Source organism: Equus przewalskii, chromosome X, assembly GCF_037783145.1.
Source record: "Equus przewalskii isolate Varuska chromosome X, EquPr2, whole genome shotgun sequence".
NCBI lineage: Eukaryota > Metazoa > Chordata > Mammalia > Perissodactyla > Equidae > Equus > Equus przewalskii.
Window position 1 is genome coordinate 102,624,751 of NC_091863.1, and position 72,089 is coordinate 102,696,839.

Sequence of the window (72,089 nt, forward strand, 5' to 3'; positions counted from 1 at the left end):
CATAATAGATCCAATTGACAGTTGAGGAAAGCAATACAGTCTTGGGCACATTTTAGAAACATAATCAAATGAAATATTCAAAAAATAAATTTTTGTAAAATAAAAGATAATACAATGTATCAATGAAGTATTATTTTAGATATATTAACTTTCACGTTTATCTAATAAATTCTTAACTAGTTTTCCAAAGTTGCCAAATTAGCTGGCTGTTAGGCTGTTTCTAAAAACACAAAATTGCTTTTTCTAAGTGAACAAAACTCAGAAAATTCCATCAAAATTAAATGCATGGAACACATTACTCAAGCGGTTACAGGTTAAAAATTAATAGGTTTAAGAAGAGCTAGATACATTAGTCAATAATATTTCTGATGGTTAGGAAACAAACAAAAATATCTAGTGATTATTTTTTATCTTTAAATATAATGTGATAACTGGCAACCATTCTGTTCTAAAAGTAGTTATTTATTGTCCACATAAAGGGATAAAAATTAGGAGTAGAGAGGTTTACGTTGTTGAATAAATCTTTTGTGGTAAATTAAACTATTACTCACTAGAAGTTCTTCCATCCTTGTCTTTACCATGTTTCTCTTCCATATTAAGTTTAATCATGACCATGTGACATTTGCTGCATGTGAACAGAAACTTTAAATGCAATTGTGTGGCCTGTGCCCTATTGCTCTCAATCATTAAAAGACATGGCCCTCAATCATTAAAATACTATGTCCCAGATAATGGATACATCACTTCAGTTTAGATTTCTGAATATGGAGATACGTTTACCCAACCTAGCTGAGCCCAGCATATACTGGCCCAGTAGAGTCTAGTGAGGCCAATATGTGCCAGCAAAACTTGAGAGTTCAACAGAGTTACAGGGAACCATAAACTCTAAAGTAACATAAGCAAGAAATAAATATTTGTTTTAAACCTCTGAGAATATGCGGCTGTTTGTTAAACCACATAACCTAGTGAAATTATACCAATATGATCCTGTAACCCTACTTTGACAATTTTTTTAGTAGCAACACCTGGACTTGAGCTTGTAGGGTCAATTCAGTCAGATTGACTCACTGTTAGGTAGAATCAATTGCTACATTATTGATCATCAAAATGGAACAAAATCCATAATTGTTGTCCTCATAAACAGTTTTGCAGACAACACTTAAAATAATTACTAAAGTATTAATAAGAGCAAAATAATTATGGGCAGTAGTGACAGTAACTTGAGCCTCACTTGTAATCAATAAACTTGATTATAAATAAAATTTTATAGAAGTAAGAAGAAAAACAAAATTCAGGAGCTTTCATTTATTCTTAACTGTGTATTGTAGATTAGGACACATGTCATCAATACACAAGACATGATATACTCCTCTTAAAGAGTTAGAGACCAAGTTAACTTCATTTCTGAAGACGGATTTGATACTTATAGTCTGAGAGAGATGATGATCATAGCTAGAATTTTAGATACAATTTCTCAAGATTGAGCTCTCAAATGTTCACAATTCATGAAATTGTTAATCATTACAATGAGGAACCCAGTTTGTCTGAAAAAAGGCATTATTATTTTTAAAATGTATGACAATTATTACAGTTTCTATCTCTTTTCTTATGTCTTTAGTACATGCCATGCAGAATGTCCAGAAACCATTATAAATAGACAGCATTAAGAATCACAAACATTGGGGGAAACAAACAAACAAACAAGGAAATTACAATGATAATGAAAAAGTCAGTGTTTGAAGAGATTGCTAAAGAGTAGCTCAATGGAAACTTGGAACTGGCTGTGCCCAGAATCACAATGCCAATCTCTATCAATGTGTAGCATTCAGGACTTGTAAAGTTAAAGACGAATGTACTCTCAGCAAGAAGTAGAAGGCCTATTGGGTTACCTGAAACCCATGAGTGCCATGTAACAATAACTTTTATTTTTGTATTCACTCTTTAAATCTATGCCATACTGCTTCCTTTTGTTGGCTTTGTATTTATTTTTTTTTAGAAACTGAACCCAACAACGATTGCATCCAATACCAACTGTTATAGATAATTCTGTTTAAATGCACAGCCGTAGACTGAGAGGTTTGCAGCTCTTATTATTGATGCTAGCCTACATACTGATGAACTTCCATTTCAAAAGCATATTTAGAGTGTTATTTACATTGAAGGAAACTGTCATATCTTTAAGACAAATCTGTGGAAAAATCCAAGCCACAAAATCACACAAACACTAAATCACAAATTTACCTTATATTTCAGGTAATCATTGGTGACTCATGCATCCATTCATTTAAAAAAAAAATTAAGGAGAAGTTACTGGGTGCTAGTCATTGTTTTAGGTGAAAGGGATGCAGTGGTCAGGAAGACATACAAGTTCATGTTTTCATGGAATCTCCTTCATTTTCTAGTTGGGAAGAAAGATACAAAAAGTAAACTAATTAACTAGTTTATATTTGATGATCGTAAGATATATTAAACAAAACATAGTGACTTAGGAAGTGGGGATGCTACATGAATACCAAAAAAAAATTTTGACATCTGGTTTCCAGTCCATCATGAAGGGAGATTGGCAGTCACCACTACCTCTTAACAATAAGTAAAAAGCTGAAAAACAATTCTTTTTAGATCTTGCAGAGAGTTGAGATCTCAGGGCAAATCACTGCCCCCAATATAGGAGAAAGAGACAGTCAGATCACAACTTTTCTAAGCAGAGACCCATAAACAGAAACCTGAACAAGAACCAGTACCAGAGTAGGAAAACTTGGACTGTAGTTGGAAAGTTGCTTGAGGCTTAGTGTGAACAAGTCTGAGAGTTAAAAACTCCAGGAGGTATCAGTCTTAGGAGTGCATGCTCACGGTTTTGTGAGTTTTACCTCCAGGAACTCTACCAGGTTCTCACAGCTAAGATCAGAGAAAAACTTCTTCATGATTCTGGCAGGGAGAGGGATAAAGTAACCATTTAAAAATATACCAGAGCATTGTGTTCTTTTTAACAAGGCCTGCCCTCAAAAGAAACTATTTTAATAGAGCCTAACTTATTGGAGTTTTACCAAAGTGTAACTAACCTCGGGGAAAGGAAATATCCAATTCTAGCTCTTCTAGCTTTCCAATGAGGAAAGAAAAACATTGAACACCAGCCTTCTCTAGTCATTTGTTTGTCCAACCTAAACGCATGGGATGATGAAAGCACTTGTGAAGTTCACAGGGCCGGGGCACATGCTCACTACAAGACTGAGAATTATGGAACTATAGAATGATTTTCTCTCTGTACACCTCACCAGCATATTACTAAATTACGATTTACTTCAGCTCCTTTTATCCAGTACATTATGTCCAGCTTTCAGTAAAAATATTGCATACTAAAAGGCAAAAAACGCAGCTTCAGAAGACAGAGTAAGCATCAGAATCAGAGTAAAATATGGCAGGAATTTTGGAATCTATCAGGCAAGCAATTTAAAATAACTATGATTGATATGTTAAGGTCTCCAATGGAAAAATTAGACAATACACAAAAATAGTTGGGTAATATAAACAGAGATGGAGATTCTAAGAAAGAGTCAAAACGAAATGCTAACACTATAACACAAATAAAGAATGCCTTTCATAAATTCCTATGTAGACTGGGAACAGCTGAGGAAAGAATCTCTGAGCTGGAGGATATGTCAATGAAATCTTCTTAACTTAAAAGCAAAGAGGAAATTGAGAGAAAAAAATGGAACAAAATATCCAAGAAGTGGGGCAACTATGAAAGGTGAAACATATGGGTAATAGGAACACCAGAAGGAGAAGAGAGAAAGGAACAGAAGAAATATTTGAGTTAATAGTGCTGACAATTTCCCCAAATTAATGTCAGAAACCAAATCACAGATCTAGGAAGCTCATAGAACACCAAGTAAGATGACTACAAATAAAAACTATATCTAGTCAGATCATGTTCAAAACTTCAGAAGATCAAAAATAAAGAAAAATTTCTTGAAAGAAGCTGGGAGAAAGGAAACCCTTACTTATAGAGGAGCAAAGGTAAGAATTACATCCCATTTCTCCTCAAGAGCCATGCAAGCGAAAAACGAGTAGAATGAATATGTAAAGTGCTCAGAAGAAAAAAAACACTGTCATAATTCTTAATCCTGCAAAATTATTTTCAAAAGATGAAGGAGTAAGAAAGATTTTCTCAGACAAATAAATATTCAGGGAATTTGTTGCAGTAGAATTGTCTCACAAGAAATGTTAAAAGAATTTCCTCAGAAAGAAGGAAAATGTCATGGGTCATAAACTTGAAGAGCACCCGAGGAAGAACAAGTGGACGTAAAATAAAATCTTCCATTTTTATTATTCTTAATTAATCAGTAGATAACAATTTGTCAGAATAATGATAGCAGCAATGTACTTAATGATTAAAACTTATGTATAATTGAAATGAGTGACAGCAGTGGAACAAGGGATGGGAGGGAGTAATTTGGAATACTTTGTTATTATAAAGGTATTTGCATTACCTATGAAGCAGTATAGTATATTTGAATGTGGAAATGAATATTTGTAAATGTACACTGCACAATCGGGCAATCAGTAAAATTTTTTTAATAAATATAATTGACATACTGATAAAAGAGGAAATAGAATGATATGAACTGTGTAATTAAAACCACAAAAGGCAGAAAAAGAGTGGAAGACAAAAATAGGAACAAAGAAAAAGGACAACAAATGAAAACAGTAACATATATGGTAGACATTAATCCAACCATATGAATAATCACTTAAAGATCAATGGTATATTACATCACATAAATATAACACTAAATACACCAGTTAAAAGCCAGAGACTATTAAAGTGGATCAAAAAACACAGCCTAACACTGTGTTGTGTTTAATAAACACACTTTAAATATAGACACATACATTAAAAGTAAAAGAATGGAGAAAGATATACTAAGATATATTAATCAAAAGAAAGCTACAGTAGATACATTAATTTCAGACAGAGCAGACTTCAGAGCAATAAAACTTATCAGAAATAAAGAGGGACATTACATAATAATATAGGGGTTAATTCCTCAAGAATACATAATGGATCCTTGATGCATATACACCTAACAATAGAGTATCAAAATACGAGGCAAAAACTGCTAGAATTGCAAAGAGCAATAGATAAAATCACTATTATAATTGAAAACTTCAACATTCCTCTATCAGTAATGAACAGATCCAGAATGAAGAAAATTACCAAGGACATAGTTGAACCTAACAGCACTATCAATTGAGTAGACAAAATTGACACATATAGACTACTTCATCAATAACAGTAGAATACGCATTTTTCTCAAGCTTATAGAGAACATTCACCACAATAGACCACATAGTGGGTCATAAAACACAATTTACCAAATTTAAAAGAATAGAAATCATACAATGCATGCCCTCAGACAAAAATAGAATTAAACTAGACATGAAAAACAGAAAGATAGCTGGAAAAATCTTAAAGTACTTGGAGATTAAACAACACTTCTAAAACACATGAGTCAAAGTATTAAAATAAATTAAAAAATATTTGACCTAATAAAAATGAAAGCACCACTTATCAAAAAGAGAAAGCAGTGCTTAAAGGGAAATTTATAGAATTTATTGCACATATTACAAAACAAGAAAGAACTAAAATCAGTAATCTAACTTTCCACTTTAGGAAACTAGCACAAGAAGAACAAAGCAAATCTAAAGTAAGCAGAAAAAAAGATTTAAAGCAGAAATCAGTGAAATCGAAAGCAAGAAATCAATAGAGAAAATCAATGAAACCAAGAGTTGAATCTCTGAAAAAACCAATAAAATTCATAAAACTGTAGCCAGACTAACTAAGAAGGCATAGAGAATACTCAAATTACTAAAATCAGAAGTAAAAGGGGGAACATCACTAAAAATTGTGTGGACATTTAAAAGACAATAGAGGAATACTCTCAACAATGCTCTGACCACAAATATGATAACCTAGATGAAATGGATCAATTCCTTTAAAGATAGAATCTGCCAGACTCCACACAAAGACTGCACTATAGGAATAGACCTGCATCTATTTAAATAATGAATCAATAAGTAATAACACTCCAAAACAGAAAGTACCAGGGTTGGATGGGTTCACTGGTGAATCCTACCCAACACTTAATGTAGAAATTTTACCAATTCTCTACTATCTCTTCCAGGAGGTAGAAAAAGAAGGTCTACTTCCTAACTCATTTTGTGAGGCCAGTATTACCTTAATATTAAAACCACACAAGATATTACCAAAAAAGTAAACTATAAAGCAATAACTTTCATGAACATAGACACAAAAATCCTCAAGAAAATATTATCAAATCGAATATAACAATGTATAAAAACAATTATAGACGAGTGAGTCAGCAACATGGAGGAGTGAGCTGTGCCCTTTGTCTCTCCCCCTTTGAAATATGACTAAATGGACATTCATTTACCAATGGAAGAAACCCACACTGCACAACAGGACTCATGAGAGACACACACAGCTATACATCTGAGGGTGGATTGACTGGCCGTCTGGGAAGTGGTGGAGAGAGATGAGCAGTCCCTGCCCTTTCCCAGCAGCCTTGTGCATGCATATCAATGTTTTCCAGTGTGATGCAAGTGCCCATAATACGGCTGTGCCCTGAAAGTGGGAATGTGCCTCAGGGCAACTGTAGGAAGAGGTTGTGGCAGCTCTTAGCCTACTCATGATCACTTTCCTTGTGGTGTGGGAGCCCACAATGCCCCTGCAGCCCCAAGGAGTGGCCCTGACTCAGTACCTGCAAGGAAGCCCAGCCCACCGAGCACATTTGTCAGCAGGGCCTCAAGCAGAAGAGGCAGCAGATCTACGCCCCAGGGCAAGTGCATTTCTGTGCCAGTACCCATAGAAACACTGCACTCCAAAAGTGGGAACAAGCCTTGGGGAGACCAAAGGAAGAAGTGGTGGCAGCCCTTAGCTCACATATGATTGCTTTCCCATGGGTGGGGGAGATCACTGTGCCCCTGTGGCCCCAAGGAATGGCCCTGGCTCAAATTCCACTATGAAGCAATGCACACCAAGTCTACACTTGTGCCCCAATGCTCTCCAGGCCAGCACGAGTACCCACGGTACACCACAACTTCCAGCAGATGAGGTGGGATCAGAAACTCAGTTCCTACTTCCCCCTGGGGGTAGCAGGTGGAATCTGTGAACTAATACTACCACAGAAGCACCAACAAAAGATTAGTTCATCAAACATCATGAGAAACTACAGCAACAATTCAGACCAGAATGAAAATAATTCTCCAGAATCCAACCCTGAAGGTCACAGAAATTTACAATCTAAATGACAGAGAATTTAAAATAACTGTCATAAAGAAACACAATGAGTTACAGAAAACTCAGACAGACAGTTCAACAACTCAGGAGCAAAATTAATGAGAAAAAGGAATGCTTCACCAAAGAGATTGAACTATAAAAACAGTAAAATTTCTGGACGTGAAGAACCCAATTAATGAAATAAAAAATAATCTAGAATCATTGAGAAATAGAAATGATCTTATGAAAGAAAGAATTAGTGAGTTAGAAGACAGAAATATAGAAATGGTAGAGGTGGAAGGGGAGAGAGATTTAAGATTTAAAAAAAATGAAAGAATTCTTTGAGAAATATCTGACTCAATTAGGAGAAGCAACATAAGGATTATAGTTATTCAAGAGGGAGAATAGAGGGAGAAAGGAGCAGAGAGCTTGTTCAAAGAATTAATAGCTGAGAACTTCCCAAACCTGGGAAGAAACCAGGTTTACAAACACATGAAGTTAATGGAATGCCTAATTACATCAATACTAAAAGATCTGCTCCAAGGCGTACAGTAGTAAAACTGGCAAAAGTCAACGACAAAGAAAATATATTAAGGGCAGTAAAGAAGAAGAATGTAACCTACAAAGGAACTTCTGCCAGGCTTTCAGTTGATTTCTCAGAAGAAACCTTACAGGCTAGATATGGATGATATATTTAAAATACTGAAAGACAAAAACTGTCGGCCATGAATACTCTATCCAGCAAAACTTTCTTTAAGATATGATGGAGAAATAAAAGCTTTCCCAGAAAAACAAAAGCCGAGGGAGTTCATCACCACTAGCCCTCCTCTACAAAGCTGGAGATGGAGATGGAGACAAAGATGACTTCATACCAGAAACAAAAAGGCAGAGGTCTATATAACTTTGAGCAAGGAGATAAATAGAAAGACAAAATCAGAAAACTTCATCTCTCTATCAGAACTCAATTATAGCTTAAAAGATAAAGGAAAGGAAACCAGCAAAAGTAATTATAAATACTTCACCTTAGTCGCAAACTCACAACACATGGCAGAATAATTTCTAACAACAATAACTCAGAAGGGGAAGAGGAAAAGGATGGAACCTACTTAGGCTAATGGAAATAAGATGCTACGAGAAAATGGACTATGTCATCTAGGAGATCTTTTATACAAACCTCAGAGTATCCACTAAACAAAAATTCAGAGCAGAGCCACAATTCATAAAAAGTGAGAAAATCTCCCCAGAAAACCACCAAAATGAAATGGCATTCAGAAATACAAAGGAAGAGAAACAAGGGAAACAGAACAACTGGTGAATGAGATAAAATGGCAGCATTGAGCCCTCATATATCAATAATCACTCTAAATCTAAATGGGTTGAATTCTCCAATCAAAAGACACAGAGTAGCTAGATGGATTAAGAGACAAGACCCAACAATATGCTGGCTCCAGGAAACACATCTCAGGTCCAAAATATAGACTCAGAGTGAAAGAATGGAAGATGATACTCAAAGCTAATGACAAACTAGATAAAGCAGGTGTTACCATACTTATATCCGACAAAGCAGACTTCAAGTTAAGATAATGAGAGACAAGGATGGGCAGGATATAATGATAAAAGGGACATTTCACTAAGAGGATGTAACACTTATGGATATATATGCATCTAACACAGGAGCACCAAAGTACAGAAAGCAACCATTAAGAGACCTAAAAGGAGAAATTAACAGCAACACAATAATAGTAAAGGACCTCAATACTCCACTTACATCAATGGGCAGGTCATTCAGACAAAATGTCATGAAGGAAATAGTGGATTTAAATTAAACACTTGATCAGATTGACTGAATACATATGTAGAACGTTCCATCCTAAAACAGCAGAATATACATTCTTCTCAAGTCCTCACAAGTCATTTTGAAAGATACACCACACTTTGGGGAACAAAGGAAGACTAAATAAATTTAAGAAGATTCAAATCATATCAAGCATCTTTTCTGACCACAATGCCATGAAACTAGAAATCAACCACAAGAACAAGCTGGGAAAGTCAGAAATACGTGGAGACTAAACTTCATTGTACTGAACAACCATAAGATCAATGAAGAAATCAAAGTAGAAATTAAAAAATATCTGGAGATAAATGAAAATACAAAATACCAACTTGTATGGGATACAGTAAAAGTAATCATAAGAGGGAAATTCATAGCAATAGAGGGCCATCTCAACAAAGAAGAAAAATCTCAAATAAGTAATCTTAAACTGCACCTAATAGAAATAGAAATAGAAGAACAAACAAAGCCCAAAGTCAGCAGAAGGAGGGAGGTAATAAAAATTAGAAGAGAAATAAAAGATATAGAGACTGAAAAAACAGTAGAAAGGATCAAAGAAACTAGGAGCTGGTTCTTTGAGAAGATAAACAAAATTGACAAACCCTTAGCCAGATTCACCAAGAAAAAAAGAGAGAAGTCTCAAATAAATTATATTAGAAATGAAAGAGGATAAATTACAACTGATAAAGCAGAAATACAAAGGGTTATAAAAGAATACTATGAACAATTATATGCCAACAAATTGGATAACCTAGAAGAAATGGATAAATTTTTAGACACCTACAACCTCCAAAAACTGAATCCAGAAGAAATGGAGAATCTGAATAGACCAATCATAAGTAAAATGATTCAAACAGTAATCAAAAACCTCCCAAAAAACAAAAGTCCTGGACCAGATGGCTTCTCTTGAGAATTCTACCAAACATTCAAAGATTTAACACCTACGCTTCTCAAAATATTCCAAAAAATTGAAGAATATGGAACTCTTCCTAACTCATTCTATGAGGAGAGTATTACCGTCATACCAAAACCAAACAAGGACAACACAAAGGAGGAAAATTACAGGCCAATATTGCTGATGCACATAGATGTAACAATCCCCAACACTAAACTGACAAAGTGAATACAGTAATACATTAAAAGGATCATACACCATTGTCAAGTGGGATTTATTCCAGGGACACAAGGATGGTTCAGCACCCACAAATCAATGTGACACACCACATTAACAAAATGAGTAATGAGAATCACACGATCATCTCAATACAAGCTGAGAAAACATTTGACAAGATCCAACATCCATTTATGATAAAAACTCTCAGTAAAATGGGTAGAGAAAGAAAGAACCTCAAGATAATATAGGTCATATATCACAAACCAACAGCCAACATCACACTCAATAGGAAAAACTGAAGAACTGAAATTCTTTCTGTTTGCAGGTGACATGATTCTATACATATAAAACCCTAAAGAATCCATAAGAAAATTATTAGAAATAATCAACAACTACAGCAAAATTGCAGGGTACTAAATCAACTTACAAAAATCAGTTGCATTTCTATACACTAACAATGAACTATCAGAAAGAGAAGTCGAGAATACAATCCCTTTTACAATTGCAACAAAAAGAATAAGATTTCTAGGAATAAGCTTTCACCAAAAGGGGAAAGACTTATACATTGAAAACTATAAGACATTACTGAAGAAGACATAAAGAATTGGAAAGATATTCCATGCTCATGGATTTGAAGAATAAACATGCTTAAAATGTCCATATTTTACAGCAATCTACAGATTCAATGCAATCTTAATTAGAATCCCAATGGAAATTCGGACAGAAATAGAGCAAAGAATCCTAAAATTTATTTAGAAAAACAAAAGGCCTTAAATAGCCAAAGCAATCCTGAGAAAAAAGAACAAAGCTGGAGGCATCATAATCCCTGACTTCAAAATATACTACAAAGCTGTAGTAATCAAAACAGCATGGTACTGGCATAAAAACAGACACACAGATAAATGAAACAGAATTGAAAGCCCTTAAATAAAACCACATATCTACGGACAATTAATCTTAGACAAAGGAGCCAAGAACATACAATGGAGAAAGGAAAGTCTTTTCAATAATTGGTGTTGGAAAAACTGGACAGCCACATGCAAAATAATGAAGGTAGACTGTTATCTTTCATCATACACAAAGATTAACTCAAAATGGGTTAAAAACTTGAAGGTAAGATGTGAAACCATAAAACTCTTAGAAGAAAATATAGGCAGTACACTATTTGATATAGGTCTTAGCATCTTTTCAAAAACTATGTCTACTCAGGCAAGGGAAGCAAAATAAAAAATAAACAAATAGGACTGCATCAGACTAAAGAGCTTCTGCAAAGCAGAGGAAACCAAGAACAAAATGAAAAGCAACCCACCAACTGGGAGAAAATATTTGCAAATCATATATCTGACAAGGGGTTAATCTTCAAAACATTTAGAATTCATACAACTCAACAACAAAAATAACAAACAACTCAACCAAAAAATGGGCTGTGGATATGAACAGACGTTTTTCAAAAGAAGATGGCTGACAGGCACACGAAAAGATGTCCAACATCACTAATCATGAGGGAAGTGCAAATCAAAACTACAATGAGATGTCACTTTACAATCATCAGAATGGCTAAAATTACCAACACAAAAAAAACACCAAATGTTCGAGAGAATGCGGGGAAGAAGGAACGCTCATGTACTGCTGGTGGGAATGCAAACTGGTGCAGCCACTATGGAAAACAGTATGGAGATTTTTCAAAATATTATACCTAGAAATACCATATGATCCAGCTATCCCACCAGTGGGCATTCATCCAAATAACTTGAAATCAGTGACCCAAAGAGATTTATGCACTCCTGTGTTCATTGCAGCGTTATTCTCAATAGCCAAGACATGGAAGCTGCTCAAGTGCCCTTCTACAGATGAGTGGATAAAGAAGATGTGGTATATATATATATACACACAATGGAATACTGCTAATCCATAAAAGAGGACAAAATCTTCCCATTTGCAACAACATAGATGCTCCTTGAGGGTATTATGTTAAGTGAAATAAGCCAGACAAAGATAAATGCTGCATGATTTCACTCATATATGGAAGATAAGCAAATACACGGATACAGAGAAGGGATTAGTGGTTACCAGAGGAGAAGGGGGCTGGTGATGGGTGAAAGGGGTAAAGGAATAAATATGTATGGTGGCAGACTAAAATTAGACTACTGGTGGTGAGCATGATGGAGTTTATTCAGAAATTGATAAATATTAATGTATACCAGAAACTACACAATGTTATAAACCATTATGATCTCTATAAATTTATTGGAAAAAGAAATCCGTGGCAATGTTGAGGAATGAGATGACTAAAAATAGCAGAATTATGCATCATGACCAAGTGGGATTTATTCCAAGTATGTAAGCCTGGCTTGACATTCAAATATCAATTAATGTAATCCATCACATCAACAGACTAAAGAAGAAAAAGCACATGATCACATCAATAGAAGTAGAAAAACTATTTGACAAAATCCAATGCCCACTCATTAAAAATACTCTCAAGAGATTAGGAATAAAGGGAAATTTCCTGACATGGCAAAAAACATCTGCAAAAATCCAACAGCTAGCTAGCATCATAAATAATGTGACAAACTAGAAGCTTTTGCACTAAGGTCAGGAACAAGGCAAAGATGTCCCCCATTCACCACTCTTTTTCAACATCATATTGGAAGATCTAGCTAATGCAATAAGACAAGAGAAAGAAATGAATGGTCTGCAGATTAGAAAGGAAGAAATAAAACCTCATTCACAGATGATATGACTGTCAATGTAGAAAATCTAAAAGAACTGACAAAAAACTTCGGGAACCAAAAAATGATTATAACAAGGTTGCAGGATATAAGGTTAATATACAATAATCAATCATTTTCCTATATACCAGCAATGAACAAGTGACATTTGAAATTAAAAACACAATACCATTTACATTATCTTATCACCCCCCAAAATAAAATACTTAGATATAAATCTACCAAAATGTGTATCATATCTATTTCAGGAGAACTACAAAATTCTGATGAATGCAATCAAAGAACTAAATAAATGGAGACATATTCCACGTTCATGGTTAGGAAGACTTAACACTGTCAATATGGCAGTTCTTTCCAACTTAATGTATAGATTCAATGCAATCCCTATCAAAATCTCAACAAGTCATTTTTTCAGATATTTCAAACTGATTATAAAACTAAAATGGAAAGACAAAAGACCTAGAATAGTCAACAAAATATTGAAGAAAAACAAAGTTGGAAGAATAACACTACTCAACTTCAAAGCTTAGTTTAAAGTTACAATAATCAAGATAGTGTGGTATTGGTGAAAAAATAGACAAACAGATCAATGGAGCAGAATAGAGAGCCCAGAAATTGACCCACAAAATTATAGTCAACTGATGTTTGACAAAGGAACAAAGGCAACAGAATGAAGAAAAGGTAGTATTTCCAATAAATGGTGCTGGAACAACTGGATAGCCACATAAAAAAATGAATTTCACTCAGACCATACAACCTTCAGAAAATCAACTCAATATTGATCGTTAGGGGCCGGCCTGGTTGCTCAGCAGTTAAGTTCGCACGTTCCGCTTCAGTGGCCCGGGTTCAATGGTTCGGATCCTGGGTGCGGACATGGCACTGCTTGGCAAGCCATGCTGTGGTAGGCATCTCACATATAAAGAGGAAGAAGATGGGCAGGGATGTTAGCTCAGGGCCAGTCTTCCTCAGCAAAAAGAGGAGGATTGGCAGTAGATGTTAGCTCAGGGCTAATCTTCCTCAAAAACAAAAAATTAATCATAGATCTAAATGTGAAATGTAAAAGTGTAAGACTTATAGAAGATAACATAAGAGAAAATCTAGGTGACATTGTGTTTGACAATAACATTTTAGGTACAACACCAAAGACACATCCAAGAAGGAAATTATTTATAAACTGGACTTCTTTGAATTTAAACACTTTTCTTGGTGAAAGACACTGTCAAGAGAAATAGAATATAAGCCACAGACTGAAGGAAAATATTTGCAAAAGACATTGATAAAGGACTACTATCCAAAATACACAAAGCTCTTAAAACTCAACAATGCGAAAATGAACTACATGATTATAAATGATCTAAATATAAGAACAAACAGCTTACCATAGAACATATACAGGTGGCAAATAAGTATATGGAAAGATGTTCTCCATAACACATAATTAGAGAAATGAAACTGAAAACAACAATGTGACACCACTACAGACTTATTAGAATGGAAAAAGTCAAAGGCAATGATAATACCAAATGCTGGGGAGCATGTGGAGAGACAGGAACTCATTCACTGCTGGTGTCAATGCGAGATGGTACAGCCACTTTGGAAGAGAGTTTGGCAGTTTCTTACAAAACTAAACCTACTGTTACTGTATGATTCAACAATCACGCTCTTTGGAATTTACCCAATAAAATTGAAAATATATCCACACAAAAATTTGCACAGGGATTTTTATTACGGCTTTATTCAGGATTGCCAAAACTTCAGTATTGGAACAGATAAGTAAACTGTGATACATCCAGGCAATGGGATATTATTTAGCAATGGAAATAAATCAGCTATCAAGCTGTGAAAAGAAATGAGAGAACTTTCAATGCATATCACTGAGTGGAGGAATCCAATCTGAAAAGCCTATATACTGTATGATTCAAATATATGACATTCTAAAAAAGGCAAAACTACATAGACAGTAAAAAGAGCAGTGGTTGTCAAGGGTTAAGGAAGAGAGAGGGATGAATAGTTGGAACAAAGAGGATTCTTAAGGCAGTGAAGCTGTTCTGTATGACAATATAATGGTAGATACATGTCAGTATACATTTGTCAAAACCCATAGCATATACAACTCCAAGAATGAATGCTGGTGTGGATTTTGGTTGGTAATGATGTGTCAATGGACATTTATAGATTGTAACAAACGTACCACTTTGGTGCTGAAGGTTAAAAGTGGGGGAGGCTGTGCATGTGTAGGGCATACGATATATGAGAACACTCTGTACTTTCTGCTCAACTTTACTGTGAACATAAGACCAAAGTAAAAATAGTCTATTAAAAACTTTTTAAAACAAGAATAATTTCAGGAAAAGATAACAGCAAGAAATAATATTCCCTGAGATTCTACAAATTTAATATGTTTAAAGGATAGAAAGAAAGGCTATGAGATTGGGACAGGAGAAGGAGTAGTGACTGGTGGTTCAAAAAGATAGAACAGGGGCCGGCCTGGTAGTACAGCAGTTAAGTGTGCACATTCCACTTCATCGGCCTGGGGTTCGCCGGTTCGGATCCCGGGTGCAGCACAGCACGGCTTGGCAAGCTATGCTGAGGTAGCCATCCCACATATAAAGTGGAGGAAGATGGGCACGGATGCTGGCTCAGGGCCAGTCTTCCTCAGCAAAAAGAGGAGGATTGGCAGGAGAGGTTAGCTCAGGGCTAATCTTTCTCAAAAAAAAAAAAAAAAGATAGAGGGTTAATTTGTTTATTTTTGCTTTTGTTGCCCTTGCCTGAGTTGACAGCCAAAAACATATTGCTAAGATTGATGTCAAAGAGTTTGCTACATACGTTTTTTTCCTAGGAGTTTTATGGTTTCACGTCTTACATTTAAGTCTTTAATCCATTTTGAATTTAATTTTGTATATTGTGTAAGAAAGTGGTCCGGTTTCATTCTTTTGTATGTATCTGTCCAGTTTTCCCAACCCCATTTATTGAAGAGACCATCTTTTCCCAATTGTATATTCATGCCACTTTTGTCATAAATTAATTGACCTTATAAGTGTGTTTTATTTCTGGGCTCTCTAGTCTGTTCCATTGATTTATGTGTCATTTTTGTGCCAGTACCAGACTTTTTTGATTTTGTAACTTTGCAGTTTATTTTGAAATCAGGAATGTGATACGTCCAGCTTTGTTCTTCTTTCTCCAGATTGTTTTGGCTATTCAGGGTCTTTTGTGGTTCCATACAAATTTCAAGTTATTTGTTCTAGTTCTGTGAAAAATGCCGTTGGTATCTTAACAGGGAATGCATTGAATCTGTGGATTTCTTTGAGTAATATGGACATTTTAATAATATCAATTCTTCCAATCCATGAGCATGGTGTATCTTTCCTTTTATTAATGTCATTGTCAATTTCTTTCATCAATGTGTTCTAGTTTTCAGTGAACAGGTCTTTCACCGCTTTGGTTAAATGTATTCCTGGATATTTTTTTTTGATATAATTGTCAATGAGATTTTTTCTGAAAATAAATAAATGGGACTATGTCAAACTGAAAATCACAGTGAAGGAAACCACTAACAAAGCAAAAAGGCAGCCTACTGATGTGGAGAATATATTTGCAAATGATATACTCAATAAGGGAGTTAATATCCAAAATATATGAAGAACTCATACAACTCACTATCAAAAAAACAGTTTGATTCAAAAATAGGCAAAGGACCTAAATAGACATTTTTACAAAGAAGACATACAGATAGTCAACAGACTCATGAAAAGATGCTCAAACTGACTAATCATCAAGGAAATGCAAATCAAAACCACAATGAAATATCATCTCATGCCTGTCAGAATGGCTATTATCAAAAAAGTAACAAACAACAAGAGCTGGCAATGATGAAAAAAGGTAACCCTTGTGCTCTGTTGTTGGGAATGTAAATTAGCACAACCACTATGGAAAACATTATGGAGGTTACTTAAAAATTTAAAAATAGAACTACCATTTGTTTCAGCATTTCCACTTTTGGATATTTATCCAAAGAAAACAAAAACACTAATTTGAAAAGATATGTGAACCCCCATGTTCTTTGAAGCACTATTTACAAGAGCCAAGTTATGGAAGGAACCTAAGTGTCCATTGGCAGAATGAATGAATAAAGAAGATGTGATATATATCTATATGTATCTGTATACACACACACACACACACATATATATAATGAAATGTTACTCAGCCATAAAAAAAGAATAAAATCCTGTCATTTGTAACAACATGAATGAATCTAGAAGGCATTATGGTAAGTGAAATAAGTTAGACAGGGAAGAATACCACATGATTTCACTTATATGTGAAAACTGAACAAAACAAAACAAACGAACAAACAAAACAGAAGCCAACTGAAAGAGCCTCCAAAGGCCAAAGCTATAACAATTTGAGCAAGTAACAAAGTATTGGATAATAAACAAAGTATAAAATAAATATCTCTGGGTCTATACTGATATAAATAAATGAATGAATAAATTAATGTAAAAGAAGAGACAAAGAGGTGGAGCATAAATCGCCACTCTTTACATGCAGGTTGCACATATTGACTTCCAAAAAGTACATTGTGGATAGAGAAAAAAGGATGGCTTTACAGTAAAAAAAAAACCTGACAAACACTGTATCAGCCAGATGATCAACATCACCATCATCAGTGATGTCAGTCATATTGGCAATATGTACCCTTGATATGATGTGATGAAAATGGCACTTTATCTCTGTAGCCTTCCTCCCCAAAACACATAACCCCAGTCTATTCATGAGAAAAACATCAGAAAAATCCCAGTTGAGGGACATTCTACATTATACTTGATAAGTACTCCTAAAAACTCTCAAGGTGATCAAAAATAAGTAAATTCTAAGAAACTGTCGCAGCTAAGAAAAGTTTAAGGAGACACAATGACTAAATTTAATGTGATAGCCTAGATGTGATATTGGAATATAAAAATTATATTAAGTAAAAACTAATGAAATCTAAATAAACTATGGACTTTAGTTAATAATAATGTATCAGCATTTATTTATTAATTGTGACAAATATACAATACTAACAGAAGATGTTAATAATAGGGGAAACTGAGTGTGGGGTATATAGGAACTTTTGTACTACCTTAACTTTTTACATTAGTGAATCTAAGACTAATCTAAAATTAAAAATATGTATTTTAAATAATTGAGCATAAGCTTAACAAGAAATTATATATAGCCTGTGTGAAAAATATATGGAACACTTCAAAGATGCCCAAATGGACTAAAACAGAAAAATATATTATATGGTCTTGGAAAAGTAGACTTAAATTTATAAATATTCCACTTATCCCAAGGTACATTTAAAAATTTTAGTCATCCTAATAAATTTACCACCAGGTTCTTTTTCCCCTGGTAGATCTCAACAAGTTTATAACAAACACACTTAGAAGAACAAACTTATTAAAACAGAAATAAGTATAAAAAAATGGAGCCTATAAAGACTATATAATTAAAATATATTAGATGTTTATTAACAGACAGGGTCATGTAACAAAATGGAAAATCTAGAGGTAGAGCCAACGGATATGATAATTTAGTGTGCAACAAATGACTGAAGAAAATATAAAAATGTTTGTAGTAAATTTTAAGATAATTGGATAGCTTATGGGAAAATATTATACTAGTTTGATTTCTGACATTATAAATCAATAATAAATTCAAATCAGCATGAGATTGAATTCTACTTTCACGATAGTAGCCTGAAACGTGCCACAGACCCACTCCCAGGCAAAACAAAGCAAAGTTGTTGAAAGCTACATTTAAAAATCCAACCATTTAAAGTCTCTGGAAATTGTCAAGGGAACAACAGAGCAAATGAGGAAATATCTATTAAAAAAAAGCTACAGACATGACATTTCAGTCAATGATGGACCGCATATATGACAGTGGTCCCATAAGATTAGCATCATGTAGCCTAGGGGTGTAGTAGGCAAATCATCTAGGATTGTGAAAGTACACTTTAAGATGTTCGCATAACAACAAAATTGCCTAACAATGTATTTCTCAGAACATATTTCTGTCATTAAGTGATGCATGACTGTGCTAAAACTCAATCAGTATAGTGAGAATCTGAGAAATTTGAGCCAGGACTATTCTCACAACTTTCCACTAAATCTAAGACTACTCCAAAAAATTTTTAAAAGACTGGGCATAAATTGAAAAATAAATGTATAATATCCCTTCCCCTCCCCTTTCATCCAGCTCATCTTGAAGTAAATTCGACTTTGGGTGGATGTGGCAAAGAAGATGGAGTTCCCTGTTCCTTCAACTCCCAATCAAGGGTTACTATATCTTTCTTGGAACAGCATAAGGCCAGCCTTTCTCATTCTCTGTACTTTCAAATTGAAGAAAATAAATTTCTGGTGAATGTGGCTGACATATTTTGAATATTCAGCTTCTGCCTATAGGATGGAGGGTCTATCTGAGGTGTGGCAGACTGAGAGTACTGGGTCATAATTGCCCTCACCCTAGCTTGCTTATAGGGCAGAGGTTGTATAACGATAGAAGCAAACTGAGACAAGAAGCTACTGCCCTACCCAGTGCCCATAGTAGTGGCTCAGATATTTTGCTCAGGTGGAGAAGCAGTACATAAGAAAAGAAGTGGACCAAAGTTCTCCCCAAAGGAACTGACTTTTTCTGAAATAGAAGATTGGGAAGTTCAAGCCTAAGTCTGCTGTCAAAAAATAATAGCTCCTCAATAGCTGCGCTTTTCCCCAAAGCTCTGCAAACTGAACCTAGATGACTTGATACAAACTTCAAAGAAACCACTACAGAAAATCACAGCCTGTCACTGTGTGGACCACTGAGAAAGACCACTGGGATACCTGATGCCATCACCGGAGACATTCAAATTGCAAATCAAAAAATGCATCAGATTACCACTGTCATGCTTGAGCCCAACATCTGGAAATCTTCTCAATTGGTTGTCCTTTGGACTCATCAACTGGGTTTCCAATTATTAATCTTTGTTTTTCTTTTATTTTCAGTGAAATCTGCCTCATGAAATGCCTGACCACTTCCACTATCCAGCAAAAATTCTCCACCAATTGAAAAATGGATTTATGTTATTGAAAAGAAAAAAAATCTTTCCTTTAATAAGAAAAGAGACAAAGACTGGAGTCAGTCTCCTCTGAGTCTTTTTTCTGAGCAATCTCTGACCTTGGGTTTTGTTCTTGCCCAGTTTGGTGCACTTTTAGTAAGAATGCTGCTGGGTCAGTTCTGCAAAAATCCCCCACTCTGGATATCAGATCAAATTCCTTATCCCCCATTCTCACTATCTCATTACCCTGATTTGCCTTCAGCAAACATCCTGTCAAGTTGGTTTAAACCAAATCTCCCTTACCTCTGATGTTTCCTCTTAGTAATTTTCCATCCACTGACGCCTAGCCTGTTTCTTAGCTATAAACCTCCACTTGTCTTTGTCGTATTGAGAATTGAGTCCAATCTCTCCTAGTCATTATTGCACCCCAATGTAGTAGTCCCCTTGAATAAAGTCTGCCCTTCCATCTTTAATAATAATAATAAATCTTCCTAATTAAGAGCAACAAGATAAACAATAAGTCAGCTAATTTATCAGTGAGAACCAGAGAAAAAGAGACTTAAGAGCCCTCCTGGAGTCAGAACAAACCTCACAGACTGGCATCGAGATCAACTCTGTCAAAGTTCACTTGGAAAAAAGTATTAAACAAATTATTCCCCAGGGCATTGTTAAAAATGATAGAGCAAACAACTGCCAATTACTGGAGCCTAAAGGCTGGGGTAATATCAAATGAAACAGATCATTTAACAGAGAATATCAGGGAAAGAGGTAGAGAGCCCTACTAAAACAACCATGTGTCCTAGTGTGACTATGTGCATGCCCCACAATTTAGGGGAAATACACACTACTAAAATGGTCCGGCTAAGTCATTAGATAAATAAACAGTCAAACAACAAAAAAACAAGCCCTCAATAGAAGTGAAGGTGAATTGGTATCCACAGTTGCTATAATATATTATTTAAAGTATCCAGTTTTCAGTAAATTATGAGACATGAAAAGAAACAGGAAATTATGACCCATACAAGTAGAAAAGGATGCAACAGAAACTGCCCATGAGAGAAGACCAATATCAAATTTCACAGACCAAGACTTCAGAGTAGCCAATTTAAATATATTCTAAGTATTAAATGAAACCATGCTTAAAGAAGTAAAGGAAGGTATATTGACAATGTTTCATCAAATAAAGAATGTCAATTAAGATATAGATATCATAACAAATGAGCTAAATGGATATTATGGAGTTGGAAATTACAAGAACTAAAATAAAAAGTTCACTAGAAAGTCTCAACAGTAGAATTTAACTGCATAAGAAAAAATAAACAAAGATAGATTGATAGACATTATAGTATCTAAAGAAGAGAGAAAATGGGATGAAAAAAATGAACAGAATCTCAGAGAAATTTGGAGCACCTTTAAATGCAACAGCACACACATATTTGGTTTATCAGAAGGAAAGGAGAAAAAGAAAGTAGCAGAAAAAAATATGTGAATAAATGATGGCTCAAAACTTTCTAAATTTACTGAAAAACATTAAACTAAACATTCAAGAACTTCAGTGAACTACACGTACAATGCAAAGAGATCAACATCCAGAAACATAGCAGAAAAGCTAAAAGACAAACAAAAGAAAAACTGGAAAACAGGAAGAGAAAAACAAATCACCATGTACAAGAGAACCCCCAAAATGTCAACAGCATCACATTGGAAAAAATGGAGGCCTTGGGGCCAGCCCCATGATCTAGTGGTTAAGTTCAGTGTGCTCCTCATCAGCAGCCCAGGTTTGGTTTCTGGGCATGGACTTAAAACCACTTGTCAGTGGCCACTCTGTGGTGATGACCCACCTACAAAATAGAAGAATATTTACACAGATGTTAGCTCAGGGTGAATCTTCCTTAAGTAAAAAGAGGAAGATGGGCAACAGATGTTAGCTCAGGGCCAATCTTCCTCTGGGAAAAAAAGAAAGCCTAACTGGCACTTATTCAAAGTGCTGAAAGAAAAGTTTGTTAACGAAGAATTTTATATCCAGCAAAACTATCTTTCAAGAAAGAAGGCAAAGACTTTCCCAGAAGAACAAAATCTGAGAAAATTCGTTGCAGTAGACTCATATTACAAGAAATGTTAAAGGTTCTCCGTGCTGAAAGATAGTAAACCCATATGGAGACTGAACTCCACACAAAAAACTAAGATCACTGATAGAGGCAATTATGCAATTATAAAAGGCAAGATAAGTGTCCATTTTCTTTCAATTTTTAACTTATCTAAAAAAAGAAAGTGTACAAAACAATATGTATTGTTGGGCCTATAGCATATAGAAATGTAATATATTTGTCAATAACAGCAGAGTGAGTGAAACTGAAGATGAAACTGAGTAAAGAAATGACACCAAATGCTAACTTAAGTATACAACAACCAAAAAGGGAATCAGAAATGGTAAATAAGAAGTTAAATATAACAAATCTTATAAATGTATGCCTGCTTTCCTTTCTTTTATCAGCTTCTTTAATAGACATAATTTTTTTCAAAAGGAAGAATTATCACAATATATATTTAGGTTTGTAACATATATAATTTGTATAAAAATAATAGCACAAAAAGTGGCAAATAGAATGGAGCTAAATAGGAGTGACGTTTCTATATCTCACCAAAATTCTTAGTAAAAATCTAACGTAAATTCTGAGAATTGAAGATGTATATGGCACACTTTAAAAAACCACTAAGAAAATATCTCAAAAATACAGTAAAAAACTCATTAAAAGAATCAAGATCTTAAAGTAGAAAACATTCACTTAATGCAAAAGAAAGCGGTGAAAGAGGAATAAAGGAACAAAAAAAACTTGAGACATATAGAAAACAAAAGTAAAATGGTAGACATAAATTCAAATATACTAGGAATAAGATTAAATGTGAATGGATTAAATAATCCAAACAAAAGATGCGTGTTGTCAAACTAGGTTAAAAATAATAAAATAGATTCAACTATATGATGTCTACAGGAGACACACCTTAGACATCTCGTCAAAGACATTGTATTCAAAGATAAAAATAGGTTCAAAATAAAAAGATGGAAAAAGATGTATCATGCAAACAGGAACCATAAGAAAGCTGGAGAGGCTAAACTAATATAAGACAAAATAGATTTTAGAAGCAAAAATGTTTTTTAGAAATGAAAAACAAATTATAATGATCAAAGATTCAATGCATTAGGAAGTTATAATGTTATACAAATATATGTACTGAGGAGCAGAGCACCAAAATACATATAGCAAAAATGATAGAATTGGAGGGAGAAATAGACAATTCAACAATAATAGGTAGATACTTAATACTCCATTTTCAATAATGGATAAAACAACTAGGAAGAAGGTCAGAAAGGATGTTGAAGACTTGAACACCCAACTAACACAACTAGACTTAACACACATCTATTGAACACTCCCAGCAACAGCAGAACACACATTCTTCTTAAGTGCACACGGATCATTCTCCAGGATGGATCATATGCTACACCATGAAATAAACCTCAATAAATCTAAAAATGCAAAGTAGTTTCTCTAATCACAATAGAGTTAAATTGAAAATTAATAACCAATAGGACAAGGAAGAAATCACAAGAGAAATTATAAAATACTTTCAGATGAACAAAAACAAGTCACACGTACCAAAATTTATTGGATGCAGACTACATGATGCTCAGAGGTACATTTGGAGCTGTAAACGCTTATATTAATAAAGAATAAAGATCTCAAATTAACAACCTATTCTTCCACCCTCAGACACATGAAGACTTCAATAACAAAAAAAAAAAACTGTTCTCATTTGATTTTGATTATAAATGTGTGAACAGTAAATTATTCTATTCATTTCTTATTACTGATGAACAGTAAGTTATTCTAACAACATTTACAATTCGATTTATTTTTCATTTGAGAATGATTAGAAGCGAGTGGTTATTAAAGAGCCTTTGGCAGGTGGCAAAAATTGGACTTATATAATTTTGTTTTATTTGTTTTCATCTGTAATTGCCTTAGACACATCTTCTCACTTAAAAAAACACTCAAGGATATATGGAGATATATATATATTCCTGCCAAGGGTGCTCATTTCAATGCGTATTGACTCATTGGTCATGATATAACAATAAAAAATATATCTTCTGATATGCAATCCATTTTAGGCCATTGTTGAACTCAATATCAACTAATAACTTCCTGTGGTATGGATGACTATCTGTTTATCTCAATCTTATTTCTTATTTATCATCAATTGTATCTAATATCTAGGTAGCAATTCCTAGCCAGCAAGTTGTGGAATCACTAGTCTTGTGTGGCCACAAAACTAGTTATCTCCAATGGCATGTGATTGAAAGTGATCTGTGTCACTTCCAAGCCAAGGCTTTTAAGAAGCCAGTATGCCTTCTCCATGTTCTTTTTCCTTTCTGGCCACCTGGATGCCAATCTCCTGGGTAACATTGAAATCAAAGTTTAGAAAAGGCAGAACTAACAAACCTATAATCTCCCTGAACTCTTAGGTGAGCAAGAAATAAGCTACATATTTATTGAGCCATTTTGTATTCTAACCTGTTACCACAGTCTAGCCTACCCTAATTAATATACCCCTCAAAAGTTTTTTTTCTATAACCAAAATGGAGCCACAGAACACTATTCTCTCATTACCACCCATCTCATAGTAATAAGTATTGCTTTCAGGACTATAGCGTGCTTCAATCGCTAGCATCAATTTGTGCTCAGTATAATGTGGTAGAAAGTGTGTATTTCTGGGTATCAGAATACTTCATTGAACTCACATTGCCTTTTTCTAGTTGTGTTATTTGATGTAATTCATAACCTCTGTGCCTCAATTTACTCATATGAAAATTCTTTAGTAATACCTAATTCACAATTGTGTGTGTGTTGTGTGAAATAACTAGAAGTGATAGTATTTATGAAAGTTCCAAACATATACTTGAAATATAAATTCCAAATTAATGTTCATTAATATTAAGTTAATTTGATTAATAACAAGGTGGTGATAGAAATAACAGACATTACCCCAGGATTTAAATGGAGAAAATGAAATCCAGAGAATTTAACTCGGTAGGATTGATGAGATTAAGGGGAAACTGTCACTTTTATTTTGCTTATGTTTTGCTATCAATTTTTCAATGAAAATGAATAATTATTGAGATTAAAGACTTAATGTAAAAACTGCCTGGAGATTTATACATTGAACTATTCATTGATTAATGAAACTTAGACAGCTGAGAGAGCTATTTAATGGAAAAGAATAACAGTATTTGGTAACGACAGAGTTTGGCAGTAAAGGGTCAAGATTCTGAAACAAGCTCGATTAGATATATAACTCTGTTTCACCACTTACTATCTGTGTAACTTTTGGTAAATTCTTTAACTTTAGGTCCCAATTTCATAATCTGTAATAAGTAGGTAACAATAGTACTTACTCATTGGGCTGTTGTGAAGATTAAGGGAGATAATTGATAAAAGCACTCAGAACCACACTTGGCACACATTAAGCTCAAATGTTAGTTTATTTTTAAGAGAAATGTGTAATACACGTGAGAAAACGCGAATATTGAATGTTAAAAAAAACAGGGAACCTGTTAATTGTGTTAGTATCTGACTGTCTAACTTCTCATTCAGATGTCTGAAAAATACCCAGTCATCTCTAATAATACTATTTTAATCACAGCTTAAACCTCAAATCCAAGTTAATTCAACCAAGCATGATTACCTAACTACAGGGAAGTGCCACATGGAAAAAAGTAGACATAGGAGGATGCTGAACTGTGGCTGAGATGTCATTCCCAATGCCCAGTATAGTCAAATGATCAGGAGAAGCTACAAACACTAGCATAACTATTTGTAATTGAACAAGACTTTTACTTCCTTTAAAGATATTTTTCCCATTATGATAAAACTAGATTATTGTTTATTTGATTTTTTTCTGATTAAACAAACACCTGCATAGTGACCAAAAATGATTTTTCTGCCAGAAAAAAGGATTTAGAAAGTGGAAAATATAATGGATACTTTGAAATTGTTGGAGAGAAACCTAGATCTCTGTTTGACTCCCGTCATTCACTGAATAATTGCAGCATTTAATTTATCTATTAACATATGTAGATATGTTCTAAATTACCACCCTCTCCTCAAGAGTAGGTAATGATAAGCAATCTGTGAACAAGTTGTTGCCCAAACCCATAAGACTGATATTTTTAAAAAAATATTTTAAATATAAGTATCTGTACTGTATAAAATATCAGACTGAAGTCTCAAATTTAATTCTTTTTTGAGGAAGATTAGCCCTGAGCTAACATCCATGCCCATCTTCCTCTACTTTATATGTGGGATACCTGACACAGCATGGCTTGATAAGTGGTGCAGAGGTCCATGCCTGGGATCTGAACTTGCAGATCTTGGGCTGCCCAAGCAGAAGGTGCGAACTTAACCACTACACTACCAGGCTGGTCCCATCAAATTTAATTGTAACTTAAATTTTATTTTGTGGAAATAAACCTATAAGGAGACAAAGTCAAGAATCTTTTGTTATGAGAAAAATGTCCACTGGCACATTGCAGAACAATCTTCTTATAAAAAGTCAGTTTTCTGATACAACCACTATGAAAAACAGTATAGAAAGTCCTCAAAAAATTAAAAATATGGCTGTCATATGATACAGCAATCCCATTTCCCGGTATATATCCAAAGGAAATGAAATCAGTATCTCAAAGAGATATCTGCACCCCCATGTTCACTGCAGCATTATTCAAAATGGCCAAGACATGAAAACAGCCTAAGTTCCATCAGTGGACGAATGGATAAGGAAAATTTGAGATATATATATATATATATAAAATAATATTTAATGATGATAATAATAGTAAAGGTACATATATAATAGAATGTTATTCATCCATAAGAAAGAAAGAAATCCTGCCCTTTGAGACAAAGTGAATGGACCTTAACAGCATTACGCTATGTGAGATGTCAGACAGAGAAAGACAAATACTGTAGGATTCCCCTTATATGTGGAATCTAAAAAATAAAAAAATAAAGCCAAACTCATAGAAACAGAGTAGAATGGTGGTTGCCAGAAGCTGGGGGTGGGGGAAATGGGGAGATGTAGGCTAAGGATACAAACTTATAAGATGAGTAACTTCTGGGCATCTAATATACAGCATAGTAACTATAGTTAACAATACTATATTATATACTTGAAAGTTGCTAAGAGAGTACGTCTTAAATGTTTTCACCACAAAGAAAATTATAGTTATGTTAGATTATGGATGTGTTAACTAGCCTTATTGTGATGATCATTCTGCAATATATACACACATCAAATCATCATGTTGTACACTTTAAACTTCCACGATGTTATATGCCAATTATCTCTCAATAAAGCTGGAAAAAGTCAATTTTCTACACAGTATCTATATATATATGTTAAATTTAGTTTTAGCTGTCCTAAGATTAGTTCAACAAGCAAATCTTTTCATATAGGCCACTGAATATTTTCATTTGCTTGTGTTCCATTTATAGGATCATTCTCAAAAAGAAGGACTATGTGGACAATGTTAATTCTAAAACAACTCAAGTTTTCAAACTCACTAATGAATAAGTAATCATGTCCTCCAATTTGTATCTGCAAATAATATTTCTTCTTTAAAATAATTTGTAACTATAGGAATAGCATGTTTCTGTTACTTCAGGGCAAAATAAATGGCACATAGAAGGAAAAATATTGTTTCCAAAATGATTAATACAATTATTCAAAGTAACTTGTAACTGGATTCACATTTTCCTCCACCTCTTTGATGTGAGTGAGAATAATGAATTCTTCAAAAGTACTATTAATTAGCTAGCACTTTCTTTCCAATCTCATATTTGCTCGTTTAATTTCTAGTCTAAAGGATCATGTGTTTTATCTTAGGGGATGACATTACTATCTCCATTTTACAAATGAGGAAATTAAGGCACATCTAGGTGTTGAAATGCTTGCCCAACATCTGCAACCTGCCATGGAGTCTAACTGTGTCCCCCCAAAATTCATATGTTGAGGCCCTAAGCCCCAGTGTGATGGTATTTGGAGAGGAGGCCTAGAGGAGTTCGAGAGGCTGAGGCCCTCCTGATGATATCAGAAGAAGAGACACCAGAGAGCCTAGCTTGTTCTTTCTCTCTCTCTCTCCTATGTGAGGACACAGCGAGAGTGGCATCTACAAGCCAGGAAGAGAGCCCTCATTGGGAGACCAAATCAGCTGGGACCTTGATTTTGGACTTCTCAGCCTCCAGAATTGTGAAACATAAGTTCCTGTTGTTTAAGACATCCGATCTATGGTATTTTGTTATGACAGTCGAAACTGACTTATATACAACCCTTTTAAATTTAGTTATATATCTTGTGCAAAAAGATGAATAGAATATTATCAAACTAGTTTAGCTTGCAAAGTGTTTTGGCCTCAATCCTTTGTTTACTATGGAAATATGGGAGAACCATTGAATACAAATAAGCCTTCTACTACATTTTAAAACAAACAAAAAGTCTCCAGTTGCATTCTCAAAGTGAAGTCCACGTATAACTTGTATAAAATTCCCTGAAAAGCTTACCAAAATTTCAGATTCCTGCAACTCAATCTGAGTTTACTGAATCAAAATTTTTGTAGTAGATCACTGGGATCTACATTTGTAAACATTTTCATTTTTTAAATGTACCCTAAAATTTGGGGCCTAGCAATTTGAAGGGCTAAGTTATAAATACAGAAAATAAGAGCAATTAGAAAACAAGTGTCTCAGTAATCAGTCTTCACTGGAGGACTTCTGTAAATCAGAAAAATTAAAGGATATGCTAATCCATAAACCACTGTTGGTTGATCAAAGACCTCAATAATAATGGCCCAATGCCAGTATACCTACCTGTTTAATCTTGTCTTCTACTGTATTCTTTCTAGTTTACCTGATAGATTCATCATCCTCCAAAGAAGCCAACCCTTGCCTACATAGAAACCTTTATTCACATTGTCCCTCTTTTCATCCTTTCAGTCACTCATTAATTGTTTATTGCTTTTCTACATTGTTGTAGGCACTAAGAATAAAACGGTTAATGAGACAGCCAAGGCCTCTAACTTTCTGCAACTTACATTTTATTGTGCAGGTGAGGACAGAAAGTTAACACATAATCATATAAATAAGCAATTAAATTTATTTGGGGCCAGCCTGGTGCCACAGCGGTTAAGTTCGCACGTTCCACTTGGGCAGTTTGGGGTTTGCCGGTTCGGATCCCGGGTGTGGACATGGCACCACTTGTCAAGCCATGCTGTGCTAGGCATCCCACATATAAAGTAGAGGAAGATGGGCACAGATGTGAGCTCACGGCCAGTCTTCCTCAGCAAAAAAGGAGGACTGGCAGCAGATGTTAGCTCAGGGCTCATCTTCCTCAAAAAAGAAATTATGATGAGACCTATGATGAAAATGAACCAGAGTATATTATAGAGAGTGATTTGGTACATATGTGGTGTAGGGTACATTAGCTATAGTCATTAGGAAAGCTCTCCATGTGATAGTGAAAACTATTAACTCTGAGACATCAATAATGAAAAGGAACAAATAATGAGAAGGTCTGAGGGAAGAGCACTCTAGGCCAAAGGAATAGCTATGGCAAAGGACCTGAGTTAAGAATAAGTTTGGGGTTTTTCAGGTCAAAAGGAAGTCCTGTGGCTGTAGAATAGCAAATAAGAATGGGAGTCATAAGAGATAAGCTAGGAAAGGTAGGCAGGGCTTTCTCTGCCCAGAAACCAGGGCAATCTTTCCAAAATGCCAATCTAATCATGGCATCCATTATGCCAAATACTTCAGTTGCAAGCAAATTGCACATAGAAGGAAATAAAAACTCCCTCCCTCTCTTCTTCCCAGCCTTCTTTCTTTCCTTCCTTTTTTTCCTTCATAAAAATTTATTGGGATATTACTATGAAGCCCGTACTCTTCTGAGCACTAAGGAAATACTAAGTAAAAAAGACAAAAATTCTTGCTTATATTGGAATTTATAATCTATTTGGAGTATTAAGACAATAAATGTATAAATGAGTACTATAAAATGTATAGCATATCAGATTGAGAGATATAGCATGGAGGAAAACAGTTGGGAACAGGAGATAGAAAGTGCATCAGGGAATAAAAATTTAAATAGAGTGGTCATGAAAGCCCATACTATAAATACGACCTTTGACTAAAGACCTAAAGAAGATAAGGGCATGAGTCATATGGATATCAGCGAAGAAAATTCCAGATAAACGCAATAGTAGGCTTAAAAGCCCATATTGAGATTGTGCGTGAAATTATAGGAAAAACAAAGAGCCAGTGTGGCTGGATTGCAGAGGGGGAGGAGAGAACTGGAAGATAAGTGTAGACAGATAACTAGTGTTTCCTTAGTGCCAGTTGGAGGGATCCTCGGGTGAGATTTTCCCAGGGACTTGTGCATGGATTTCCTGTTGCAATCCTGAATGCAGCCATCCAGAAACACATCACTTTAATGCCCCGTGGTATTATCTGCCTCGTTCTCAATCTATTTCCTCTCCCCATCATGAAGGTCCCACTGCAATACTCTGGGTGCTGTGGGAGAGAAACTGGTTTCTCCAACAGCATTCAGTACAGTTGAGAAAGCCAAGCACACACTCACCACTCTCGCTTTCCTCCATGGGAGAGGTCACCAGTGGCTAGTTCAGCCCCAGGCTGTGCCACCTTGGAGGAGGTCAGACTGACAAAATTCCTCCTACCATCTTCAATGCACCTGAACTGTTTTTTTTTTTTATTTGCTCCAATAGAGTGCTGGCATCTCTCCTCAAGAAACCTATACTTCTACATAGGCACTTTTATCCATGTCCATGGGTTTCTGCCCAGGTCAGCATTCTCCAGATGCTCCTGACCACAGCTGAGAGGTGCTAAAGCCATTTTACAGTCTCCTGATGGTTCCACAACCCAGAGTGAGGTCTGTCTGCCTAAAGCTAGGTACCTGATGGTTACTGTAGATATTCAGTAAGAACATGATGGCCTTTCAACCTTGTTCAATTTACTGTTTGCTTGTTTAACTTGAGGAGTCACTCAGGGGTCATGAGGATTTGTGATTTTGTTTTGCAGAAGAAAAAGAATGCCTTTGAGGAGTCTGTGATCGCTGGATGGTTGGCACCCAGCAGCCATTGACACCCAGAAGTCAGATTGCCCAGAGACTTATGGGTAGTGATCACTTGGTTTCTCTGAGTCCCTTAGCTCTATAAATCTCCCATGCGGGACCGCCCGGTGACACAGCAGTGAAGTCCGCATGTTCTGCTTCTCGGCTGCCTGGGGTTCACTGGTTCAGATCCCGGGTGCGGACATGGTACCAGTTGGCAAACGCCATGCTGTGGTAGGTATCCCATGTATAAAGTAGAGGAAGATGGACATGGATGTTAGCTCAGGGCCAGTCTTCCTCAGAAAACAAAAGGAGGATTGGCAGATGTTAGCTCAGGGCTAATCTTCCTCAAAAAAAAAAAAAAAACACTCCCATGCTTTCTTCTCTTGTTCATGCAGATTTGAGAGAATCTATGCTCCCGCCTTCTCATTTTAGCCAATTCAAACAAACTTTTCTCCATCTCCAAAGACTGATTTCTCAGCGTTTGGCTTACTGGGCATCGGACACACAAACTTGAGATTAAGAAGGTCAATATCATGCCTATTACTTGACGCATAGATGAATAAAACTCCTCCCACATTCCTTGGCTCATGGTGCCAGATCCCACAACTCCTACAGAGGGACTTTTGTAAATGGATGCCATAATTTAGTTGCTAAAAGAGGAGGACAAAAAGGAGGGATATCTTATGCTACCATGATGCTGACGTCACCTACTATAGTTAATTATTAATGATAATTATTAGTAAAGTAAAAATAATTAAAAATAGGACTTTCTATTTATACCAATCTGAACCCTCTGCTCAAAATCTTCCACTGCCTTTCCATCTCACCACCTTCACCCATGCCTCTCAAACTTATCATCTACCACGACCTCTGCCCAATTTTTTTTGTGTTAGCATCTTTTAACATATTTTTGTTCCTCAAAATTACTAATCACATTTCCACCACAGGCTCTTTCATTTTGATTCTCCCTTTGTCTGGAATACCCTCCTTGAAAGATATACACAGCTCCCTCATTTAGTTCGGTTCTGCTCAAATGTCAGTTTTTCAGAAAGGCACATTCTAACCTTCCAAGATATGATGTCAATCTTCCCTACCCACCCCCATCTGCCCAGCAATCCTTATACTTTTATTTTAATCATCTCTTATTCACCCCATTGGTGAGGGAGGGATTCCTGCCCTAGGGTTATAGGAATAGCAGGACAAACAACACCAGAGACTGCAGAGATGAAAACAAGAGCAGTTTATTGATCACATATACTAATAGCCCCAGAGAAGGGAACATCATACACAATGCAGGGCCTCATGAAGTTTGCACTTGGGACAGAGTGAACAACCAGGGGCTGTGAGAGGCAGATTTTTAGTGTCAAGGGGACAGGGTATCATGTGATTGCCTTGCTTGAGTAATTCTGTGGACTGGCAGGGAGCTGAAGCCCTCTTACAGGAATAAGCAAGAACTGTACCTGGTCCCATTGATAAGGATGATTGGTTGGCTAGAGGACTTTATCCATGGGAACAGAATAAGGAGGGGAAATTCTGGTTAGGCAATTTGAGATCCTCACAATTTCACCAGATTTCAAGGTGGAATATAATATTGAGCCTAAATTTTGGATATTACACCACATCACTGTTTTACTTTTCACTGTAGCCCTTAGTTATCACCATCTATATTGTTTAGTGAAAAAAGTCCAGTTATTGTATATGTCTGTGTGTGTGTGTGTGTGTGTGTATTGCATTGTGATGGTTAATTTTATGTGTCAAGTTGATTGGGCCACAGGGTGTTCAGACACTTAGTTATACATTATTCTGATTATTCTGGGTGTGTCTGTAAGGTTGTTTCTGTACGAGATTAACAGTTGAATTAGTAGACTGAATAAAGCAGATTGCCTTCCTCAATGTGGTGGGCATCAACCAATTTATTACAGGACTCAATAAAACAAAGTTTGTGTAAAAGAATTTGTTCTCTGGCTGACTGTCTTTGAGCTGGGATATTGGTCTTCTCCTGCCTTTGGACTCAGAGTGGAACTTATACCATCAGCTGTCCTGGTTCTCCGGCCTTCAGACTCAGACCGTCTCTTCTAGGTCTCTATCATGCTAACCATAGATCTGGAGACCTCTCAATTTCCATAACAGCATGATCCAATTCCTTATAATAAATCTTTCTCTCTCTTTCTCTCTCTCTCTTCCTCTGAGATTGCTACAATTATTCAAAAATAGAATCTTACCCAGTGACTGGCTGAATTACAATGCAAGTTCAACTCCCAGCTCACACGGCTTCTACTGTTCAAGTGAAAGCATTTGTTGGGAAAGAAATGGATCCTTTAAATTGGAATGTATATGTGTGGGAAGACTCAGATGAAATTTGGGAAACTGAAACCCTGAATTGTGATGAGTCTTTTTTGCCAGTGGAAGAGAACTCCATCCACGGTGTGAGCTGTGTTTCTATCCCCAGTGGGACAGGTCCCTCCACCACCATCTGAGAGGATTAACCTTACATTGTCTGAGGAAATTGTTAATGGCCTCCCCTGAGGCAGTTACCCTGCCAGGCAATGCTAATTATCCTAAGGACTCACGCCAACACCTCTCTTTGCTTCTAGACCTTTATCTAGACTCAAGCCCCAGCAGGTCTCTAAAGGTTACTGAAACCAAAGTGGGTTTGCCTCCTGGCAAGTTAAGACTCTCCACCAGAAGCAAGTTGTCTCACAAAGTAAAACATATTTGCAACAAATAGGAGACCATGAGGAATCATTTCCAAAGTCATGGAGTCCCTGAACAAAAGGAAGCAGGGACTTTTTATCTCAGATGGAGAAGGAATATTCAAAAAGGAGAAGTGGGCATTTGCTTGTGGAGGTTCGGTTGGAAAACTTGCTTCTACATACACTACAGGTTATGGTAATAAGGTCTAAGCTCCTCCTGGAGAGATCTTAGCATTAAAAATAATGCAAAGGTCATAGGCAGGCTTAATTCTTGTGGTGAGGCTTGGTCTAGTTCAGGGTGTTTGGTGATTACATCTCCTTAACGTAACAGAAGGAAAAAACAATTTGGAAAAACAGTTAAATGCTTCCAAACCCACTCTCTTGAGTTCCTCGGGGCAACTAGTCAGTGACAATTTAAGACCTACTCACCAACACAGGGAGGATAGAAGACACATCTTTCACCACAACTCTGATAAATAAATTTCTGAGGGGAATCCAAGCATCCTTGGAGAGCTCTTTAATTGCTCTTCTACGTAGGCAAGACCTTTTCATGGGACTGCAGTCACTGAATTGGCAAATCTAAATACAATGGGAATAATTGGATTCCAGGTGGCAGGAGCCAAGTGTCAGCACTCAGCCACCAAAGTCAAGGTGAATGTGGTTGCTATAATGCACAGTCAAGTCAAAGCAACAATCAGAATAGTCTGACTCATGCAGACCTATGCTGTTGGTTCATTGATTATGGTGATTGTGAAACCGAAATAGATAAGGAACCTACCAAATTCTTATTTCATCTGTATAAGAAGAAAAGTTCTGGGTGATGTGAACAAAAGTCTAAAGTGGGTCATAAAAAGAGAGTCAAGGATCCGCAATTAATTCCCAGTCTTGAGCCAGTTTACTTACCCAGAACTCTTTGAATGAAGGAAAGGCCAGGTTCCATTGAGGAATGACTCAAGTACACTGGCCAAAATTTTACACTGTTACTCTTTCTCCCAGCCTCCCCAAAGGGACCAATGGCCTTGTATCAATGGAACTGCATTAGAGAAAGTGAAATAATCAGAATTTTGGGGCACTACCAGACTTTGGATCTCGAAGAACACTAATTCTAGAAGACCCAAAACATCACTGCAATTGACCATTCAGAGTAGGGGATTATGAAGGTCAGGTGATCAGTGAAATTTTAGCTCAGATCCATCTTGTAGTGAGAGCAGTAGGTCCCCTAACCCATCTTGCAATTATTTATCCACAGAATGCACAATTGGAATAGATATACTCAACAACTAGCAGGGTCCTCACATTGTTTCTCTGACCTAAGGCAGGGAGGGAGGGTTCCTGAGTGGAGTGAGGGCTATTATGGTGGATTCGGCCAAATGGAACCAAGTAGAACTGCCTCTACCTAGTAAAATAATAAACTCCAAGAAATAACAAGTTCTTGGAGGAATTGCAGTGATTAGTGCCACCATTAAGACTTAAAAGAAGCAGGGGTGGTGACTCCCACAACATCCCCATTCAATTCTCCTATTTGGTCTGTGCATAAGTCAGAAGGATCTTGGAGAATGACAGTGGATTATTGCAAGCTTTAACAGGTGGTGACTCCAATTGCACCTGCTGTACCAGATGTGGTTTTATTGCCTGAGCAAATTAACACATCCCTTGGTACCTGGTATGCAGCTACTAATTTGCCAAATGCCTTTTTATTCATCTCTGTCCATATAGTCCACCAGAAGCAGTATTATTTCAGCTGGCAAGACCAGCAATATACCTTCATGTCATATTTTAGGGATATAGCAACTCTCTAGCTCTATGTCATAATTTAATTCACAGGGATCTTGTTCACCTTTTGCTTCAACAAGATATCACACTCATCCATTATATTGAGGACATTGTACTTATTGGACATAGTGATCAAGAATTAGCAAAGGAAACCATCAACAAAATGGAAAGACAACCCATCAAGTGGCAGAATATATTTGCAAATCACATATCCAACAAGGGGTTATTTTCCAAAATATATAAAGAACTCATACAACTCAACAACAAAAAAATGAATAACTTGATCAAAAAATGGGCAGAGGATATGAACACACATTTTTCCAAAGAAGATATACAGATTGCCAACAGACACATGAAAAGATATTAAACATCACTAATTATTAGGGAAATACAAATCAAAACTGCAATGAGATATCACCTCACAACCATCAGAATGACTGTAATTAATAAGACAAGAAATAACAAGTGTCAGAGAGGATGTGGATAAAAGGGAAATCTTATACACTGCTGGTGGGAATACAAGCTGGTGCAGCCACTCTGGAAAACAGTATGGATATTTTTCAAAATATTAAAAATAGAAATGCCATATAATCCAGCTATTCCACTTTGGAGTATTTATCCAAAGAACATGAAATCAATAATTCAAAAAGATATATGTACCCCTGTGTTCATCACAGCGTTATTCACAATAGCCAAGATGTGGAAGCAACCCAAGTGCTCATCAATGGATGAATGGATAAGAAGATGTGTATATACATATAATGGAATACTACGCAGCCATAAAAAGACAGAATTGTGCCATATGCAGCAACATGAATGGACCTTGAGGGTATTATGTGAAATATGTCAGACAGAGAAAGATAAATACTGTATGATTTCACTCATATGTGGAAGATAAACAAACAAACACATCTATAAGGAGGACAGATTAGTGGTTAACAGAGGAGAAGGGAATGGGGAGAGGGTAAAAGCCGTAAAGGAGTACATATGTGTGGTGACAGATAAAAGCTGGACTATTGGTGGTGAACACAACGCAGTCTACAAAGAAACAAATATAGTGATGTACACCTGAAATTTACACAATACTGTAAGCCAATATGGCCTCAATAAAATAATTTTTTAAGAAAAGAATTAGCATCTACTATTGACTGAATGGTAAGACATTTTCCAGGGTGAGAAATAAATTGGACAAAATTTCAGGGTCCTTCTACCTCAGTGAATTATCTAGGGCAGTGGAGTGTAGGGTATCTTGAGATATCTCTTCTAAGATGAATGTTATAGACTGAAGGTTTTGTCCCTCCAAAATTCTTATGTTGAAATCTAATCCCCAATGTGATGGTATTTGGAGGTCAGATCATTGGGAGCCTATTAGGTCATAAGAGTGGAGGTTCATGAATTGGATTAGTGTCCTTATAAAAAAGACCCCGGAGAACTTCCTTGCCCCTTCCACTGTGTGAGGACGCAGCAAGAAGACAGCTGACTATGAACCAGAAAGTGGGGTTCAATAGAGACTGAATCAGCACCTTGATTTTGGACTTCCCAGCCTCCAGAACTATGAGACATACATTTTGTTTTTTTATAAGCCATCTAGTCTATGGTATTCTGTTATAGTTGCCCAAACTAAGACAGTGAAGGATAAGTTGTTCTGTTTGGCCCCTCCTACAACCAAAAGAAAGAGGCACAATGCCTAGTGGGCTTCTTAGGACTTTGAAAACAATATTTTAACCATTTAGTTGTCTTACTCTGGCCCATTTACCAAGGGACCTGAAAAGCTACTAGATTTGTGTGGAGCTCAGAACAAGAGAAGGTTCTGCAACAGGTTCATGCTTCTGTACAAGCTGTTCTGCCACTTGGAGCATATGATTCAACATATCCAATGGTGCTTGAAGTGTCAGTGGCAGATAGAGATGCTCTTAGGAGACTTCAGCAGGCCCCCAGAGATGAATCATAGAAAAAGTCTTCAGGATTTTGGAGTAAAGCCCTGCAATATTCTGTGCATAACCACTCTCCTTTTGAAAAAAATATTTTGACTTGTTACTGGGCCTTATTAATAACTGATTGCTTTAAGTGATGTCAGCAACATGATGGAGTGAGTTGTTGCCTTTCTCTCTCCCCCTTTGAACTACAATTAAATGGACAGTCATTGATCAGGGGAGGATACCCACACAGCACATCAGGATGCCTGAGAGATCAGGACGGCCATACATCTGAAGGTGGGTGGACTATGCCTCAGGGAGGCAGTAGAGACAGGTGAGCACCCTCCGGCCTCCAGGCAGTCCAGTACACACATGTGACTTCTCCCCTGGCTGGAGCACTCATAGCACCACTGCAGCCCTGAGGGTGGGAGCTTGCCTTGGTGCAACTGTGAAAACAGGTGAGAGCAGCCCTGAGCCCCCACATGACCACTTCCCTATCTGGTGGGAAAGTCCACAGGGCTGTGTGGTCCACAGGGTGCTGTTCAGGCTTGGACCATTGGGGAGGCCCTGCACACCAAGCAGATAGGCTGGTGTGACGTAGGAGCAGATGGCAGAGCTGCAAGCAAAGGTGAAATAAGGTCCTGGCTGCCTCAAATGCCCATGGTATTACTGCAGCCCTAAAGTGGTATGCACAACTTGGTGGGACTGTGGGGGCAGGAAGCAGCAGACCTGAGCCCACACATGATCACTCTCTGGTCCAGAAGGAGAGCTCAGAGTCCCACTGTGGTACCAGGGAATAGCTATAGATTGGACCCAGTAGGGAGGCCCTGCTCACCAAGCACAAGAGTTGGAGTGACCTAGGAGCAGACAATATCTGTAGCCTGGGTGAACAAGCTCCCAGCTGCTGCAAAACCCCCATAGTACCAATGCAGCCCCAAAGGGTGAAGCGTGACTCAGCAGAACCATGGGAGCAGGCGACAGCAGACCTGAGCTCCTGTGTGATCACTCTCTTGTCCACTGGAAGGGTCCACAGTCTCACCGCAGTCTCAGGGAGTGGCTCTGTCTCAGAAACAGTTGGGAGGCCCCACCCACCAAGCACAACAGCTGATGTGATCTAGGAGCAGATGGCAGTGGAGCTGCGAGTCAGGAGGAATGATTCCATGGCTGCTGTGAAAGCACATAGTACCACTGTGGCCCCAAAAAGGGGAACATGTCTCAGGAGGACTTTGGGATCAAGTGGCAGCAGCCCTGACACCCATGTGATTTCTTTCCCATTCAGTTGGAGATCCCACAAGACCACTGCGATATCAAGGAGTGGTAGGCTCAGAGAGACACAGCTGACAGGGATCACAGCAGGCTCATATTACACAGTCCCTGCTCCCCCAGTGCCAGCAGGTGGAACCTTAACATTATCACTATGCAATGGCACACATGCACTCCCTCAAATGGTATGAAGAAATATATTAATACTCCAGCTCAGAAGGTAAAAGACAAACACCCAGAAATCATTCCTGAAGGCTCAGAAACCTATAATCTAAATGGCAGAGAATTCAAAATAGCCATCATAAAAAAAAAAAAAAAAAAAACTCAACAAGTTTCAAGAGAATGCAGAAAGACAGTTCAATGAAATCAGGAGCAAAATGATTGAACAGAGGGAGTTCTTCACTAAAGAGATCAAAACTACAAAGAAAAACTAATCAGAAATGTTGGAGATGAAAAAGACAATGGATATGAAACATAAAAATCTAGAGTCCTTAAATAAATGAGCTGATATTATGGAAGACAGAATTAGCAATCTAGAGAATAGGAATACAGAAATGCTTCAGATGGAGGAGAAGAGAGAACTAACACTAAAAAGAAATGAAGAAATTCTCCAAGAAATAGCCAACTCAATTAAGAAATGCAACATAAGGGTTATAGGTATTCCAGAGGGAGAAAGGAGCAGACATCGTTCAAAGAAATAATAGCTAAGACCTTCCCAAACCTGACGAAGGAGCTGGAAATACATATAAATGAAACCAATATAACTCCTACTTACATCAATGTAAAAAGACCTTCTCTAAGGCATATATTAGTAAAGGTGGAAAAACTCAGTGACAAAGAAAAAGTATTAAGGACAGCAAAGCAGAGGAAAATAACTCACAAAGGAACCCCTATCAGGCCTTAAGCAGATTTCTCAGGAGAAACCTTAAAGGCTAAGAGAGAGTGGAATCATATATTCAAAATTCTGAAAGACAAAAACATTCATTCAAGAATACTATATCCAATTAAAATATCCTTCATATTTGAAGGAGAAATAAAATCTTTCCAAGATAAATAAAAGCTGTGGGAGCTCATTGCCATAAGACGCCCCCCCCAACAATATTTCATCAAGAAAGCACTCACACCTAAAAAAAATAAAGAAAGAGGTTACAAAGCCTTGAGCAAGGAGACTAATAGGCAGACAAAATCAGAAAATTGAAACTCTCTATCAGAACAGATTACAAACACTTAATTATAACTCTAAAGACAAAGGAAAGGAAATAACATAAGTAAATATAATCACTTTATTTTAACCACAAATTCACAATACATAATGGAATAAGTTGTGACAATAACTTAGAATGGGAAGAGGAAAGGGATGCGACCTGCTTAGACTAAGGGAATAATAGGCTATCAGAGAATGGCCTATCTCCTCTCTGATATATTTATACAAACCTCACAATAACCACTAAAAAAAAAATCAGAACAGGGACACAAATGAAAAATAAAGAGGAAACCATCATGAAGGGCCACCAAACTGAATTGGAAGTCTGAAATACACGAGGATAAGAAGCAAGGGAAATACTAAACAACTGGAAAACAGGTGATAAAATGGTAGCATTAAGCTCTTGTTTATCAATAATCACTCTAAAAGTAAATGGATTGAATTCCCCAATCAAAAGACACAGAGTGGCTGGATAGATTAAAAAAACACACAACAATTGCCTGCCTCCAGGAAACACATCTCAGCTCAAAAGACAAACATAGGCTTAGAGTGAAGGGATGGAAGAACATACTCCAAGTGAATGGCAAACAAAAGAAAACAGGTGTTAACACAATATATCAGACAAAGTAGACTTCAAAATAGAAAATACAATGAGATACAGAGGGATAGTATATAATGATAAAAGGGACACTCCACTAAGAGGACATAATACTTATAGATATATATGCACCTAACACAAGAGGACTGAAGTGCATAAAGCAACTATTAATTGACCTTAAAGGAGACCATAACAGCAACACAATAACAGTAGGGGACCTTAACACCCCACTGCCATCAATGGATAGATCTACCACACAGAAAGTCAGCAAGGAAATAGTGAAACTAAACAAAAAACTAGAGCAGATCGACTTAATAGATATACATAGAACACTCCATCCAAAATCAGTAGAACACACATTCTTCTCAAATGCACATGGAACATTCTCAAAGATAGAACATATGTTGGGAAACTAGGCAAGCCTCAATAAATTTAAGAAGATTCAAATCATATCAAGCATCTTCTCTGACCATAATGCAATGGAACAATGAAACTAAAAGCTGTTTCTTTAAGAAGATCAACAAAATTGACAAACAGGCCAACTCACTAAGAGAAAAAGATAGAAGGCTCAAATAAATAAAACTAGAAATGTAAGGGGAGAAGTTGCAAAAGATACCACAGAAATACAAAGGATTATAAGAGAATGCTACGAAAAATATGCCAACAAATTGGACAATCTAGAAGAAATGGATAAATTCTTAGACTTATACAACCTCCCAAAACTGAACCAAGAAGAAATAGAGAATCTGAATAGACTGATTACAAGTAAAGATATTGAAATAGTAATCAAAAACGTCCAAAAAAATAAAAGTTCAGACCAGGTGGCTTCTCTGGAGAATTCTACGAAACATTCAAAGAAGATCTAGTACCTATCCTCCTCAAACCACTCCAGAAAATTGAAGATGGAACATTACCTAACACATTTTACAAGGCCAACATCACCCTGATCCCAAAAGCAGATAAGGACAACACAAAGAAGTAACACTACAGGTCAATATCGCTGATGAAAATTGATGCAAAAAGACTCAACAAAATATTAGCAAACCGAATACAGCAATACATCAAAAGGATCATCGAACATTACCAAGTGAGATTTATACAAGAGTCACAGGGATGCTTCAACATCCATAAATCAATCAACGTGATACATCACGTTAACAAAATGAGGATTAAAAACCACATCATGTCAATAGACATTGAGAAAGTCTTTGACAAGATCCAACATCTATTTATGATAAAAACTCTCAATAAATGAGTATAGGAGGAAATTACCTCAACATAATAAAGGCCGTATATGCCAAATCAGCTGGCATTATCATAGTCAATGGGGATAAATCGAAAGGCATTCCTCTGAGAACAGGAACAAACAAGGGTGCCCAGCCATGCCACTCGTATTCAACATAGTCCTGGAGGTTTTGTCCAGAGCAATTAGGCAAGAAAAGTAAATAAAAGGTATACAAATTGACAAGGAGGAAGTGTAACTCTCACTGCTTGCAGATGATATGATTTTATACATAGAAAAGTCTAAAGAATCAATTGGAAAACTATTAGAAATAGTCAACAACTACAGCCGAGTTGCGGGGTAAAAAAGCAAGTCACAAAAATCAGTTGCATTTCTATACTCTAATAACAAACTAACAGAAGTAGAACTCAAGAATACTATTCCATTTAAAATTGCAATAAAAAGAATGAAATATTTAGGAATAAACTTAACAAAGGAGGTGAAAGACCTACACAATGAAAACTTGACATTATTGAAAGAAATTGATGATGACGTAAACAAATGGAAAGATAGTCCATGCTCATGGAATGGATGAATAAACATAGTTAAAATGTCTGAGTTACCTAAAGCAATATACAGATTCAATGAAATCCCAATCAGAATCCCAATGACATTCTTCACATAAATGGAACAAAGAATCCTAAAATTCTTGGGGAGAAACAAAAGACACCGAATAGATAAAGCAACGCTGTGAAAAGAGAACAAAGTTGGAGTAATCACAATCCTTGACTTCAAAATATAGTACAAAGCTATATTAATCAAATTGCCTTGATAATGGTACAAAAACAGACATACAGATCAATGTAACAGAAATGCAATCCCAGAAATAATGCAACACTTATACAGGCAGTTAATCTTTGTCAAAGGAGGTAAGAACATACAATGGAGAAGGGAAAGTCTCTTCAATAAATAATGTTGGGAAAACTGGATGGTCACATGAAAGAGAAGGAAGGTAGACCATTATCTTTCACCATACAAGAAAACTAACTCAAAATGGATTAAAGACTTGAAGGTAAGATGTGAAACCATAAAACTCCTAGAAGAAAATATACACAGTACACTTTTCTTTTGAGGAAGATTAGCCCTGAGGTAACATTTGCCACCAACCCTCCTCTTTCTGCTGAGGAAGATTGGCCCTGAGGTAACATACATGCCCATCTTCCTCTATTTTATATGTGGGATGCCTGCCACAGCATGGCTTAACAAGCAGTGCATAGGTCTGCACAAGGGATCTGAACTGGCAAATCCTGGGCTGCTGAAGCAGAATGTGTGAACTTAACTGCTGTGGCACCAGGCTAGCCCCTATGCAGTCCACTTTTTGACATTGCTCTGAGAAGGATCTTTTCAAATACCTTATCTATTCAGGCAAGGGAAACAAAAGAAAAATTAAACAAATGGGACTTCCTCAGACTAAGAGCCTCTGTAGGGCAAAAGAAAGCATGAACAAAATGAAAAGATCACCCACCAACTGGGAGAAAATACTTACAAATCATATATCTGACCAGGGGTTAATCTCCACAATATATAAAGAACTCACACAACACAACAACAAATAAACATGTCGGTGTTGCAATCCAATGTACACATCAGGATAGATGCAGAGAGGGCTGATGGCCACTCTGAGTTTATTATAACCAGCGTTTCAATATATACATAGCTTACAGCTGTTAAACATACACAGGTGTTCTGGATGAAGTAATTAGCGAATGCCAATAATTCTTAGTGATTTCTCAAGGAGCCCTCCCTTGGCCTCTGTTTTGATATTATCATGTTATTGCTGTGCTCCTATATTTTTATCTCAGAGCAGGCAAGGTCTCTTAGGCAACGGTCCCTCCTGCTCCCGATATCGATATCGTTTCTCCATCTGTGCCCCCGGGTGGCCGCCGCCTGGCTTAGGTTGCCCCCCCCCCCGGAGGTCTTACCCATCATTGGCTAACGGGCCTTCTCACCTCTGGGTCACAGTTTGTTGGCAAGCCTTTTCCAGTGATTATTAACCCTTCCTGTGTCAGGGGTGGCTACAAAACAAACAACCAGATCAAAAAATGGGCAAAGCCCACATTTGAATAAGCACTCTAAATGTAAATGGATTGAACTCTCCAATCAAATGACACAGAGACACAGGATGGATTAAAGAACAAGACCCAGCAAAATGCTGCCTCCAGGAAACACACTTCAGCCCCCAAAACAAACACAGACTCAGAGTGAAGGGATGGAAGATGATACTCCAAACTAATAATGAACATAAGAAAGTAGGTGTTGCCATACTTATATCTGACAAAGTAGACTTCAAAGCAAAACAGGTAAAGAGAGACAAACAGGGGCAGTTTATAATGATAAAAGGGACACTCCACCAAGAAGACATAACACATATAAATATATATGCACCCAACAGAGGAGCACCAAAGTACGTGAAAGAACTATTAACAAAACTAAAAGGAGATATCAACAACAGTACAATAAGAGTAGGGAACCTCAACACCCCACTAACATCAATGGATAGATCATCCAGACAGAAAGTCAACAAGGAAATTGTAGAATTAAATGAAAAACTAGACCACATGAACTTAACAGACATATATACAACACTCCATCCAAAAACAGCAGGTTATACAGGCTTCTCAAGTGTGCATGGAACATTCTCAAGGATAGACCATATGTTGGGAAACAAAGCAAGCATCAACAAATTCAAGAGGGTTGAAATAATATCAGGTATTTTTTCTGACCATAATGCTCTGAAACTAGAAATCAACTACAAGAATAAAGTTGGGAAAGGGGCAAAAATGTGGAGATTAAATAACATGCTACTGAACAACCAATGGATCATTGAAGAAATTAAAGGAGAAATGAAATATTATCTGGAGACAAATAAAAATGAAAACATGCCATACCAACTCATTTGGGATGCAGCAAAAGCGGTCCTAAGAGGGAAATTCACTGCAATACAGGCTTATCTCAATAAACAAGAAAAATATCACATAAGCAATCTCAAACTACACCTAACAGAATTAGAAAAAGAAGAACAAACAAAGCCCAAAGTCAGTAGAAGGAGGTAAATAATAAATGTTAGAGCAGAAATAAATGAAATTGAAACAAAAAAAGACAGTAGAAAGGATGAATGAAACAAAGAATTTGTTCTTTGAGGAAAAAAACGAAGTTGAAAAACCCTTTGCCAGGCTTACTAAGAAAAGAAGAGAGACGACTCAAATAAATAAAATTAGAAATAAAAGAGGAGAAATCACAATGGATACCACAGAAATAAAAAAGATTATAAGAGAATACTATGAAAAACTATATGACAACAAATTGGACAACCTAGAAGAAATGGATAATTTCTTAGACTCTTACAACCTCCCAAAACTGAGTCAAGGAAGAAATAGAGAATCTGAATAGACCAATCACAAAGAAACTGAAACATTAATCAAAAACCTCCCCCAAAATAAAAATCCAGGACCAGACAGCTTCTCTGGAGAATTCTACCAAACATTCAAAGAAGATTTAATACCTATCCTTCTCAAAGTATTCCAGGAAATTGAGGAAGATGGAGCACTTCTTGACACATTCTATGAAGCAAATGTCACCCTGATCCAAAAACCAGACAAGGACAACACAAAGAAGGAAAACTACAGGCCAATATCACTGATGAACATAGATGCAAACATACTCAACAAAATTCAGACAAACCGAATACAGCAATACATTAAAAAGATCACACACCACCATCAAGTGGGATTTATACCAAGGACACAGGGATGGTTCAACATCAGTAAGTCAATCAACGTGATACACCACATTAACAAAATGAGAAACAAAAACCACATGATCATCTCAATAGATGCAGAGAAAGCATTTGATAAGATCCAGCATCCATTTATGATACAAACTCTCAATAAAATGGGTGTAGAAGGAACGTACCTCAACATAATAAAGGCCATATATGACAAACCCACAGCCAACATCATAGTCAATGGGCAAAAATTGAAAGCCATCAATCTGAGAACAGGAACAAGACAAGGGTGCCCACTCTCACCACTCTTATGCAATATAGTACTGGAGGTTTTGGCCAGAGCAGTTAGGCAGGAAAAAGAAAGAAAAGGAATCCAAATGGGCAATGAAGAAGTAAAACTCTCACTGTTTGCTGACGACATAATCTTATATATAGAAAACCCCAAAGAATCCATTGGAAAACTATTAGAAATAATCAACAACTACAGCAAAGTTGCAGGGTATAAAATCAACATAAATAAATCAGTAGCATTTTTATACTCTAACAATGAACTAACAGAAAAAGAACTTGAGAAGACAATTTGGACAAAAAGAATAAAATACCTTGCGGTAAATTTAACCAAGGAAGTGAAAGACCTATACAACTAAAACTACAAGACTTTCCTGAAAGAAATTGATGATGACATAAAGAGATGGATAGACATTCCATGCACATGGAATGGAAGAATAAACACAGTTAAAATGTCCATACTACCTAAAGCAATCTACAGATCCAATGCTATACCAATCAAAATCCCAATGACGTTCTTTACAGAAATAGAACAAAGAATCCTAAAATTCATATGGGGCAACAAAAGACCCCGAATTGCTAAAGCAATCCTGAGAAAAAAGAACAAAGCTGGAGGCATCACAATGCCTGAGTTCAAAACATACTACAAAGCTACAGTAATCAAAACAGCATGGTACTGGTACAAAGACAGGTGCACAGATAAATGGAACAGAATTGAAAGCCCAGAAATAAAACCACACATTTGTAGACAGCTAATCTTAGACAAAGGGGCTGAGGGCACACAATGGAGAAAAGAAAGTCTCTTCAACAAATGGTGCTGGGAAAACTGGAAAGCAACATGTAAAGGATGAAAATTGACCATTCTTTTTCACCACTCACAAAAATAAACTCAAAAAGGATCAAAGACCTAAAGGTAAGCCCAGAAACCATAAGGCTTCTAGAAGAAAATAGAGGCAGTACACTCTTTGATGTCAGTATCAAAAGAATGTTTTTGGACACCGTGCCTTCTCAGACAAGGGAAACAATAGAAAGAATAAACAAATGGGACTTCTTCAAGGCAAGGGAAAACAGGATTGAAACAAAAAGCAACCCACCAATTGGGAAAAAATATTTGCAGGTCATATATCCAACAAAGAGTTTATCTCCATACCATATAAAGAACTCACACAACTCAACAACAAAAAATCAAACAACCTGATTAAAAAATGGGCAGGAGACATGAACAGACATTTCTCTAAAGAAGATATACAGATGGCCAACAGGCACATGAAAAGATGCTCATCATCACTGATCATCAGGTAAATGCAAATCAAAACTACACTAAGATATCACCTTATACCCGTTAGAATGCCAGAAATAACCAAAACAAAAAGTAACAAATGTTGGAGACATTGTGTAGAAAAAGGAACCCTCATACATTGCTGGTGGGAATGCAAACTGGTGCAGCCACGATGGAAAACAGTATGGAGACTTCTCAAAAAATTAAAAATAGAAATGCCATATGACCCAGCCATCCCACTACTGGGTATCTATCCAAAGAACGTGAAATCAGCTATTCCAAAAGTCCCATGCACCCCTATGTTCATTGAAGCATTATTTACAATAGCCAAGATGTGAAAGCAACCTAAGTGCCCATCAACTGATGATTTGATAAAGAAGACATGTTATATATATGCAATGGAATACTACTCAGCCGTAAAAAAGGATAAAATCATCCCATTCACAACAACATGGATGGACCTTGAGGGTATTATGTCAAGTGAAACAAGCCAGATAGAGAAAGAAAATCTCTGTATGACTCCACTCATATGTGGAAGTTAAACATGTAGACAAAGAGAACAGATTAGTGGTTACCAGGGGAAAGGGGTGGTAAGGGGTGGGCACACAGGGTAAAGTGGTGTACCTACAACATGACTGACAAACAATAATGTACAACTGAAATTTCACAAGTTTGTAAACTATCATAATCTGAACAAGAAGTTTAAAAACATGGACAGAGCATATGAACAGACATTTTTTCCAAAGAAGTTACACAGATGGCCAAAAGGCACACCAAAAGATGTTCAACATCTCTAATCATCAGGGAAATGCAAATCAAAGATAAAATGAAATATCACTTTATACCTGTTTGAATGGCTAGAATTACCAAGACAAAAACACCAAATGTTAGAGATGATGTGAAGAAAAGGGAACCCTTATACACTGCTGGTGGGAGTGCAAACTGGTGCAGTCAATATGGAAAAGAGTATGGAGATTTCTCAAAAAATTAAAAATCGAAATACCATATGACCTGGCTATTCCACTACTGGGTATTTATCCAAAGAGCTTGAAAGCAGCAATTCAAAGAGACTTATGCACACCTATATTCACTGCATCATTATTCACAATAGGCAAGATGTGGAAGCAACCCAAGTGCCCATCAACTGATGAATGAATAAAGAAGATGTGGTATATATACACACAATGGAATACTACTCCGCCATAAAAAAGACAAAATTGTCCCATTTTCAACAATATAGATGGAACTTGAGGGTATTATGTTAAGTGAGATAAGCCAGACAGTGAAATACAAACACTGTATGATTTCACTCATATGTTGAAGATAAACAAATTCATGGACAAAGAGACCAGATTAGTGGTTACCAGAGGGGAAGGGGGTTAAGGGGTGGGCATAAGGTTTAAAGGGGCACATATATATATATAGTGACTGACAAATAATAATGTACAACTGAAATTTCACAATGTTATAAACTATTATGACATCAATAAAAAAAATACACACTGATTCCTTAACCATTGCGCAACAAGTTACCTGTCAGACTTAGCGGCCCATCATGAACTTGGTATTATCTAATCCACCAAGTCATGAATTTGAGTATGCATAGCAGCACCCCAGCATCAAATGGAGATCATATAAATGATTGGCCCAAGCAGATCCTAAAGGTATACATAAGTCACATGAAAAAGTGGCCCAAATGCCCATGATTTCTTCTGACTTTTCTCTCCCAGCTCGCATCTATGGCTTCATGGGAAATTCCATACAATCGGTTGGCAGAGGATAGAAGACCAGAGGCTGATTTAGAGGTGATTCTGCATGATATGCATGCACTACCTTATCATGGGCATTTTCAGGATTATAATCCATTTCTGAGGCATCCCTGAAGGACAGTGGTGAAGAGAAATCCTCCAGTCAGGCAGAACTTTAAGCAGCGCACCTGGTTGTTCACTTTGCTTGGAAGGGGAAATGTCCAGATATGCAATTATATACCAGTTCAAGGGATGTGGCCAATGGTTTGGCTGGATGATGAATGACTTGAAAGGAACATTAGGAAAATTAGTGAAAATGAATTTTGGCAAGAAATATGTGGATTATACCTGTTTGAATGGGCCAAAAATGTGAAGATATTTGTGTTCCATGTGAATGCTCACCAAAGGTGACCTCAGCAGAGCATGATTCATTCTATGAACACCAGTCAGCCTCTTTCTCTAGTCACTCCTGTCATTGCCCAATAACAAGGTGGATATTGTGGGAGGCTTAGGAGGATATACATGGGCTCAGCAACATTGACTTCCATGTGCCAAGGCCATGCTGGCTATGGCCACTGCTGAGTACTCAATCTGCCAGCAACAGAGATCAACACTGAGTCATAAATATGGCACCATTCTCCAGGATATCAGCCAGCTACATGGTGGCAGATTGGTCATACTGGATTGCTTCCATCCTGGAAGGGGCAGCATTTTGTCTTTACTGGAATAAACAGTTACTCTGGATACGGATTTGCCTTCCCTGCAGGCAATCTTTCAGCCAAAACTGTCATTCATCGACTTATATAACACCTTGTACACCATCACAGTGTTCTAAATGGTATTGCTAGTGATCAAGAAACTCACTTCACAGCTAAGAAAAAAAAGTGTGTCAATGGTTCATGCTCATGGAATTTACTGCTCTTATCATGTTCACAACCAGCTGTCAATAGAATGGTTGAACAGCCTTTTGAAGACTCTGAGCATCAGCAAGGTGGCACTACCTTGCAGGGCTAAGGCAAGGTTTTCCAGAAGGCTGCATATGCTCTGCATTAGTGTCTTATATATGATGCTGTTTATTCCATAGCCAAGATTCATGGACCCAGGTAGTGGTACCACTCACTATTACTCCTAGTGACCCACCAGCAAAATTTTTGCTTCCTATTCCCATGACCATATGCCCTGCTGGCCTAGACATCTTAACTCCAGAGGGAGGAATCCTTCCACCAGCATACACAACAATGATTCCATTGACCTGGAAGTTAAAACTGCTACCTGGTCACTTTGAGCTCCTTATGCCTTTGAATCAACAGGCAAAGAAGTGAGTAACTGCTGTCTATGATGATGGATGTTGACTACCAAGAGGAGATCGGACTAGTACTCCACAATGGAAGTAAGGAAGAGTACTTCCAGAATACTGGAAATCTCTTACGATGCCTGTTATTGTTATCATGCTCTGTAATTAGTCAACAGAAAACTACAACAACCCAATCCAGGCAGGACTATTAATGGTACAGTACCTTCAGGAATGAAGATTTGATGCATCTCGCCAGATAAAGGACTACAGCCAGCTGAGATGCTTGCTGAAGGCAGAAGGAATAAGAATGGTCACTGGAAGCAAGTAGTTATTAATATCGGCTACAACCACATTATCAGTTACAGAAATGAGGACCGTAATTTTCATGAGTATATTTTCCTTATTTTGTTATGAATATGTTTGTATGTGTGTGTTTGTGTATGGTTAACAAATTTATTTTCTTCTCTCTTTTATTCCCTTATCCTGTAATGTAAGATGTATTGACTTTGTACCATAGTATTTAAGTATTGCTAATTTTACGTGCTAGTATTTAAGTTGCAGGATTCGAAAGAAAAGAGAAAACATCACTCAAGGTATTTACCTCCATTTCTGGAAAATGGGTTATTACATTTTCAATTGTACATGGGATAGTTGTATCATGTTAGCTTGAAAGTGTTACCTGTTACTGTCTTTATTTGGAGATTAAGTATGGTTTAAGGCAATGTATATGGGTGCCAAGCTGACAAGGGGAGGATTTGTAATGGTTAATTTTGTGTGTCAACTTGATGGCCATAAGGCGCTCAGATATTTGTTTAAACGTTATTCTGTGTGTGCCTGTGAGGGTGTTTCTGGATGAGATTAACATTTGAATCAGTAGAATGAGTAAAGCCGATTGCCCTCCCCAGTGTGGGTGGGCCACATCCAATCCATTGAAGGCTTGAATATAACAAAAAAGTTGAGAAGTAGAAAAATTGCTCTCTACCTGGGTGTCTTCAAGCTGGAATGTGAGTCTTCTTCTGCCTTTGGACTCAGACAGGAACTGTACCATTGGCTTTCCTGGGTCTCCAGCTTGCCAAATGCAGGTCTTGGGACTTCTCAGATTCCTTAATGGCATGAGCCAATTTCTAATAAATCTCTCTCTCTCTCTCTCTCTCTCTCTCTCTCTTTCTCTCTCTCTCTCTTTCCATCTCCTATTGCTTCTTTTTCTCTGGAGAACCCAGATGTATGGATGGATGGATGGATGTGCGTATATATCTACATGCACACATGTATACATATATATGATTGTGTGTTTATATACACAGTCACTCATTATTTGTGGATAGCATATTTGCACATTCTCCTGTTTGCTAAAATGTATTTATAACCCCCAAATCAGTACTCATGGCACTTTCATGGTCACTCATGAAAATGTAAAAAATTTGAGTCATCTGACATGTATATTCCCAGCTAATATCAAACAAGGCAATGCTCTGCCTTTTTGTTTCAGCTGTTATACAGAGATGACCAGAGGATGGAGACAGAAGGGGTCAATGCAGCGTAGTGCAAGAAACTCTGGCTCTAGGGACAGGTAGTCAGGACTTAATCCCAACTCTGACACCTGTTTGAGGGGGAGCCTCAGACAACTCACTTAACACTTCTGGACCTTGTTTTCTCTTTTGTAAGATAAAGTAGACTCTACTATGATGAATTGTTTTTAAGATTTAATGTCATAATCTGTGTGAGATGTACATGTGTGTGTGTATATCCCCTTTGAGCAATTTTTTCATATTTACTAATTCAGTGTTCACAAAGACTTTATAAAAAACAACTTATAGTGGGGCCAGCCCCATGGCCGAGTGGTTAAGTTCCCACGCTCTGCTTTGGCGGCCCAGGGTTTTGCCGGTTGGCATCCTGAGTGTGGACATGGCACCGCTCATTAGGTCACACTGAGGTGGCATCCCAAATGCCACAGCTAGGAGGATCCACAACTAATATGTACATCTATGTACTGGAGGGATTTGGGGAGAAAAAGCAGAAAAAAAGAGAGAAAAGAAAAGATTGGCAAAAGTTGTTAGCTCAGGTGCCAATATTTAAAAATAAAAAAACTATAGCAAATAACCAGAATCAGCTGCACACATACACACATATATAATTCTATATAAATACATTTATGCCAAAGTTATTCTAATATGAAAAGATATATATAGTAGTCTCTCTTCTTTCATTTATATGATTATTTCCCTATCTTTATGTCTATTTATGATATTTAACTTATTCATAGTTTTATACTTATTTAAATACTGCTATAAGAAAAAATTTTTCCAATTTGACTATTTCAATTTCATTAAAATGAAATCCTAAAACTTAAATTTCTTTGTCAAAGCTTGAAATGTTTAAATGTTGGTTAAACATATACATTGAGGTATATTGGTAAACTACTCTCCAGAAAGTTCCTACCAATTAATACTCTGGTTAGTAGTATTTGAGAGTTCCTGTTTCTCCACACCCTCACCATTACTGGTTATTAAAATTCCTTAAATTGTTGGTCAATGTATTAGTTTGAAAAATGAAACATTTTTAAATTAGCATTTATTCGTTTACTAGCAGTATTAGTCATCTCATTCATTGGCCACTTAAATTTACATTTTGGTGACTTTCCTATTTACATCCCTTAAAAATTAGTTTCATAAGCTATTTTAAAATAAGAAACTGTACTAAAAGTGATTTATTTTTCCTACTAGAAAATGACATATTTTAATCAATTCGAATAGCAGAGTTGGTAGAGAATTTTATTAACTCTCAACTCTTCACTTTACATCTGTATATTAATGGAGAGAGAAAAATAAAGCTCTTATAGAGATATAACATGAGCTTCCTGCATCATCTGAGATGTTTAAATAAGCTTTTAAATAAAATGGAAATCAAATAATAAAATTAAATATAAAAACTAAGTAAAAATAACAATTATTTGTTTATTTGCCTTCTTCACTCCACAGGACAGGGACTTGTCTATTTTATTCACTCCAGTAGCCCAAATACCTAGAATAGGATCTGTCATTTGGTGGGTGGTCAATAAATATTTGTTAAATGAATCAATAACTCTAGTTTTTGTTTGTTATTGCTTAACTGGATGGATGATGTTACCATTCATTGAGACAAGTTATATTGGAAGAGGACCAAGAATGAAGGAAAAAACTTGAGTTCTGTTTTGAAATCGTTGAGACTTTTTATAGAGACATAAGGTAAGCAGTTTAATGTATAGGTCTGGAACTCAGAAGAAACATGTGATCTGGAGATAAAACTTTCATATTTATCTGTGTATAAGTGGTAATGAAGCTATGCATATGAATAGGATTGTATTTTCTAGAGAGAGAAATCACAGAACAATAAGGACCCTACACTCAGCCTTGAAAACTTCCCTGTTTAATGCTGGATGGCACATTCTGAATCTGAAATGGTAATAGAGAAGGAGGGGCAAAGTAATAGCAGAAAAGCCAAGATTTTGTGGGAAAACAAAGGAAACAGATGTTGTCAGTAATTATGCATAATCTTGATTTTATGTTTTTGTTTTGGGAGTTTTTTAATCAATAAATATTAAAGTTTTACTTATACGTGGTTTCACTTTATTCTTTTATAAAATTTCATACAATTAACTACGCTAATCAAAAAAAAATTCAAATATGTATCCTGATTCTATTAGTTTCCTATTGTTGCTATAACAAATTACCACAAACTTAGTGGCTTAAAACTAAACAAATATATCATCTTACAGGTCTGGAATTCAGAACTCTAAAGTGAGTCTTACAAGGCTAAAATGAGGTCTTAGCAGGATTGGTTCTTTTGGGAAGCTTCAATGGAGAATGTTTCTTTGCCTTTACCAGCTTCTAGATGCCACCTACATTCTTTCATTTATGGCCTCCTCCTCCATCTTCAAATAGAGTAGCATAGCATCTTCTCTATTCTCTTAGCTCCTTCCTCCCTTCTAAATGGATCCTTGTGATTACATTGGGCCTACCCAGATGATCCAAGATAATCTTATTATCTCAAGATGCTTAACTTAGTCACATCTGCTAAGTCTTTTTTACCATGTAAAATAACTGATTCAGAGGTTCTAGGGATTAGGAAATAGACATCTGTGGCTCATTATTCAGCCTACCACAATAACTTTTATTTCAGAAAATATAATCATCCTAAAAACATATAAAGTGTACTTCGGCCATGACACTAGCAGGTGACATAGTCAGAATGTGAAGGGCTCCAACACTAATTCCTTGACTAAGGGTCAGAACTTTACCAGGAAATAGAGAGATAGTAATAGTTTAATAACAATAAGAGAATGACATAAGTAATAATTAGCAATTAACAATTATTAATAATAGCATTATTATTTAAAAAGTAACGATTAATAATTATTAATAATTAATAGTTATTAATAATAAGTAATAATCACTTATTAATAATTAATAATAAGTAATAATTACTGCGTATCACAGAGATGGGAAATATAAGGCATTAGACCCAGGAAGGTAGGTTAGAAGTCTTTGAAATAGAAAAAGTTTGAAATAAAAAAGATTTGAATTCATGTAACTTTGGGAGAAAAAAAGAGAAAGAAATGTGAGAGAAATTGTAGTAAAGACCTAACTGAACATAAGTGATTGAGCTCAGATAGCAAACATAGATTTCATGATGAGAAGCTCCATGAAGAATAGGTTTGGGGATATAAGATGATGAATTCAGATTTAGGCATGCTGAGTTAGAAGCACTGGCAGAAGTTGAACTTTGAACATAAAAATGTTCACCATAACACTGATATTAAAGATCTGGACCTCAGGAAATAATGTCACTAGAGATATGAAAATCTTGCATTTGAAGGTGATAATTGAAATCATATGAGTGCATGAAATCACTGAGGTAGTGGGGGTATATATATACACACACACACACACACAATGCACACACATACATACACACAAGCACTATATAGTATATTATATATATAGAAAGCCATGCATTATTCACAGTAGGTAAGAATATATAACAAATAAAATATCTGTCTATATGATATCATGAAGAATATTTACAATTTTGCTTATGTAGAACTCCTTTGCCCTAACAGAATACACTACCTGAAAATGTGAGATGAGCCTAAGTCTAAACCCTAATGCAAGATCTTTGGAAAACAAGCGAAATTAATATTATTATTAAGAAGGAATGCAGGCAAATATCATTCTCAAAACAACAATCATCTTTACTGACAAGTAGAATTAATATATTTGTTAATTGTTATTCACATCTGCAGGAATCAGCCATTGTTGAGTTTTAATCTAGGACACATATAAACATCCATGAAGACTACATTTACACAAATGTATTATCAGATTCTACAGGGATTAGAATCATAAAATCAGTGGCACTCAGCTGCTTTAGCTCTCTAGGCATATATATTTCTGTCTTCATCAATCAGCTCTCTACCAGGGACAAATGCATGATTTGACTTTATACAGATTGTCCCATTGTTTAAAAGAAGGCTATTTAAATAACTTAACGTTCAGTTTTACCACTTCAGGGCATACTTTGAGCTGGGTAGATAGCTATGTTAGAACATTATTTTATGAAACTTGTCTCTGGGGAGCATTCTTCCAATCATCCTGCTCTTTTTTTTTCCCTTTTGTTGTGGAATATTGGCCCTGAGCTAATATCCATTGCCAATCTTCCTCTTTGCTTGTGGAAGATTGTCCCTGAGCTAACATCTGTGTCAATCTTCCTGTATTTTGTATGCGGGATGCCATCACAGCATGGCCCAATGAGTGGTGCGTAGGTCTGTGCCTAGGATCTGAACCCATGAACCCAAGCTGCCAAAGCAGAGTATGCAGAACTTTAACCACCCAGCCACAGGGTTGGCACCATTTAACGTAATTTTTAATTGTGGGGGATATATCTTGCACAACAGATACTTCTCAAGCACAAATCCATAATATAAGCACACATGTATATAAATACACAGTTCATTTCTGTATAATCTTTATATTTCTGACTCATTTATAATTGTTAATGGAATTCATGTCAATAAAACAGTTATGGAGAAAATGGATATTATATTTTTCTTTTTTTATTTTTTTGAGTAAGACTATCCTTGAGCTAAAATCTGCCAATCCTCCTCTTTTTGCTGAGGAAGACTGGCCCTGAGCTAACATCCGTGCCCATCTTCCTCTACTTTATATGTGGGACGCCTACCACAGCATGGCCTGCCAAGTGGTGCCACGTCTGCACCTGGGATCCAAACTGGCGAACCCCAGGCCGCTGAAGCAGAACGTGTGCACTCAACCGCTGCAGAACCGGGCTGGCCCTGATATTATATTTTTCTAAACTTGCATGCTTACATATTGTTCTTTCTTGAAAACTGATTACTTCCTCAGTATCATAGAATTGAGCGGTTGGCCCTGTGGTCGAGTAGTTAACTTTGCGTGTTCCATTTCAGTGGCCCACAGTTTCACCGGTTCAGATCCTGGGCACATACACGGCATTGCTCATCAGGCCATGCTGAGGCAGCATCCCACATAGCACAACCAGAAGGACCTATAACTAGAATATACATCTATGTACTAGGTGGGGCTTTGGGGAGAAGAAAAGAAAAAGAAGATTGGCCACAGATGTTAGCTCAGGTGCCAATCTTTAAAAAAAACTTAAATTTTTTTAAAAATTGAAATATGTAACAAATTGAAAACAGTTATTGGAATGCATAGCTCACACAACAATCAGCCTCTGCCTTGTGTTGTGATTTTCCTACTTAATACTTAAATAAATCATAAGTATCAACCTTTTTCAGGCTTGTGACTTAGGGCGATTCAAGTATCATTATTCCCACTAACACAGGAGACAGTTACAAACAGATTGGAAGTATACTATTAATTTATAGAAAGGGATGAAGTGATTGGAAATGGAGACTATCTTATTTACATGCCATTGGAAGTGAATATGGGGTAATTTATGCATCTTCCAGTTTACAAAGTATTTCTTCAGACAAGATTGTAAATTTTACATATTTTACGTGAAATCTATCACAGATTACATATACCACATGTATATGTGATTATTGCTTCAGAAACAATAATAAAATACACATGTAACCAATACTCAGCTAAGAAATATAGCATTGCCAGTGTTTTTAAGACCCTTTTGTACTTGGGTCTCATGTGTTCTCCCTTCATCCCTCCAGAGTAATCACTGTCTAGAATTTTGTATAATTTATTTCTCTTCTTTTCTTTATAGTTTCATCACAGCTGTGTGTATCTCTAAACTATAAGTTGCTTAAGTATATACTATTACTACTCTAAGTGCTGGGATCATAGAAATTTTAATATGCTTAACAATGTCTAAAATTAATTGATATCTAAACTTTTCCTGACATATATTAGAATAATTTAATTCCAATAATTCTTATCCCAAATTATATGTTCTCACCCAATGCTTAATTTTATCTTTTCTAACCTTAAAAGATAGACATCACTAATATTATTTTATCAATGTATAAAGATTTACCCATTTGTATGGTGTTTTTGCTTATTTTTTGTGTGTTTCTTTAAAATCTCTTCTGAGTTTTTCTTCCTTCTGAAGAGCATCCCTTAAAAGTAAATCTCAGTTTTTGTTACCTCAAAATATTTTTATTTACCTTTATTTTTGAAAGAAAATTTCATTGCCTGTATACTTCTAACTTGACACAGTTATTGTCTTTCATTTTGATAAAGATATTATTTCATGGTCTTCTGGCTTCAATTATTGCTCTTGAGAAGTCAGTGTACTTAGTTTTTGTAGGTTATCTGTATTCTCTCTGGCTATTTTTAAGATGTTATCATTTTTGTATTTTGCAGTTGTACTGTGATATAGAGTTATTTAATTTTATTTTTCTTGTGAGCTGCTGGTTTTTTGGTTCTTTATTTTGGTGTTATTGATACATTGTGGGAAATTCTCTGAGTCCTTCAAGCATATTCCATTATGTTCATTCTAAGCTAAGAGCCCTCACACATGCTCTTCCCTCTTCCTGGGATGATATTCCTTCTCTGGTTGCTTACTGTATCTATACTTCATCAAAAACCACCCTAAAATATTAGGACTTAAAACACCAATGATTTGTTATTTCTCATGATTCTGTTATTTGACTGGACTCAGGTGAGAAGTACTTCTACTTCATATGGTGTTGGCTAGCATCACTATGTGGGTGAACTGAGATGGGAGCTTGACTCTGGCTAGATGATCTAAAATAGGCTCAATCACTTATCTGTCATTTGGTAATAGCTGTCATCCAGTGTCAATCTCCCCAAGTGTTCCCTCTAGCAAGGTAGCTGAATTTGTTTATACAGTGCCTCAGAACTTGAAGACGGTGAATGCAGAAGCAGCAAGGTCTCTTTAGGACTAGGCTTTCAAATTTGCTCTATTAGTTTCAATTAATATAGCAACTAATTACTACAAAATAATAGACTTAAAACAGCACATTTATGGGAAAAGAAGTATACTGCAGTGAAGCTTAAAAAAAATTCATCATTGGGGTCCTGCCCCATGGCCGAGTGGTTAAGTTTGTGCGCTCCGCTCCAGCAGCCCAGGGTTTCGCTGGTTCGGATCCTAGGCACAGACATGGCATTGCTCCTCTGGCCACATTGAGGCGGCATCCCACGTGCCACAATTAGAAGGACCTGCAACTAAGATATACAACTATGTATGGGGGTATTTGGGGAGATAAAGCAGAAAAAAAAAAAGAGAGAAGATTGGCAACAGTTGTTAGCTCAGGTGCCGATATTTAAAAAAAAAAAATCACCATGTATTTTTAACTTTCTTGGGTAATTGCAATTAAATCATTAAGTTTGATTCTATTTGTGATTGGAAAAATAGGACACAACCAGATTTTCCAAAGTTAGAGATCAATAGAATTGTCTGGTAAATTACTATATTATAACGTTAGTTCTCTCTCTAAACTGTAGCTATGATCACAGAAAACTGATTTTTGTTTTACATAGAAGTAAAACTTCAAGAAAATTTGTGTAGGACAGTTTAATGAGTCAACATATTAAGATGAAAATAGGATCTGTTTATTATAGAGCCAAGACTAAGGTTTGTGAGCAAATGCTCAACGTGGGACAACTTTATTCCATTCCATTTCATTTCATATATTCTGAATGAGCCATTCTTCTTCTTTGATTTGCTATATCTCTCTCCTGTGATTGTTGTTTCTTATGAATCTGCTGCCAAAAATGCATTGCTTGTTTTATCCCTTCAAAATAGGCTTTTGTCCAAGAGGAAATATGGAGATAAATTAGAAAAGGATATTTTCTTTGATGACCAAGTGCTTCTGAAATTTTGATAGAAATACAACTTTTACGCAACACTTATTTTTTAATTTCTAAACTGATGTATTAAAATATTATTATTTATGCTTTAAATAAGAAACACTTATTCACATAGTAATAGAGTTTTTTCTAGCTTAGGATCTCAAATTTAATACTTACATTACTTTCACTGTTTGTACTTTAATGTTATAATGAAACATAAGCAAATTTTAACTGTAAGGAGATAATATGAAAAATCATTAATTTTGTATAAAATTAACTTGGTTGAAGTCACATAACTTTTACTAAGGACCATATATATCTTCATAAATATTGATACTAGAACAGAATTTCAAGGTTTTTTGGAATGTATGAATGATACACTTATATCAAAATTTTCACGTATCATAACATTTGATGATGAACACTTTTACTGAGTAAAATTTAGCTCTAGTTTTTTTGTTCAAAAGTTCTCACAACCTGAAATTTAAGTTTCTATGCTTTTGTTATTTAAATAAATATTTCTATGATTTTATACTAGTAAGAGTCTAGTTTGCTGTAGACTTTTGGTAACTACCTTTTATTAGGTTATTGAATTTCACTTCAATATCTATTTTTATAAAATTTGTTTTAAAAATGTTTAGAACTGCATTTTCTAAATTCTAATTATCAGATTTTTTTCAATCTATTTAGTTAATCCCAGAATATAAATGAGCACAGTGGTACAGCAGCTCAGACTTGAAAATATTCCACCTAGTATGGATGATGTCACCAGCAGGATACATCCCCTTCAGATACTTTGGAGGCCAAATGACTCAATATTGAAGCATGCTGCATCTGCTCCCACACTTCGTGGCCTCCTCACCTCCCATAAATTTCTGGAATAAACAAATGGAAACTTATCATCATTTTTTATCCTGTATGTGTGTTTGTGTATGAATATGTGTGTGTGTTGGTGGTTGTCTTTTCCCATACCTCTATGGCACACTTGAAATGCTGCAAATGGAAAGAAGAGTGCTTTTGTCTTTCATTGCAAAGAACATAGATCCAATCAAGCTAGTATGAATAGGGAATTATTATGAGAATGATTATGAATAAAGAGCCATCATATAAAAATCAAAGATAATGAGCCTTCACAGTATTTGGTTTCCTTAGTGGTTTCCAGACTTGAGCTAGAATGTGGTTCCAAATTAACGAAGGTTTAGAAAATTTTTTGGCCATTACTGTGGAGCTTCACTGTGATGTTCCAGTAGTAATCTTTTTCAAGTACATTCTGCATATTTGCCTTTTTATTCCACACTGCCAATTGGCTTTCTCTAATAATTGAGTTTGTATTTCCTTACATCTTCGAATTTCACTTCATGACACTCCACTTCTGTGTTCCCTCATAACTATTTAGTTACAATTTTCGTCATTAACTGGCAGCTTTCTTCTACATTCCTTCATTCAAGTTTCCAAAATACGCTATGTGAATATTTTGGGTTGAGCCAGACCACAAAATGGATTTGTTAGCTCTTGAGTCAATAGTCCCTTCTCATTCCAATTGGCTCTGGACATGGTGGGATGAGTGTAGGGGGACATATAAATTATGATTGTTTAGGTGTCAAGGATTTTGAATGAGCTGTTTCCATTAGAAACGAGTATCAGAGTGGCAGATAGCATAAGTGACATATATAATGCAAGCACATAACCAAAGGAAAATTGCAAAGGAACAGTGTGGAGTTTTGAGACTAAAATTCAAAATAAACTAAAGCATAGGAAAAGTGGAAAAGAAAACAGATTTTTTTCAAAGCATTTTCATCTGCAAAAATGAGCTTATGGTCTTCCTGTCTTACACAAATTAATTTCTCTTCTCAGTGGCAACAAAGTCTATGGATAAGAAATTGTGGTGCTTGAGACAAAATGCTCTTATGTGATGATTCAAAAGGTGTTTCTTTTCATTATGTAAATTAGTTGTTACGAATTGAGATGAGATTTCTGTTATTAAATGGAAAATTTTACAGGATAAAAATATTTATATTAAAATTCTTATTTGTAAATTTATTTTTAACCCTGATTTGGTACATTGTCATATCTTGAGTATGGGATTTATAGTATCCTTTCTACATCGAAATCCTCCCTTATGTTTACAGAATATCAATTGCCAAACAGTTCAAAGCACTTGACAAACATTTATCTACAAGCCTTAATGGATTTTAAAATTAAATTATAAACAAGCATGTCACATTATACATATGCATGCTTATTCAATATTCCTTTATCTTTGTTGTCAGTACCTTCTATACTTTTTGACATTCTTACTCTTCATATTCTTTGAATTTATTTTAAAAAATAAATTTTCAGAATATTCCTCTGATGGATAAAAACTACATTTTTATTCTCATTTTCCCAAGGTCATAGAGCCAGCAATTAGGAAAATTTAGGGCATAGTACAATTCTTTTAATAGCACTGAAATATGTATCCCGTACATTTTAGATGTATATCATTAGAGAATAGAGTGTCGTATATCTTGTAATAGCCAATACAATATTACTCCACCACCCTTGAAAAGAGAAGCTCTGCTCCCATTCTAAGAAATCTTTCAACTTGAATAGAAAAAAAAATGATTTCATTCTTTCATCAAGGTGTTTGCTCTTCATAAGATTCATTAAGATAGCTAGAGATAACTTTAACTATAGCTGTTATTAAGATGTTCAATTATAAGAAATATTTTTAAAAAGGTGTTCACCCATTGACTTGGGTGCAGCTTTATTGAAAAGTGAATTGTAAGAAACCTGCCATCTTATGAAATAAATATATATCTCTCTATCTATTTACTTATGTGTTCATCCATCCATCCATCTATCTATACCCCTTAGGGTTACTTTCTCACCATAAGAACTTGTCAAATTAAATAGGTTGGAATCAAGTTGTCAAGAGGTGACTGTATTTCTATTAAAATAAAATTCAGCTGGGTGCCATAGTCACATAGTTATTTCATCTTTTAAAGAGGTATCTTACTGTTAATACAAAATTAATGGGAAATTACTTAGAAAAATTAAGGAAAGACTAACTCCAAAAATATCTGGGAAAGCTTTAACTTAAAATTTTACTTCTCAACATGCAAAGCTTTTGGAAGTTTAAGAGCACTTGAAGGTAAGTGAAAAATGATGTACTGTACTTTCTATTGTTTACAACTAAAATAATCTTTAATTGCTCTTATTAAGACTTACAACACATCCCAAAAAACATATATCCAATGCCCCACCTACAATAAAGAAGTATTTGCTGGTCCCCAATGTTTGGTCGTCACTCTTTCCTTTAGGTTAATTTTTATCAACCTTTACAGCACTTTAGAACTGCCTGAGAGCTATTAAAAAATCCCATGTTCAAGCTGCCTCTCAGACCAATTCAATCAAAATCTATGGGGTGAGACTGAAGCAAAAGCCTTTTTTAAAGGACTCTGGGTGAATCTAATACTTATTCCATATAGACAGAGAAAAGTGAGGCTCCACCATTCATTGTCCCTCCCTTTTATACTTTGAGATATTTTAAGTACCACCAAAGAGATGTACTACTTGAATTTAACTAGACATTCTTAACCTTTTCTTGGGCAATGGACCATTTTGGCAATCTGATGAATCCCATGGATCCCTTCTAAGAATAATATTTTTAAATGCATAAAATAAAATCCACTAAATTTCAATGGAAGAAAATTATTTATATAACTATCAAAATATTAAAAATTGTGATATAGTAATATACACACTTAGCAATTAACTCACTTAAAAACATATATCAGTGAAACTACTATCAAAACTTTGAAGAAGTAATGAGCATCAATGGCATTTATATGCAACAGCTATATGAATTTGAACAGTATCCACCTTTCTGTCACTGAGACAATCATAGCTACTTCTAATAATATGTTAGATTATTATTGACATTTATAATAGAAGACAATGCTGAATTTCAGTTACATTGCAAAAGAGAGACATAATTTGTTCTCACAAGTTTATGAACATTCTGAATTCTATAAGAAGTCTATGAACCCCAATAATAACCCCTGGTGAAATATGTTTACTTTGCTAAACTGCAAATGTGTCTCAATAGATATCACCAAATAACATTTTAATATCAAACCTGACATATAATTTTGAATATAATTTGAAGTGGAAGACCTTATGTCAATGAGACATAGAAAATTAATTTTCAGTGGAAAAGATGCTTGAATTATGAATCTTTATCTAGAGAGAGAGATTTTGGTAGAAACTTTTATTGTTGGCCCTTAGGTAGCAATCAGGTGACATGAGGACATCAAGAAATTAAGAATTGAATGAGAAGTCTATTAGGGATAGAAAGGAAGTTGAAAAGCCACTGAAAATAAACTTTTCCTGGTTTACAATTTTTGTTCAGGGTTGAGCCCAGTCAAAGTGGTTTATTCTGGCCATTATACCCCGGTGTGTGGACACAGAATGAAGCTAGACACAAAAATGAAGTTCATGGAAAATATCATACATGTATATTCATTCTTCTATATCAGAGGTCAGGAAAAGAAAAGGTAGGTGATAAGAAGAGATAAATTGATAAGTGGCATAATACTTACGTTAAGCAATCAACTTTATTTACTTTTACTCTAAACTACTCTTTAGTTTACTTTTTGAACAGAACTATGAAGTGATAAGTATAAATCTTTTGTTACATGCTTTGAAGAGCAGCTTCTTCTTAAATATTGTTTAATGTTCTCTGCAGCTATTGTCTATCTGTGTATGACTTGGGGGCTAGGAGGAAAGATTTGAATGCCTGGCTTTAATATTTCACAAACACAAGTTAGAGGCTAGTAGAATAGGGAGTATAATTGCTATTTCCTAAATCCAGTTTTATTTAAATCATTTAGAGAGAAATTACCAAATTAATTATGTGTTTCTATGCAAAAATGCATGAATGACTTGTGTTTAAGCAGAAATAATGTAGGCTAGAATAATGTTGCTGATTGATTTATCAGAGAGTAAAAGATGAGGAGAATGACAAATGGAAACTCCAGATAAATTGAGGGTTATGTTGAGTACTTTTTGGATACCCTATTTGTAAATGACCTTTTGGAAAAATCATATTGAAGATAAGCTTTGTGAGTTGCTGTTTGTTCTTCCTAGTTCTCTAAACTTGTAAATAACTTCTCAAAAGATGTGAAATACCTCTAAAGTAAGAGCAAAAAGAAAATTTGACATTTGGTGATGGGTGGCATTTCTTTATAGTCAATAATTGCATCTCACGTCACCTTATTATCTCTATAATGGAGAGGCTAAACCAAATTCTAGAGGTATTGTGAAGAAATATTGTAAATAATTGTAAGAAATTGATTGCTTTTACTAAACAATGTATCATTTTAAGTAAGAAGGAAGAAAAAAGTCTTTATACTGTATTTTTCATTCTAAAGCACATTGCTAGTTCGTTAGAATTTTGTTTCTCTAAAGGGTATGTGTGTTGATTCACAACCTATTTACTTTTATTAATAATTTCAAATGTTTCTTATGATAAATAAAATGCCTTTAACGCTACGTCTAGGTCTGAGGAGCAAAGATGAGGGAAGTTTGAGGCAGCACAGAGTAAGAGACAGCTTTAAGAATAATTCTATATCAAGATTCACTTTCTAGGAAGAGAAATAAACACATGGATAAAGAGAATAGATTAGTGGTTACCAGAGTGGATGGGAGTGGGAGGGTGGGCTAAAGGGGCACATATGAATGGGGATGGGTAAAAATTAGACTATTGGTGGTGTGCACAATGCAGTCTATACAGAAGCTGAAACATAATAATGTACACCTGAAATTATACAACGTTATAAACCAATGTGACCTAAATAAAATAAGTTTTTAAAAAAGATTCACTTTCTAGGCAAACACAGGATTATCATATAGTCTAAATTACTTTATACATATGATAGAAATGTTTTCAATATTTTTAAGTGTTAGAATACCATTTCCCATGACAAGTAAATAAAGTATTTTATCCTCAAAAATGATCACAAAAAACATAAATTTAAACAATCATTAAATATGTTTGCCTATTAAGATTACAAATTTTTTAAAGAGTTGATAATTGTAATTTTCCACACATGTTCATGGATCTCCTAAATTCAGTATTTCACATTACTGATTTGTGATGACTAGTTAAAAATATCTGCTCATATGTTATTGATGAATGTGTACATTGGAAACTCTTGGGATGATAATTTGGAAATAAGCACTAAGAATGAAAGGAAAATAAGTAGACTTTAGAAATTAAGTGATTAAGATGTTTACCAGCTACGTATCTTATTAAAAAAATACTAGAGGACTTCCCACAGCAAAATTAAGTTATCCAAGAAAAAGAATTTCATGAGATTTAACAAATAGCCACAGAGGTGACAAGAGCAAAAATTATGGAACAAGGAAAAACAAAAGTCCATATTTCCATAAAAGCAAGCATAAAACTGAAAAACACTTCAGAATCAACTTTTCTGGAACTCTGAGAATTATCCAAAAGTTTACAGCAACAAGGAGAATGCTTAAAGAAAAGCTGGCTGGATCTTGATAGGAACAGCAAGATGCGTGGCATTTTAACTTATCTGGTCCCATTCCCCACTCTCCAGTTCAATATTAGCCTTGAAAATAACAGCACACACTTTTAGTATTGGTACTAGTACTGTAGGGAGCAGAATGGACTTCATTTACAAAGATTTGTCATTTGTTGATCTGTCAGTGGCTCCAGTTGCAGAACTTGCCCAGTGCTAAAGCTACCACATGGGAAATCTTTCCTGAAAAATTTACAGGAAAATGTTTTAGTCACTGCTACCTAAGGAAATAGATAACAGTTGGAGCAAACAATAGAGTAAAGAAAAAGCATGAGAGGAAAGATTAAGCAGCAAGATGCCTTGGGGAATAAGGACTTTGAAACCCATGAAACATTCCTTAGAACGTAGATGACAATGTCCATGCCCACGGTTATGCACATATTCACAAAGGACCTGAGAAGACCATAATATCTCACCTCTGGCAAACCTTAAGTCTATGTACAAGCAGAAAGTGAAAACTAAGGCAGAGTTGTAAACTTCCCGGTTGAATGTTGAAGGCATGCCCCAATACTCACACAGAGTCCATCTGAAAAGACTGGGTGATATTTTGGTTCCAGACATTTAGAAAATTTCTTTCCAGTACCTAGTTGATCATTAAACCCATAGAACAAAGATTTCAGTCACTGAACACAAAATCAAAGGCAAAATTTACAAAATTCTTCCAGAAAAGTTACTAAACAGACAAACAATTAGAACAAGTAGCAACAAAAAAAAAAAAAAAAAAAAAAAACAAGGGAAGTGAAGATAATTTGATTTCCAGCACTGCCACATTTTAAATATTAACAAATTTCTCATTTTGGACAACAAAAACATGAGACATGCAAAGAAACAAGAGTATACCCATACACAAGGGGAAAAAAGGCAATCAATACAAACTGTCCCTGAGGAATGTCAGGTATTGAATTTAGATAAGATCTTTTCCATTATGAGCTATTATAAGGACGTTTAAAGGATTAAAGGAAAGTATGTAAAAGACATCTCATTAAAAAGAGAAAATCAATAAAGAGATAGAAATTATAAAAAAGAACCAAATAAAAATTCTGGAGTTGAAAAGTACAGTAGTTGAAATGAAAAATTAACCAGAGGGTCTCAACAGAGATTAGAGCAGGCAGAATGCAGAATGAGCAAACTTGTAGATATGTTAATTTAGATGATCAAGCCTAAGAAGCAGTAAGAAAAAAGAATGAAGAAAATTAAAGATTCTAAGAGACATATGGGACATAATTAAGCATAAAAGCATAATGAGAGTTCCAGAAAAGAGAGAGGAAAGAAGGCAGAAATGACACTTGGTGAAATAAAAGTGAAAAATGTCCTTATTTGACTAACAACCTCAACATACACCTTCAACAAGTCCAAAAATTCCAACTAGGATAAACAAAGAGATCCACAATGAGACATATGTGCAAACTTTAGAAGGACAAAGACAAAGAGAGATTCTTGAAAGCAACAAAAATGACTTGTTATACAAGAGATCCTCAAAAAAAATAACAGCTGATATCTCATCAGAAACCATGGAGGACAGAGGAAAATGAGATGACATATTAAAAATGCTGAGAAAAAAGACACTGTCAACAAAGAATTCTAAATCTGGCAAAATTATCCTTCAAGAATGAAGGAGATATGACACTCTCAGATAAACAAAATCTCGGAGAGTTCATTGCCAGAATTTCTGTTCTGTAAGAAATGCTAGAGAAACCACTTCCGGGTGAAAAGAAACGACACTAGACAGTAACTCAAAGTCACACGAAAAAACAAAGAACACCAGAAACTACATAGATAAATATATACAAGCCAATATTAATGTCTCAATACATTTAAAGTAAATGAAATCATATGAAGTGTGTTTTTTGACTGCAATGAAATAAATATGAAGTAAGTAATGGAAGGAAATTTGGAAAATTTACAAATATGTGGAAGTTAAACAATACACTCCTAAATAACCAATAGGTTAAAAAAATCATGATATATTAGAGTCTTGAGATTAAAAAAATGAAAATACAACATAGCAAAACTTACGCGATTCAGCAAAAGCAGTGCTAACAGGCAAATATAAAGCTGTAAATGGCTTCATTTAAAAAGAAAACATATTTCAATCAAAATATAAACTTCTACCTTAATTAGAAAAAAATTTAAAAACAAACCTAAACTCAAACCAAACAGAAGGAAAGAAAAAATAAAGATTAGACCAGAGATCAACGGAATAGGGAATGGTAAACAACACGGAAAATTTTTTTAAAGTTAGTTCTTTGAAAGGCTCAAATAAATTGACAAATCTTTAGTTAGACTGACCAATAAAAAAGGAAAGAGGACTCAAATTAATAAAATTAAGAAAGAAAGTAGGACATTAGTACTGATTTTAGAGAAGTAAAAAGGATTATAAATTAATACTATGAACAATCATATGCTAACACATTAGATAGATGAAATTGACAAATTCCAAAAACACACAAACTACCAAAAATGATTCAAGAAAAAATAGGAAATTTGAATAAGCTTATAGCAAAAAAATTGAAAGAATCAGTAAAAAAAAAAAAAGTTCAGGGGCCAGCCATGTGGCCGAGTGGTTAAGTTTGCCCACTCTGCTTTGGCGGCCCGTGGTTTCGTCAGTTCGGATCCTGGGCATGGACATAGCACCACTCATCGGGCCATGCTGAAGTGGCGTCCCACATGCCACAACTAGAAGGACCCACAACTAAAAAAACACAACTATGTACTGGGGGGCTTTGGGGAGAAGAATAAAAAAAAAGAAGATTGGCAACAGTTGTTAGCTAAGGTGCCAATCTTTAAAAAAAAAAGTTCAATAAGGAAAATCCTGGTTCGATATGACTTCACTGGTTAATTCTACCAAACATTTGAAGAAGAAATAAATACCAATCCCTAGCAAACTCTGTCAAAAAACAGAAGAGGAAGAAATAGTCCCTAATTCATTCCATGGAGCCAGTAATAGCCTGATAGCAAAGCTAGACAAAGACATCATAGGAAAAGGAAACCACAGACAAATATCCCTTTGAATTGCAAAATCCTCAAGAAAATACTAGCAAACCAAAGTAAGAAGCATATCAAAAAGACTTTACACCATGACCAATTGGGATTTAACCCAGAAATACAAGAGTGGTTCAGTATAAAAAACTTCAGTCAATTTAATACACCATACTAATAGAACAAATAAAAAATAATCGTTTCTGGGGCTGGCCCGGTGGCACAAGCAGTTAAGTGCGCACGTTCCACTTCTGCAGCCTGGGGTTTGCCGGTTCAGATCCTGGGTGCGGACCTATGCACCACTTGTCAATCCATGCTGTGGCAGGCATCCCACATAAAACAGAGGAAGGTGGCCACGGATGGTAGCTCAAGGCCAGTCTTCCTCAGCAAAAAGAGGAGGATGGGCGGCAGATGATAGCTCAGGGCTAATCTTCCTCAAAAAAAAAAATCATCTCAATAGATACACACAAAAGCATTTGATAAGATCCTACACACTTTCATGATAAAAACATTTAACAGTGTGGGAATAGAAAGGTACTTTTTTTAACCTCATAATGGGCACCTATGAAAAACTCACAGCTTACATCATACTCAGTGGAGAAAGACTGAAAGCCTTCCCCCAAGGTCAGAAAAAAAGACAACATTGTTCGCTCTTGCCACTTCTGTTCAATATTATAGTGGAAGTTCTAGCCAAAGTAATAAGGTTAGAACACGAAAATTCAGATTGGAAAGGAAGAATTAAAAATATCTTTTTCCAGATGTCATGTTTCTTTTCTTTTGAGGAAGATTAGCCCTGAGCTAACATCTGCTGCCAATCCTCCTCTTTTTACTGGGGAAGACTGGCCCTGAGCTGACATCTGTATCCATCTTCCTCTGCTTTATATGTGGTACACCTGCCACAGCATGGCTTGACAAGCAGTGCATAGGTCCGCACCTGGGATCCAAACCAGCGAACCCCAGGTCGCCGAAGCAGATGTGCGAACTTAACCCCTGTGCCACCGGGCCAGCCCCATAGATGGTGTGATTTTTATATATGGAAAACTCTAAAGATTGCACACACGTACAGTATTAGATACAATAAATGAGTTCAGCAAAGCTACATGATACAGGAAGAATGTACACAAAATAGTTGTGTTTATACAAAACATCCATGAACAAGCAGAAAGAAAAATTAAGAAAACAAATCTATTTACAGTAATGTAGAAAAGAATAAAATATTTAAAAATAAAGTTAACTGAGAAAGCGCAAGAATTTTACAGTGAAAACTACAAAACGTTGTTGAAAACTTTTTTAAAAAACCTAAATAAATGGAAAGGTATGTTCTTGGACTGGAAGATTTGATATTGTTAAAACATCAATATAGTCAAAAGCAATCTACAAATTTATTTAAATTCCTATCTAAATTCCAACTGCCCTTTTTGCAGAAACAGAGAACTTGATCCTAAATTCACTTAAAATTTCAAGGTACCTATTGTAGCCAAAACAATCTTGAAAAAGAACAAAGTTGGAGCATCACTCCCTCTACAGAACATTCTCCACACAGCGAAGTGATTTCCGTGAAACATACATCAGATCATATCACTATTTTACTCAGAAGCTTCAATGCTTTACAATTTGACTCAGAACAAAATATAAATATTATGTATTTGTCCATAAAGTTCCACATAGTCTGGTCCCCAACTATTGAGGGAGGTCCCCAAATTCTATTACCTGAGCTTTTACGACTGTTTCTGTTATTTACTTGATCCCAGCCACTACCCTCCTTTAAATCCCTTGAATATACAAAGCAAGCTCTTTAGAGCCATTGTCCATTGTGCATTCTTTGCCTGTAATGCTTTTTCTCATATATCTTCAGGATTTGTTCTCTCACTTCATTCAGGTAGCTGCTCAATGCCACCTCCTCAGAAAGGACTTCCCTGTCTCCACTAGCAAAAATAGCACTCTAGATTCCCATACCTTCCTTTGGCATTCTGTTTCCTTTTCCTTGCTTTATTTTTCTTCATTATCATCTCACACATATGAACATACTTATTGTTTATTTCTCCTCACAAAATTTAAGCTACATGACAGCAAGGGTTTTCTCTCTTTGTTTATTGTTGTATCACCAATGCCCAGACCAGGACATAGTATACGGTAGGTGCTCAATTAAACTTTGATGAAGGAATAAATAGATATTAGTAAATAAGTTGATATTTACCTCTTTAGACTTTGAAAAACATTAAAATAGTGCATCTGTCTCTTTCTCATCTCCTCTCTTCTCCAGCTCTTCCCCACTAGTTTTCTTTCTTTCTTTTTTTTTTTTTTTTGAGGAAGATTAGCCCTGAGCTAACTACTGCCAATCCTCCTCTTTTTGCTGAGGAAGCCTGGCCCTGAGCTAACATCCGTGCCCATCTTCCTCTACTTTATACGTGGGACACCTATCACAGCATGGCTTTTGCCAAACAGTGCCATGTCGGCACCCGGCATCCAAACCGGCTAACCCCGGGCCTTAAGCAGAACTTAACTGCTGCACCAGAAGGCCGGACTCCCTACTAGTTTTCTTCTTCCTTATATAAGGATAAGATATATTTTAAAACTTTATTTTAAAATATAATATAAGCAAATAAATATATTTTAAAATAAAATATAAGTATATTTTAAAACTTCATTTTATGAATTGAATTGAGTTTTGTATTACTGTCCTTTATGATTAAAATTAAACATTTAAGACATTTTCTCCTACCTTTGGAAGGTAAATTTATATATTTTAATGATACGTATATACTTATATATATATGAATATATATACAAACACACAGATATAAGTATATGTATACAATTTCTATGCTTTCAAGTTATAAGCCTGAGTACTTTGATAATGAAGCCATCATCTCTGATTTTATGCTCCTTCTCATTGGTTTACCTTGCCCAGAAAAAGAAA